Here is a 72,089-nt window from a genome sequence, read left to right as displayed (position 1 = left end):
TCGACACTAATCAAGTCCTGCAAGTCCTGCAAATCAGCTAAGTCCAGCAAGTCAACAACCCTGCAAGTCTGTTAAGTCTGCAACTCTGCAAGTCAGACTAAATCAGAACTGACTAACGCTTGAAACTCCTAGAAGACTTGTTCGTTTGCAAAAACTCAGAACTGGAAAGTTGTTCGCAGCAAGCTGTTTTACCTATCTACAAGTTCGTTGAAGTACTTTCAGCAAACAGAGACAGAAATATTTCAGAATTTCTGAAAATTGAAGAAGAAAATACCCAAAAATACATAGCCTTGTAACCCCAAATTTGAGCTACGCTCATCCCGCTAACTGATTTTGAGTGAGAAAGGTTTGTTGAGTTTTACAGGATGACTACCCCACACATGGATGATCCTATGACTGAAGACGACCTACCTGAGCCTACCATGGAGCAAAAGCTAGATCTTATCATGTTGCAATTGGACGAAGAGCGAAGAGCTAGGCAAGCCTTGCAAGCGCAATTGACAAAGCTACAAGGAGCGTCCACTGATAAAGAAGAACCTCAAGCCGAAGATTTGATACGCCGTACCATCGACGCCACTCTTGAAGCACAAACCATTCGCAAGGAATCCAAGATAAGTAAACGAAGTTTCAAGTTTCGCACTTTCAATGGCATAAGAGAAGGAAAGACTGTTTTATCATTCATTAGCCAGTTTGATGACTATTTCCATGAGGAAACTTATCCTGAGAAAGATAAAATCAAGTGTGTTACTAATCATCTGATAGATAGAGCATCACTTTGGTGGACTGTCGTCCGCAAGAGCATAGAATGTCCTGCTACATGGGAAGATTTCAAGAAGAAGTTCATGCAAAATTTTCTTCCACCGCAATTTCATGAGAAGGCAATCAAGCAATGGGATTTACTGCAACAACGCGATCGTGAGCCTATTCCACAGTATACAGAGCGTTTTTGGAATGCACTCTTACAGCTACGCATGCTTGAAGACGTACCAGAGACGACCCATAAGCGGAAGTACATGTCTGGACTTCTTGGACATTACTACGCTGAGGTGAATATGTTCAAGCCTGCTACCCTTGAAGATGCCATCTCCTTAGCTCACGACACTGAAGATAAGTTACGTGGAAGAGATCGACGACCACAACCATTCCAAGCAAACGGTAATTATGGATCTAAACAATTCAATTCAAATTTCAGAAGGTTTAATCCAGGTCGTTTTTCATCACCATCTTTCCGCAAGAATTGGCCTAAACCACCCGCATTACCATCCACTGTCAATCCAAATCCTAAGCCTATCCAACAAGCAAATCCAAATATACCCAGACTCCCAGCCATTGCAAATAATGTGACCAAAGCCAAGCCTATCGTATGCTATAAGTGTCACCAGCCAGGCCATCTCGCAGCAAACTGTCATTCAAAGAAGCCATCAGCACATATCAACTACCTTGGAGCTATGGACGAGGACGAGCATGAGGATATGCCGGACTTCACTGAAGAAGAAGACGATCCTACTACTACTTCCGACACTTTACCAGGTATGCCTACTTTACATTCATTGTTGACTATGAAATGTATGGTGCATGGAAAAGAAAGAACTGTATTGCATGATGACGGTAGTACGCATGACTTTATTTCAGCAAAATTGGTAAAGGAATTGAAATTGCATACAGTACCTACGCATTATCGCATAAAGGCTGCATTTTTAGGCACTAGGTACAATGGCACACAAGAAGTTCAAGATCTAGAAATTCAAATTGGTCCATATATTGAAAGAAGAAATTTCTTAGTTGTCCCATTACAGTCTAGCGACATTATTCTAGGAATGCCATGGAGACACCAACATAATCCCAATATAGATTATTCCACACACACAATGAATATTAATTTTCAAGGAAAATCTATTACCTTATTTGGTATGCATGCATCTCATATGTTTCCACTGCTTTCGCATACTCAAGCAAAACGTGCACTACGCAAGAATACTAAATCATATCTCATTTGGGTGAATGAATTGCACGCAAAAGAAACTCATATGCACCCTAGACATAAGGAATTTCTTGCATATTTTAAGGATTGTTTTGCAGAAGACCTACCACCAGGTTTACCTCCATCACGTCCAGAAGACCATAAGATTGACCTAATACCTGGCACACAACCACCTTGCAAAGCCCCATATAGGCACAATCAAATAGAGCAAAAAGAAATCCAGACTCAAGTAGAAGAATTACTAAATAGAGGTTTAATTCGACCTAGCAGTTCTCCATTCGGTGCACCTGTGCTCTTAGTCAAGAAAAAGAATAATACTTATCGGATGTGTATTGACTACCGAGCATTAAACAAGATCACTGTAAAGAATAGGTATCCTATACCTAGAGTTGATGACCTTATGGATAAACTGCAAGGATCTTCTATATTTAGTAAAATTGACCTTAAATCTGGATATCATCAGGTGAGGTTAGATAGATCCGACATATTTAAGACTGCATTCAGGACACAGTTTGGCCATTACGAATTCTTAGTTATGCCATTCGGATTAACTAATGCACCTGCTACTTTCAGTAGAATGATGAATCGTATTTTTCTAAAATATCAATATTGTGTGATTGTTTTCTTTGATGATATTTTAGTGTTCAGTCAAAGTGAAAAAGAGCATTACGAGCATTTATCATTAGTTTTTCAATTACTGAAAGAAAATCAATTGTTTGCAAATCCTGACAAGAGTGAATTCTTTAAGACAGAAATAGAATATCTAGGTCATATTGTATCAAAAGAAGGAATAAAAGTTGATCCTAAGAAAATTGACGCAATATTGCATTGGCCTATTCCTAAAAATGTACATGAATTACGCTCATTCCTTGGTCTTGCTAGTTTCTATAGGAAGTTTGTACGTAATTTCTCATTACTTGCTTTACCACTGACCAAACTTCTTAAGAAAGGCATTGTTTATCAATGGACTGAAAACCAGCAGAAATCCTTTGATTTACTTAAACGTGCATTGACCAATGCCCCTGTCTTACAATTGCCTGACTTTAACAGACCATTCTTTCTAGTTGTGACTGATGCTAGCGGATCAGGAATAGGAGCCGTGCTTATGCAAGACAACCATCCAATAGCATATTCTAGTTCTAAGCTGAAACCCTCTGAGCTTAAATATTCCACTTATGACAAGGAACTCTTAGCAGTTGTCCAAGCATTGAAACAATGGAAGCATTATTTAATGGGTTCAGAATTCATGATAAAGACCGACCAGCAAAGCATTAGACATCTACTTAGCCAACCCCAAATTTCTGACCGCCATATCAAATGGGCTTCATTCATTCAAAGTTTCCATCCTATCATCCAATATCAACCTGGAAAAGAAAATGTAGCTGCTGATGCATTGAGTAGAAGACCTGCAATTCATAACATTTCTATCATATCTTTTGATTCTTTGATTGCTATGAAAGACACATATCATCAGGATATTACTTTTCATTCTGATTGGCAAAAATTAGTTCAAAATAATTTCATTCCTGTTGATTCATTGTCATATAATGATGGATTCATGTTCTTTGAAAAGAGACTGTGTGTTACTATTCCATTCCGATCTTTTGTTTTAAATGAAATTCATTGTCCCCCATATCAAGGTCATAGAGGTATCATTTCTACATTACGCATGTTAACTGAAGATTTTTATTGGCCGCATATGGATGCAGATGTATCTAATTTTGTATCTGAATGTCTGATTTGTCAAAGAATAAAAAGACATCATGGTAAACAGTATGGGTTATTAATGCCTTTATCTATTCCATCTAAACCTTGGGAACATATATCTATGGATTTCATTACTGGCTTACCAAATACTAAATCTAACCATGACATGATTTGGACAATTGTAGATAGATTTAGTAAGCAAGCATATTTCATTGCATGTAAGAAAACTTTAACAGCATCACAAGCAGCACAGTTATTTTTGAAAACTATTTTTACTAACCATGGATTGCCGAAAGTGATTATTTCAGATAGAGATTCTAGATTTTGTAATAATTTCTGGATTACACTGTTTGCAAATCTAGGCACAAAGATTGATTTTTCATCTGCATTTCATCCAGAAACAAATGGACAAACAGAAGCCACAAATAGCACTATTTTAGATCTTTTACGTGCATACACTATCTCTAAACCTCAGACATGGGATACTCATTTACATTTATTACAGTTTGCATACAATAATACACCTCACACATCTACAAAGAAAGCACCTTTTGAAGTTATTTACGGATATAGATTATCTACACCTGTTGCATCTTTGTCTAATAGAATACAAAGTGCCGATGATATTGCTGTTATGCATAACACTATTTTTGATGAGGTCAAGGATATGATTGCTAAAGCCCAACAATCATATACCAAACAAGCCAACAAGAAAAGACAAGCCATGAATTTCAAAGTTGATGATTATGTTTGGCTTAGAATAGAAAAGCGTAGACTGCAAAGTGTGGATAGACATCCAGTTGTCAAATTAGCCCCTAGATTCTACGGACCATTTAGAATCATTCACAAGATTAATGACAATGCATTCAAGTTAGACCTGCCATCTCATTGGAAAATTCATAATACCTTTCATATTAGTTTATTGAGACCATTTAGAGGACAATTACCTATCCACCCTGTCTATGAAAACCCACCTTTACTAGAAGAAGAGACTGAAATCCTTGAACCAGAAGCCATCATAGACACTGATTACATGACCACTAGAACTGGCCGAAGGTACTCTAGATATCTCGTGAAATTTAAGAACCATCCTGTAGAGGAAGCACAATGGATGCACGCTAGAGACCTAAATGCTTTCCCCACTCTGTTAGCTCCACATTGAGCTAATAGCAATTGAGGTCAATTGCTATCCCACCCCGGGGGTATGATGCCAGGAGGCATATTCCACGGTGGATTCCGTGAGGTTTTACGGTGGATTCCGTAAACTTAGATGACCGGGGCTCATACGCAAAGAGGATTCTTTGTGCGAGAAGTTGATGGGGACGCCTGTCCTTTTCGGGCGTTTCATTAATTTAGTGTGTACATGGGTGATTCCATAGCGGGTGATTCCGCAAAATGCATATTAAATTAATAAACGTTTATGAGTTTAGAGTGCGCACTCGTAATAAATTAAGGTTAGGATTTATTTCTAACCAGTTGATTTATTTAAGTAGCTGAAGACTGCTAGGTATTCACTATTGTCGGTTTAATTGTGTTATTTTACTAACGATTGTGAATGCTTCAGTTGATGTGTAGAGATAGCAGCAGTGGCGGAGGAAAGCATTGGAGTCTAGCGGGTTTTCGACCTTTGGACTATATTTTGATAGGCGCCACGCCTATATTTTGATTATGTCTATAGAGACATCGACTATTTATTATTATTTTGTATGCGCTTATGCGCCTGGATATGTTATTTTTATTTGGACATTGAGATTGGGCGTGCCAGACTCTTTGGGCACCGTCCATTAGCTTTATTTTCCTATTTTTGGTAGAAAGCAAACTCAAAAGCTAAAAGCTTGTATATTTTTGTAATTGGGCTATTTTTGAGCAAAAAGATTGAAAATATATATTAAATACATGCTTTGTGAAGCGCTCACACAAGGCATGGGGGAGATTCAACCCAATTTGTCTCTTGTCTCATGTCGTGCTTGCTTTCACATTGATTTTTGTGCTAAAAAGTAGAGTGCTTTGTTCTTGGGGACCTTTGGGAATTCACTACGTGAGCTACCTGCGTCCGATCTGCGCACCAGGAAGAGCCATTGTCAGATCCATTTTAGGTCCCAACAACTGGTGCATTTGCCAAGAGTTCTTTAGGATTCCCATCAGTAAGCCCTAAAACTCAGTTCTAGAGTGTATGTCTCTTTGTCACAAACAAAGAGGGACTTTCTTAGGCACAATGAGAGGAAAGGCTAGAAATCTCTCGAGAGGAAAGGCTAGAAATCTCTCGTATCTAGCTAGAACAATGTGAAGAATGATGAAGAAAACATGCAAATATCTTTTGCAAGTACTCCCTTGATTGTACTAGTCCTATATTCCTTAAGGGTCCCATATCTCCCAAAGTTGAGGGTGTTAGAGTCCCTCATAATAAAAATGTTCCTAATGCACATAAAAGTGGGAGGTTATCCCTAACACTAGTAGCTAGAAATTCACTTCTCCCAGGACCAGTCATAGTGGTGAATCAACTCCACCTAGTGCTACCTTCGCTTCAAAATCTATCACTACATCTACCTTGATGGTGTAGCATCCACCTTTCATATAATCTTAAGCGGTTCAAATTCTAGAAGTATAGTGGCCCTAGCTACTTTAGGGTACTTGTTCCCCATATTTAATGGAGATCCAAATGTGGATACAAAAATTATATAAAAGGAATTTCTAAGCACACCATATGATGTTTTTTTACCATGAACTTAAAGGGGACTCTAGCCTAGTGGTATTATCACATTGCAGTCAGTTCAATTACTAATATGTAAGGGTTCTACACCCTTTTTCACATGGAATTTCCCCCCCAAAAGGGAGGGAATTATTGGCTACTTGTCCTTAATAATACTTGTTAGGAGTTCAATGAAAGTGTCAAAGCTTATGCCCAAAAGCTATGCAAGGTTTTCCAGCACTTGGATGCAACCATTCTTCTACCTCTTACTACTAGATTGAAATTTTCCTTAAAAGGGTTGAACTTTATGATCCAAGTACAATTGAGTACCACTATGATTAGTAATCTTGACATTGCTATAATTGTAGCATAAAGGGTACAGTCTCAAATCCAAGCTATTGATCTAGCAAGAGGGAAATTCTTCTTAGTTTCTTGAGTGGTGCCTAATGCAGTGTTACTAGTTATAATCAATTACTAGCACTACCTAATAGTTCTATGAGCTTGAGTCAAGGGCCCAATCAAGGATTTCTCCAATTAGTAGCTCTTAGAATGCCAAATATTGTCCAGTCTATGCCTATGACATTTATGGGTAGTGGATGGATAGGCTCCCATTGCAAGCCACCTATACAATTGGCAAATCCCTTCAAATAGGTAGAACTAAGGTTGGGCTAGGTGTTGAGGTTGTTGGTTGCATCAAATATCATGGAAGAAGTAAAAGATGTGATGAAACATTATATTGGCATGATTACGAAACAATATAAGTAGAGTGCAAAAGATGCTAATTTGCTTAAATGCTAGCACAATATAATGGGCACTAGAAATCCTAATGATACACAACCATCAAGATTAGATGTAAGTGGTGTGGTGGCTAGCACCTTCCATGAAATTTCCCATACATGAAGTGTGATACACGTGGAAAGGTAGGGCATATGATCAACATATGTTGCAATATAATAATTTTACCTCAGGAAATAGTCAATAACCTAGGCTATTGAATCATCTAGAAAAAGATGGAAACACTCAAGGGGCTGGACCTAAGAAAATTCTACAAAGGGATAAATCCACTCTTGAGGAGGTGGCATCTAGTCAAGTTAGCTTAGTAGAAATGCTCTTACTCAATAAGAATACTACTTTTAACAATGTTAGAGCACTCACTAGGTGTCAAAAGTGAAAGAAGATAATAAGATTGACCCTAGCTCAATAAAACTTACCCTAAACTAAGTAATCTTAACAAGAAGGGTGTGGATTCTAATACTCAGGTTGATCCTTTGAAACATGTAGTAATTTTGAGGAGTCTAAAGTTACGAACAAGCCTAAATTAAAAGCAAAGGAGGTTTGTAAAGTTGATAGGAAACAAGGGAGAGAATCGTTTGGAAGGAAAAGAAAAGTGTAGCAAGCTTCCTCAAGTTTCAATTAGGAAATTCTCTATGTTCAATCAAGCCATATATTAATTTTCTATAATTTATTTGGTTGTTACCTAAGATTTATAAGGAATTTAAGAAAATCCTATAAATTGAGTATCTTATGGAGCAAGTGTTAATCTAGTGAGCGGAATAATGGAAACATATGGAGAAGACTAACCTAAGGTGCAATCTCATCTTGATGAAACTTTGATTAAAAGTGTGGTGGAAAACCCACATTCATCTGTAAATATAATTTGCATGGAGTTATTGGAGAGGCTAGATCCACCTATTCAAAATGATGTCACTACTCTTCTGAAAATGGTAGATGAGAGTCTAAGACAACTAGAGCGAATAGTATCTCAAGTGCATGTGATTGTGGTGAACATTGTATGGATTCTAGATTTTTGTAAGCACTATTGTGACTATTCTATAGTGCTAAATCTTGGAAAGTGCATATTCATGGTGTCTTATGGTTAATTATTGTGGCATGTTGTGAGTGTGACCAGAATCACTACCCATCATAAGGCTCATCAGTGCATTGGTTGAGCGTTCATTATTTTTGAGAAATCTCTTGAGTGGGAGGAACCATACAATGTATATTTTAGGATGTCAAGATGAAATTATTCAAGATGCCAATGTTAACACTACTCTTGTAGTTTGCCATAAAAGTGGATGCAAGTTACTTTAGTGGCTTAGGTCACATTTCACTATATTTGAAATGACATGTGCATATGATACCAAAATTGGATGGGAATTTACCAACATTGTAAGATATAGAGTAAATGATTTGAAACAAGTTTCAAGAGAAAATTCATTTTCTACAAAATTAGATTTTCAAAAGTGCATGAAAATTGGTCAAAATAATTTCTTCTTAATCTTTCTCATTGATGAGAAATGAAAATTTTTAGAGAGGGTTCAAATTTCCACAAGGGTAGCTTGTTTTCTATAATATTAGTGTCAAAGGATTCAAAAATAGTTGAAGTTTTCTATGTGTTTACAATTGTCACAATGTAGAGCATCACTTTTGCTGCCTATCTCAGATTTGGGGAGCACACTTAGATTATTAGATTATTTTTGCAAGTCAAAAGCTAGAAGTTTTAGAGCTTCATTACAATTATTTAGAGAAAGTATGCGTGGCTATGGTATTTTCCACCAAGAAGATTAGGCATTATATTCTTGATGTGAAAGTGGTGATTTTCACTAAGATTGAGGGGCTATATCTATTGTTAAATAAAATTCAACCCCCTAACTACCTAGCCAAGTGGTTGATATCTTTGTAGGAGTTTGATTATGAGATTTAGAATAAGCCACCAAAGTTACATGGCATTATTTAATGCTTAGTAGATTTCAATGAGCCTAAGGGAGAGTGAGATGATATCAATGATTACAAGAATCTATGCAAGTTTGATGCTCAATCCCATCATGGTATGATTCCATTACACAATATTTATCTATGAGATACTCAACAGAAATATTTTAAGATATGAGAAGTGGAAGAGCAAGTAGTTGGCACTTCACTTTTCCTTAATATCAAGTTCTCTATACAAATGGGGTGCAGATGAGGTATATCATAGATATGATGCCTGATGAGGTGCCATTCATAGAACAATGCTATGAACTATGATATGGTGGTCATTATGCTAGATGACTTACTATCAAGAAGGATTTATGTGTTTGATATTAGTGCTTATGGTTTTCCAAGATGCTTTTGAAAGGCATTGCAATATTTGTTATTGGATACCATGTGCTCAATGCTGGGCCTTTGGACACCCTCTTATTGATTTATGAGGCTCAACTACGATGTCAACGGCTACCTCTCAAATAGTCTCTTTCACATGAATCAATATCAAATTTTATAAACGTGCAAGGAATACCTCCATGCATGAAGAATACTCTAACACATTCTACAATCCAAGGTGTACTCCTTAGCCTCTCAAACCCTCTATGGCCTTCATCATAAAAGAGGTGAGCATGGATAAGACATGAGAGAGTACACAAGAAGATAAGGAGGCTTCACTCTTAGTATCTCACCACATCTCTCACTCTCTTTCCCTCAATCTCAACCTCTCTCTCTTAGTCTCTTTCCCACGAGAGAAAATAAAGAATACAAGAGTCAAAAGTTAGTGCACACAAGAATAGTTTGTTCCATTCTTTCTCATCCTTTTATTTAAAAGTTTTTAGGGTTAGTGTTTCCCCATTCCCATTGGAATTTCAGCCCTCTTTTTGGCCAAGTGATTGGTCAGTCCTCCTTGCATGCACTAGAGCTATTGGTTTACATGTCTTTAACTCAAGTACTACTCATTTGTCAATAAAAATTGCATAGAGGATCTCTTTACATCTTTCAATACTGTTAAAACATAGAAGTTTGTGCGGCCCTTCTTCCAAGCTCTTTTCTTTCTTTATGTCTTCATATTGTTAATATTTTATCCCCCTCTTTCTCAATGCTAGTGGCATAGCACTTATGTCATAGGAATAGAGTATAGAAAGTAAGGGTGGCTAGGTCATTTGAAGTGAACTCAGAGGGAAAGAGTCATTTGGTGATGTAAAAGAAAGGTGGATTTGGTGGTTTTCTACAAGGTGTGATGAAGAGGAGGATGATTGTTGCCAGAGGGTTAGAAGGTTGTAGGAAGCATAAGGTCATGCAGGCCATCGATCTTGATGTTTTTAGATGTGCTTAGTGTACTTTTCATCTAGATGTGCTCTCCTTGAGAGGTGTATCTACTAGCCCTGTGTGGAGTATGTGTGCTATGCAACTAGGAGCTAGGTTGAGTTTCAAGGATACTGAATGGACATGGGCCCTTGATATGCATTGAGGTTGTGGTGTGAGGATATGGGTAATTGGATGGACCCCTATAGGTGTAGTGACTATCTCATTGTGCTTCTTTTTTTTGAATAAATTTGATAGACATCTACACTGCCTATGGATTGGCCTATGAGTGCATGGTGGAGGCATCCACTAGTAAGCATATACATAGGGTCTAGCCCAAGCGCATGCTATTGGAGGCATCCTCTTCCAAGCATGTACCCTTTTAATGAGCCCGGGGAGTCCACCTTATAGAACATGTAAGATACCACATGAGCTCAAAAGGAAGGGTGTTATATTTAGTAAAATTTATAGGATTATATTTACAAAAGGGATTTTTAAATTACAATTTGAAAAAAATCCGCAAGTTAAGTAAAAGGGGTCATTTTAAGGCCTTATAGCATGTAAAGAAAGGTTATTTCTTAATATCCTTTGAATGCACGTTATATAGATGATTTCTTATAGGTGGACCCCCCTAGGTTAATGAGTTATATAGTTGTAGCCATGATTCTAAAAAGGAGTGGATGAAAAATGCAAATATGTTGTCCACCATATCTTGTAAAAGCTCCACTAATAAGAAGAATAAGGGCTATCTTGAGGTGTAGCCTTTTATCACAACTAAGTCAATACATGCATTTGCATCAAATAGTAAAGGTGGTATCCTCTCCTCATATGGTATGGTGGGTTGTGGAAGCAATGTGATGAGGAGTTGAAGGTTACATGTGGTTATGAAGGAAGGATCTAGGCAGTTTGGAAATTTCCTCACGAAATGAAAAAAATATGAAATGCATTCAAAATGCTAGAATATGTAGAGTCTTTTCTTCTCAAAGGCTTTGACATTTGAATCTTTAGAGAGAGTTGCATTATCTACCATATTCTCCTTCCTTATATTGATTATTATACCAATGGGGGCAAGGGAAATGGAGTGGATCTATCTTTGCAAAATCATTGGAGTACACGAAGGCTTGCCACACTAGCTTGTCATTTTCTAGAATGGGTTATCTCCATTCCAACTATCCCGGCCATCTTGTGGTCTCATGGTGAGGTATCTACTTCTAGGACTTGTGGCTTGACAAGATCTCTTGAAGTCCTTAGTGTCCAATAGCCATGACAAGTTCTCTATTATGCTTTTTGCCATTCGAATGGATACTCACACTATTTGTGGGGGCAAGGGTTGCATGAACGTCACAACACTACTAGATTCTTTTTGTGCTTGAAAATTCTATATCGCATCCTTGGGGTTTCCTTGCTCTTCTTCTATTAGAAGTTCTAGTGGAAGAGGGAAATTAGTTACCTTCTATGATTGTGCCTTCAGCTCATCAAGGGTAGATCTGTAGTAGGTGGTGTCATGATGGCATGTGGCTCCATGGAAAGAGGAAATTTTGGTAGGGAGAGCTCATCTTGCAAGAGTCCAAGGACATGTAGCTCTAGATCCTCGTAGCCCTTTTGCTGTAAGTGATGTATGAGGTCTTGTATAGTTGGTTCTATAGTCATTAGGTTAACCATCTTCACTTGTTCCATGCTTTCCAACATGTTTGTGATTGGGCCTTAAGCTTAGTCTCAACTTAGTAAGATTGTTAGTTGGGCCTTGTGGCTATCCCAAGTTGGGCCTTGAGTTTATTAGGGTCATCCATTTGTAGAATGGAGGCTCTAAGTGCCGCCTCCTTGTAGATTTCATATTGCTTATTGAGGATGAACATATAAGCATCTAGTTTGACCTTGTTTTCAAATTCCCCATATAAAGTAGGTCCCATGTCAATGGATAGCTTCATCAATATTGACTCCCACAATCTTTGTGCTTCCCCTTCTCCTGACTCTACTACTTGGGTCAACATGGTGGCCATTTTCTTTTGCAAATCCTCATAGTAGGTGACCTTCCTCTATTCTTTCTCCTATAAGTGGTGCTTGTCCTCTCTTTTTCTAAGATGTACTTTTGCCTTTTCTTGAGAAAACTTGATTTGGAATGTCATCATTGGTAGGTCATATTAGCCATTTGTTTGCTCATGTTGCCTATTTTTACCAATTTTCCCTTAATGCCATCTTATTTTCCTAAATTGCATGCTCTTCCATCCTTTTTGTTGAGTTTCTTCACTTGTTCCTATAAGGAGTTCTCCTTCTCTTGCGATTTCTTCAGGAATTCTTCCCTTAATAGTGCCTCTTGTTTAGTGAGCTTCTCTATCTCTTGCAAGGCATTCTCCTCTTCTTGTAGTTATTTTTGGAATTCTAACTTTTATTTCTCCGTCTGGATGATGAAAGTCTTGTAGCTCTCTTGAATCTCCTCTAGTTTTCCTTGAGCTTCTTGCTTCTCCTTAAGTGCTATTACCTTGCTCCCCTTGAGCTCTTCATATATTTTTCCAAGGTTTCTAGACCATCCACCATGCCTTGCAACTTGGTATAGTTATGGGTGCTCTCAACTTGTTGCTGCTTTTCCTGACGTGTTGTCTTGATAATCTCTAATGTAGCTCCGCTATTTTTGTCTACAACTGGTACAACTACCTTGTTTGGTTTTCCATTTGGCTCCATAGGTGGAGTATAAGAGTTAGTTTGGTTGGTGGAATCTCTTCTAATTTCTCATTTCCTTTTTGAAAACTTCCCTCTCCTTTTTTTATTAGAGTCTTGCCCAATTTCTTGCACAAGGATCTTCAAAGGAAAGCCCTTTAACCTGATGGTACTCTTCTCATTTGCTTCTCATTTCATCTTTTTTTTCTTGCTCTCTCCTATTGTATTTAGCTTTGGACAGCCTAAGGGATTTCCCCCCCAATAGAATTATATCTTCTTCCTCCTCATCATCTTACCTTTGCCTTTTTTGTTGCCTTGACCTCCCTCCTAATTTCTTATCGTGTTGTCCCTTTTCTAGCTCTTGTAGGCTTGAGAAGATGATCATGTGAGTGGCTATGACGTGGGATAGTGCACTAGCATAATTAATGACAGTATTATTGGTTTCCATGCTATTCCATTTGTTTGTTGTTTCCATTGAGTAGACCTCATGGGCCTTGGCCAGAGATTTCATGATGCATTCAATCCATGATACATTCAAGTCTTGCTTCAAACTTAGGTTCCCTGTCAAGATGTCCTCCATAAGCCACTTGGGTATTCTAGTCTAGATAGTCAAGGGCTTATTTTAGCATTAGGGCCAAAAACGCTTCAAAAAATGCACTTTTGTTAATCACGGGATTAAGGAAAGGGCCAAAGAGAGTTCGCCACGTGTGCAAGAATATGGTATTCTTGTCTCCTCTTTTTTAGAGATAGTGGAGTCCATTTCGTGATTCTCTCTTCTTTTTTAGCCAAAACCCCTAAAGTCTGACATGTTTTGGAGTCCCAAAGACGTTATTTACTTACAAATCTGACAAAATACATGACAGAGATGTGATGAAATTAATAATGAGTTTTTTGAAAGTCGGGAGATCTTTCAATATTGTTTTTGGCGCCCAATACATACTCATTTGGGTTCTTGGCGCTACTTTTTAGTTCATTCACCCCTCTTTGAGCTTCTTTCTCTGCGCTTTCATTCTTTTCATGGCTTCCTCCAGGCGCCCTTCTCGTTTAATACACTCTTGCACAGTCTATAGCCAGGGAGTAGATGGAAATTTTGAGCCCAAAACCTTTGCTGTAAATGATTGGGTTACCATGCTGCCATCTTGCAAGGGCTCCCATAAGGTGAAAAGAAGAAAACGAGAAGATATAAAACATCACTGGAAGGGGCGTATCATTGCCTTCAAAATTATGCCCGAAGGCTGGTTTGTCAAGGTGCAACATGTTTACATGGTCAAGGATATGCACTTGCCTCCAAACGAACGTGTTCCCCAACAAACACATTGTAAGTTATAAGTTGAATAACGTATATAATTCTTTTCCATTTATGCAAGTTCTAACAAACGGTTCGTCATTGTAGATATCTTTCTGTCAACAAGTATTGAATGGCAACCTGTGGAAAGCCTAAGTGGGACTTTCCATGCCATTCATAAGGTATTGGCAGACATTATTTATGCCGATCAAACTGTGTCTTTTTATAGTGAATGCAAGGTTTTTATATATTATGCACAGTATGTGGTTCCCTCTAAAGCGGATAGGTATGGGAATATCGAAGATTTGCCATTGCCAAGTCTTTCATCTCTAAATTGGGAGATTCCTGACAAGGTAACAGTGCAGAGTTTCAAATTCAAAATATCTCAGGATATTAAAAAGTCCATGACAGCTGGAAGGATCTCACGAAGAATACGTTTATCATGGTTTGTACCCCTCCATATCTTCGTCGCTTGCTTCAAAACAGCAAATTTACAAAGAACGAAGGTATCCTGGTTAAGTAGAAACTTTTCGGAAGAGGATTTGGACAACACTATAGGGACGCATTGGAAATCTAGAGAGTGCGATCATAAAGGTGATATCTTGAGGTGCAGTGCATGCCCTCAATCCTTGGCTTTGGCTTACAGTATCCCTCGCCAAAATCTTGCTTTGGCCTTTGATTACAGGCGATACAAACGAAGATTGGGTATTTGGGTTCCCTTGGATTCTGATACAGAGAACACAACATATAAACTTGTGGTGCACGTTTTTCCGCATGAAGAAGTAAAGAAGGTGAGTGTTACTTCCAATTGGAGTCTGAAAGATGTGAGGGATACCTTGGAATTGCTAGACAATACATCCCCTAGATATAAGTTCAAAGTGAATGGTGTAACAATTGGTAAAAGAGCCGAGCGCTCTTTCTTTTGTACGAGTTGTTTGTCTCCCACAATTGTGAGTTTGGGACCTTAAGAATGAAAACTTGGCAGGAATTTATCTTAACAGACTATCCTCAAGATATTTTTTAATGGGAACTTCATAAGCTATCGTGAAGCAAGTCGCCTTTCGAATGTGTATAAATAAAATGTACATTGCATCCGATTTACAAGTGAAAATTTTCATTACACAATGAGGTACAAAAATTGCATGAAAATGTACAAGGCCAAAATAATAAGGCTCGTGTATAAAATGTACATTACATTCGATTTACAAGTGAAAATTTTCATTACACAATGAGGTACAAAAATTGCATAAAAATGTACAAAGCCAAAATAAAATGGCTCGTGTATGCTTATGTTTGCTATTTTCATTCTTTATCGATTTCTTCAAAGATATTTTTCCTCACAGGGCCTTTCTTTGATTGTTGAAAAAATTTGACCTTTACAGGTAGTCTCCTTTCTTGGGGCTTAAGAGGGGATGGATCAAATTTAAGAGGAGAGAGCACTGGCATTCCTTGTTTCTTAGACTCTGCAGCAGTGGTCCCATTGCCTTTTCCCTTGCCCTTGTCTTTACCATTACCATTGTCCTTACCCTTTCCCTTGACCTTTCCCTTGCTTGTGCCCTTTGCCATTGAAGTTTTGGGAGGAAGAGGGGAGTCAGGATCATACGGTGTGATTGCTTTGTCTAGAATCAGCTCGATGCATCTCTCCCTTATCCACCAAATATGTGATTCAGGATAGTCTCTACACTGTAAGAATAAATGTTATAAGTTAGTGAAAAGACATCATGATAAGGGTTACACAAACATCAAATGAAATAAACTTACATTCACTCCTTCTATTTGTAACAGCTTTGAATCCACTGTTCTGCAAATGTTTGAGATAACTCTCCATCCACAAGAATGCGCATCGCTTTGCAATGGAACTTCTTGTAGAAGAAAAGTATACGGCCTTTGAGGATCAGCAAGATCCTCGTATGTTGTATCCAAAAATGTAGAAACGAGTCTAGCAGCACTGCAAAAGGAAGCTTTGTAAGTTCAAAATATTATTTATAAAAGAAATTAAAGTAAGTAATTTTCTTCCAACATACATTCGTGCTTGACCGTGAACACCGCTGAGAGAATTCATAAAGATAATTTCCCTTGAAAGACAATTAATGTAGATGAGACTCCAATGCCCTCTGCAAATTCATAAAAGAGGTGAGTAGAAGGGTGAAAGCAAATGAACATAAATTCTCCTCTACAGTAAAAGAAAAATACCTTTCTACATAAGGGAAAAAGATGTGGTAATTTCTCACACTATCGAAGCTACGAAAAAATGGTGAAATATTAGAACCAAATTTTGCAAAAAGTCCCACAGAGAGAAGTGGATCAACAATGTATATGGTTCTTCGGATATCGAGAGTGAGAGAGGACACCAATGCCCTGCAGATAATAGCAAAAGCTATTCAATACCAATTTCATCCAAAATATAATTGAAAAGACTTAACTTATGCAACAAAAAACCTTACCTTATGCAACAAAATACCACGGAGTCAGATAGTTGGAGATCCCTTTTTTCCAACATGGGCTTGTCCTCGGGAGATATACTAAGATATTCCTCCTCAGATTCCCCAGCAACATTCACAAGAATCTGCCCATACACTTTGCCCATCCTCTCGCTGTTGACGGGAGCAAGTGATGCGGCTTTCCTCTTGTAAACATCGTCTTGAGTTTCAAACACCTCCTGATTTTTTTCACTCAAGAAAGCCTCTTGCTGGGTGGCACCCCTTGTAGGGTAAAGGTCAATAACATCTTCAACATTTAGCTTTTTCTCTTTCCTGGACAATTTTGGGGGAACGTTAAGGATTTCAAAGGCTTTTTGATCATTGGAAGGCAAGGGCCTCAGGACTTTGTCAAACCTATACCTCACTCTGCTAATGATGCTGAAATCTTTATTCATAAGGGTGATCCTATAAGCATGGGCAGCAGCAATGTAAGCGTCGTTCATGAAATCAATAACAAAATCTTCTGCGGCCTCTTGCAGGGAAAGAATGGCTGAGAGTTGCCACTTCTTATTTAGACCAGAGACAGTTGCCACTTGAGACAATCTATCAGAGATCTCTTTAACCACCCTTATAAAAGCAGCTTTTGGAATGACATGCTGTGTAGCTCTCTGGGCTTTCCTGATCTCACTGAAACATCTTTGCATATAGAAGAACCTGGACTTCCTCTTCCTCTTCTGTGGCTTGGGGTGTTCAGTGGCTTCAGCAGATGTGGGCTCAGGTACCATTGTAGGGAATGAATCTTTCATAGGGTTAGCCTCATCCTTTGCTTCCTCAACTTCAGGTGAAGAAACATTTATGGAAGATGTAAGGACAACACCTGGTGTAGGAGGGATTTCTGTTGTAAAATGCTCTGGAGCCTGTGATGGACCAGCTTCTTCTACCCCCTTAGATTCATCAAATTTTAACTTTCTTCTACCCCCACTGTCCTTCCCATCTAAATACACTCTTCTTGCAGTTTGCTTTGTCCTTGCCATCCAGAAAAGGTAAAATAACAACCAGAAGGACAAACTGAAAGACAAACTGGCGAGGAAAGTGACGAAATGAGCAATTCCGATATGGCGCGATATGAACAAAGCGAGCAGAATGGAACAACGCCCTCGCTCCGTATCAGAGATGAGAAGATGATACGGCGTGAGTAGGAGAAAACGACCACCACGTTTGCGCGCCCTCGCTCCGTATCGGAGATGAGAAGATGATACGGCGCGAGTAGGAGAAAACGACCACCACGTTTGCGCGCCCTCGCTCCGTATCGGAGATGAGAAGATGATACGGCGCGAGTAGGAGAAAACGACCACCACGTTTGCGCGCCCTCGCTCCGTATCGAAGATTAGAAGATGATACGGCGCGATTAGGACAAAACGACCACCACGTTTGCGCGCCCTTGCTCCGTATCGGAGATCAGAAGACAATACGGTGCGATTAGGAAAAACCGAGCTCACCGTTTGCACGCCCTCGCTCCGTATCGGAGATGAGAAGATGATACGGCGCGATTAGGAGAAAACGAGCTCACCGTTTGCACGCCCTCGCTCCGTATCGGAGATGAGAAGATGATACGGCGCGATTAGGAGAAAACGAGCTCACCGTTTGGACGCCCTCGCTCCGTATCGGCACACCTCTTTTTGCTAGCGAAGAGCTCGAGAATTGAAAAGTGTACACGTCGGACAAATGACCACTTATATACCCAGGTAAATCATGACACGTGTCCGATACTGATTGTGCCACGTATCTGCATTTATGGTCCGTATGCTACGTGTTAAGTAATGACCGGTCCACTTGTTCGCCACGTGGTTTTCGGCCACGTGTTGCCCAACGGCTACTGCCACGTGTATGACACTAACGGGTACTGCCAGGTGGCATAATCCGCGCCTACATAAGGGTGTGTTTCTTATCTGTACGGCTTTTTTCGGTTTCTGACCTTTGTTTCTATTGCTGATACGGCGCGAGGGCGATTGTTGGTTTTCTTCGCTTTCCTCTCTTCGCTTCGTTTTGGAGGTTCTATAGATCTAGTCTTTTTTCAGCGTTCCTGAAGCTCGTGTGACCACCTTTGTTGTGGCTCTTGCGCTTCTTACTGGGATCACCGATACGGCGCGAGGGGGCCTTTCCGTCTGAATCGTTTCTCTCTTATCGCGCCGTATCGTCAGAAGTTGGAAACATGTCTGAACCCATACAATCCAAGGTTTCTTCAGGAACTGGTAAAAGAAGAAGGCTTTCAAAAGGGTCAAGTGCATCAACAGCTGATCAGCCTGTGCATTCTTTTTCCTCTCCATCCTCTGCCACCAGTGTGAGAAAGCCAAGTACATCTCCAGGGAAGCGAACGCCAGTAGTGAGAGGTCAAGGAGTATCAGAGCTCATTGATATCACTCCATCAGAGAGGCTACTTGATTTTATGCTTCAGAATGGAATGGATCTCTCATTCTATGGAGTTGTGAAAAATATTTTTAATCCTGATTGGGAACTTGACAAAGTTCTGAAATCTTGTGAAAAATATATTATGGAGGACTTTTTGGAGTTTGAAACTCTTGCAGGTCCTTCTGTTGAAGTTGGCACAATTGACTATGTCCATATTCCCATTGGGTCAACAGGAAATGAAAAGGCAGTATTTACTAGGAAGTCCAGGGCCCACTCTATGGAGAGGTTTCATTCAACAGACATATTTTGCTGCACTCATTCCAAAAACTGCAAGATGATGAGAAAATCTGCTGCTTTGATTATATTCATCCTTGTTAAATACCCTATGAAAGCTGAGGAGCAACAGTTGGAGGGAGCAAAGAGTGCCAGCTTTTGCATGTTGGATGATCTGGCAGATGAAAGGGAAACAGAGGAGGTTGTAGATACAGATTTTGAGGCTTCCATTGCTGAGAATTTGGATGTTGCTCACTTCAAAGCTGAGACTATCATTGAGGAGAGCCAAGGAGATACAAACCCTCAACCTGATGAGAGTTCTCACCATATTGTTCCTTCCCTGCCATGTATACCTTTCAAGGACAAGGAGTACATTTTACTATCAGATATTCAAAAACTTTTTAATCTCAGGGAAGATTATTGTCTTGCAATTATTGCAGAGGCATCTGATGCTGCTAATGGGATAATTGACACAGAAAATGAAACAAAGGAAGAGATTCTGAAACTTGATAAAGAAACTCTAGATGATAAGTTTATTGATGCTGGTGAGGCATTCTCTCTTTGTTTTGAAAAGGCCAAAGAAGCTGAAAAGGAGTTGAGTATTACTGATGAGGACTTCGATCGGATTCAAAGCGAGCTCGGCATTTCCAATTTTAGAAGAGAGGAGTCTGAATATGTTAAAGAATTGACTAACACCAATGAGACAGCATCATCAATTAATTTATGGAATCCGTTTAGATTGGAGTACGATGAAAATCAAGTGGTAAGATAATTTTGAATTTGCTTTTACACATTGGTAGGTTTACATTTCATGCTCATTCAGTATGGCTTTTATTTGCAGTTGGAGATTGCCGATACAGATAACTTCTTGGGGCGTGGCAAAGGATCGAGAGCTACTAGTAACACCACCAAAGACATTGCACTCGGCCACTACTTGGCTAGGATTGACCCTGAATCCTTTTTTGTACTTCATAGTAGTTTCTCAGAGGACGCAGCATGGCCGATACTTTGTATTAAAGCTCTTACAAGGCTTCTAGGTTTCTCAGGATTACAATATAATGCCCACAAAATAATGTTTTTGGAAAAGACTGCAGCAATTAGGATTTTTGGCTACGGTCCAGGTTACTCTGCTTCTAGAGCAGGATACTTTTTGGCGTTTTCATCCTACGCCTTAGCTGCAGACAGAACTGATGTAAAATCTATAGTTGGCTACAAGAGAAAAAAATTTCTACGTTATAGAGGAAAGATTCCTGAGGAGGAAGAGAATGTGAGGGTTTTGGAAAACTAGCTTTGTATATATTCTTTCTTATATATAAAAGTGCGATTGCTCATGTGTCATTGCCGTCTTTTATTTGCATTCTTTGAAGTTGTCGTCGAAAAAACCAGTTGAATAGCTCCTCCAAAGCATTGCTTTTTGTAACTCCTCCCCCATGCCTTGTGCTTCGGAAATAACTTGTGCGTGCTTGATAGTGGGATTTTTCCATGCCTTGGTTGCTATAAGTTGCTAAGGGGCCATGCTCCTCCACAAAGAAAGGTCCATGAATATGAAGAATATGCTGCAATACAAAGTAACACAAATTTTATACCAATTGAAAAACTTGTCAAAATAAGCCGATATTAAATAATTATTACTTTACCAGATAAAAAGTGATATCTTTTTCTCCCCATGCCTCTTTTATCGCCTGAACAAGCTTTGTGATTGATCTTTTGAACTCTTCCGCATATGTATATGTTGTCTTATGTTGCTTGAGGAGTTTCAGAAAAACATCAAGGTGTATCCAGACCTCCATTCTAAGAAACGCAAGCCTGGGCGTGCTTGCAACATTTGTTGTGATCTCACATAGCTCTCTCCAACACTCCCAAGCCGCATTCACCTGCTTTCCTGAATGATTTCCTAAGAATCGTCTAGCTTTTGAGCCTCCCATAGAGACATCGGCCAAGATATCTCTTGTTTTTCCTGAAAGTATTGGATCCTTTCTTAAGTGAACTTGGCCCCCATGAAATCCCATTTTCGATAGCAATGCCTCGCATTTATCAATACACTCATCTGATAAAGATAATGGCTTAATGGAATATACGTAGTCGAGATGCAACCTGAGAAGCTTATCGATTATTCTAATCTCTGCATGCAAAGTACAAATATGAACATTCTTAAGAGAGATGGAAAGAATGGGATCCTAGATGTCTTCTATGTTTTTAAATTTACTCAAATCTATAGAGTCTCTATTTGGGGCTCTTCTTACTGGTCGCAAACTACTCCAATCTTTGGATCCAATACTTTCCATGCAATAAATGCAAGGATATTTTGCATTTGCACCATTACATATTCCAAGCATACATTTGATAGTTTTCAAATCAGCACTCATATGCCATTCCACATTAAATTTACCAACCCCATCAACTACCAACATTTCGCCTTCACTTTGAGACTTAATGATATTTGGAATACCTGTATGGTTGAACAACCATTTCAACGTTTGATGATTTTCAATTGGTACCTGGGCTGCATCAATCCACCAAATCTCCATCTCGGATTGGATCTTATGCAATGGAGCTTTGCCCTCGCCATTGCCATGGTCCAATGCCATGTTCATGAGGCAAATGCTAATTCTTTCCATCTTCTGTCCCTTTTGAATCTGTGCTTCATCCAACTTCAAGGCAAACTTTAGAACACCATAACTTTCTTCTACTGTGATTTTATACATGTGAACCATTGCAATTTGCACCTTTTTTAGATCAACCCATATATTGTTAAACTCATTGTAATAAAAAATTGCCTGTTTTTTTTGTTTTTCATAGGACATAGACCTTTCGATGTGAAAGTAATCTCCAAAAACATGTGGAATCTTGCGATTCATGGAAATTCTTGCAGTGGAAACTGCAAGGGCTCGGGGCAATCCAAATATAGTTACCCTATTGCGTTTAAGATTTTTAAACCATAATCCAGAGATAGCACGGTAACCTTTTCGACTTATACTCACAGTATCGCATGTCTCTACGATTTCATTTGCTTTCACTGTGCCTTTTAAATCCTTCACTAACTCTCTCAGAATTGGACCTCTCAAATCCACATTTTCTGGTGACTTAAGAATCCTCAAAATGTCTTTCTTATTCATGGTTTCCTTCAAAAGTTTGATTCTTTCCTCATTCTCTCGGATATTTATGCCTAATATGTTAGAGACATATTTCTTTGTAAGATTTAGTCTCCTTTTCTTTGCTCTCTCACACAAGCTGGTTATATTTTTTAACGGTCTCTTCCTCTCTCTAAATCCTACTGGAGTTTCTCTCAAGCGTATTAGCTTATTCTGCAATGAATTATTAACATTTTTCAAAATATCAATCTGACTTGTCAACTCTAAAATTTTTGTTTGTGTAGTTTCTAGTGCTTTTTTCATTTCGTGCACTTGGGCTATATATGTGTAAGATGCAGAGTATAACCTCATACAGTAGCCAAGCATTCCATTATAACCTTCTCCAGCATATCTTATATAGTCATGGACATTCAAAAAAGGAGGTGGTTTACCTGTAGAAGGATCCCTGGGATAGATATTTCCATCCACCCACAAATCTATATGCTTCATTCCTTGTGTTCGCAACCTGTTGGCTTCAATCTCATCTATCAATACTCGATGATGTATACTTCTCCAAGATGTGTAAGTCGGATCTAGCTGAATAGATAGCTTGTATTTACGTGTGCTTGGGCCTGTGTTATTTGAAGTAGTATTGCTAGACATTCTAGCAAATGAACCGAGCAAGAATCTCACAGTGATAGAAAGCAAGTGCAGCAAAAGGAATGGTAAAAGAGAATAGTGTATAGAAAGAAAACGCGGGAGCAAACAAATGCGAAGTTCGTACGAAAATCTCGAAAATACAAAATCTCTCGAGTTCCAAGACAATAAATGGCCGAAAAGGTGACCCCTGACCTGGATTAAAAGATGAGGGCAATTAATGGCCGACCTCTTCAATGAACCAAATATTCTCTCATTAATCACATCTGGACAACCAAATTTAGAGGTTTTATTCTTCCTAAACCTCAACTAATTAGCAACTTAATCACTTTCTTACAAGTGCCATTTTTGAAGCGTTTTTGGCCCTAATGGGTTAGTAGATGAAAGAACACCTATGTAGTGACCCTTAGCTCCTCATCCTATATGCCAAGTAGCAACACTCTCTTTTGGCCAAGAATAGAGTCCTTCCATTGCTGGGGCACTTCCACTAGTTTTTGAGCTTCCATGTACCTTATTGACTTTGAGGTTTTCCCTACCACATCTGTAGTGAGCTCAATCATGGAATCTTGGGTCACCCATTGCTCTCCACTTTAGATAGTGAATTTGAGCTTAAAGGCTTTCCTTTCAGGGTAGTAGTAGAAGATGGAAGTTTCACAAGCTAGAAAGTGGATGGGGCTAGTCGTGGCTCTTAGGTAAATTTGTAGTTCACATTTTGATATTAGTTCTTTGAGTGATTAATAATGATTCACTAGTTTCTCAATGGTACTTATGGTATGAATTTGATATAGCCCATTTTGTATATGTTTACTGCTCTTCAAAAGTCGATGTGTTGTTGAACAATGACATGGTTTTATCCATGTTATGGGTATCTTTGACATGGATGGGCTTGTTCCTTGCTCGTGGTTGTTTTAACATTCCTTCATGGTTAAGAAAATTCTCATGAGTTCTTAAAATTTTGACTTTCCAATTATTTTTATACATCAATACCATTGTAGGATGAAACCCATAATTCTTACCCTTCTTACTATCATTATAATAAATTGTTATTTGGTTGAGAATCTTAGTTATTGATCTTGGTAAGTAGCTTTCTTGGTCAAGGACTTGATCTCTGGAGATTGCAAGGATCTTGGAAACTTTGTATCTTTGGTTTCCCTCTGTCCCCCCTGCTCCTCCTACCTTGAAAGAGAAGGTCATAGTGTATGTGGAATGGTTTTATTTTGTAAGGTTTACAGTTGTATTGTTATATAAGAAAAGAAAGATCTAGAATCCATCAATTATGCAAGCTGGGCTTGTACTCTAGGTTAAAGAGAGCATCCAAATTAACTAGGTAGAAAAGTGACTCGCAAAGATATGACGTAAGGTTTTTAGGGGTGAAGGTTCATTGAATCTCTCTTTTGGTGGCGTTAGTGCACGAAATTCAATGATTTCATGTACTAGAGAGCTCTCAAAATATGTTAGGTCATCTTTTAGAAGGTTACCCATGTTTCTGTGTTTGGCGGTGGTGATTACTTTGCTTCCTAACATGGCAGGCTCATGGCAATGTGTTTACCATTTATTTAGGAAGTGAGTGGTCGAGCTACAAAGTTATTGTTCTTTTTCAATGGCATAGGAGTCATTGAGTATTGAAGTTGGTAGATAAGAAGGAAGTATTTTGCATGCTTCTAATTTCTTTTGTGGTATCTCTTGAGTTAGTTGGTCTAAGACTGTGAGACTTTTGTAGTATGTCTTGAGCTAGTTGGTCCAAGACTGCGAGACTTTTGTGAAATAGGTGCTCATGTTCCTCCCAAGTAGAATGCCATTGAGAAGCAAGCAATAGCATGTCAATATTGGCCAACCCTAATGTAAATAGCTTGGCATGGCTACTAAACATGGAGTTCGAAGAAATCAGTGGTGGGCTTTTTACAAACCATGGAAAAATACACATCCATTTTATAAATAAAACAACACTATCATAGCACTCTTTGAGTGGGGAGAGGAGGTTTATTATTGCTCCTCCTATAGGGAGAAGTTTGTAGAAATTGGAAATGAACTTAATTTTTGTTGCTAGATGGTCATTGTTTGAGTTTGTGGTGGTCAGGTCCAAGGAATGGTAGGTGGATTTATTTGGAATGGGGTGAGAAGGTGAGGTAGGTCTAGTAGGGAGAGAAGAAGTGGAGGAAGAGACCTAATCCTAGTTATGAGTTTGATAGATGGGCTTGATGCAAAATTGGTAGCTAGTAGTCATGGTGAATTTAGCTATTGTGGATGTACTTAGAGTTGCTAGTTTGTTGGTGGGGTAGTTTGCGTAGCAAAGTTAGAAATAGCCTTCATAATACCCTTGTGCTTGTAGGAGATTTTTTGGGATCCATCATAATGTGCTGCATGGTTTATGACAAGGATGGTGGCATTTTCTTTGTTTCATTTGCATGTGCTTTCGTGGTGCATGATGTGGAGCAACGAAGGAGAAGGTTTTAGATTTCCATTGCTTTTGTGATGGGCACTAGAGGGGATTCTTTTGGTCTTGGCTGATCAAAATCTAGGTCAACAATGGTAGGGTTGTGGGTGGTGGCATAGATTGAGAGGTAGGACAAGTCTGAGTGAGCTGAGAACCTATTTCCTTAGGGGAAAATATAGTATCTACTCATGTGTTAGCAAATTGTAAGTGAATGCAGTTGTGAATATAATTGACATCACAATTGGTTTGGAATTTAAAAGTACATCCCAAGAAAATTTTAGTACCAACTCCTTTAGTTTTTGGGAGAACATAGAATATGAGCAAGATGCTCTCAATGTCAATGGTGACCAATAATTTATAATAGCCCAATAAGGAATAAGGTCATTGGCCCAACGAGGATAAGGCCATCCTCTATAGGGGTTTAACTTTTCTTCCATGGGCTAAAATTGTGGCTACTCTAGATTTTGTGTCAATAGCAATAACGAAGGGTATTGTAGTCCAATCCTTTGTCAACAAGGGCATCCATTAATATTGACCAAGTGGTGGTGAGACAAATGCAAATGATATAGTTGTGAAACATGGGCTTGTCATCTAGTTCTAAGCCAATAATGGTAAGAGCTCTAATAGTTATAATTTCTTGATGAAGTCTGGAGGGTGGTAGCACATGGTGTTTATTGTGTTGCTCAAACTATTTGTAGAAAGTTTTTTCCACATGTAGCAATGAGCTCTCTATACTTACCATGGGAGATTCATGTGAGAGATGTCCAGATGGGTAGTAATTCTTAATCATGCTACCATTGAAGTGGCCAATGGGTTGGCCATCTAAGGTTTCTAGCTCCACATTCCCTATTCTACTAATTACATAGACATGAAAGGGTTTGAGCCTCATAATTTCAACATTTGCTTATGGCCTTCTATGAAATAGAGTAGAACAAGATCCCCCTTATCAAATGGTCTTTGTTTGACATGTTTGTCAAACTAGGCTTTTTATAAGACCTTAGCAAGTATGGCATGGGTAGCTAGTCATTGGGTTTGTATTAGGTGTTCTAGCTCAGCTTAGCAAAGTTGCCATGCCTTAGTACCTTCCCATTATTCTTGGATAGCAATGCACAGACTTGGAATAAGGAATTCTACTAGCATAATGACATGAGTGCTGTATGTAAGTCTGAGAGGGGTTAGGATGTTGGTAGCTTTGTAGGTTTTATACTAGGCCCAAAGTGTTGCCATGAGTTTATGATCCCAATTGGAGCACCATGCTAGTAAAATCTTTGCCAGGACATTAACAAGAACTTTGTTTGTAGCTTCAGCTTGGCCATTTGCTTAGGGCTAGTAAGGGTTGGAGCTATGGATGACCAAGAATGTTGATAGTAAGTATTCAATCACATCATTCAAAAAGTGTGCTCCTTGGTTACTAATGATTTCAATGGGATAGTTGAAGTGTGAGATAACATGCTCCTTGAAGAAGCAAGTAGTGGTCCTTGCATCGTTTTTATGGGTTGCCCTAGCCTTAGCCAATTTAGTCATGTAATCCATGTGGCAATGAGAGCCTACAAAAATTGTGGGGCTATGCTAATGGGTCCTATGAAATCCATACCCCACTTTTCAAAGGGCTGACAGGTGTCCTTGCATGAGTTGTTACATTTTATCTTTGGTTATGGGTAACTTTGTCCTTTGGCACAATGTTTGACAAAATGAGCAACATCCTTGAAGAGTGTGAGCCACCATAATTGGGATTGAAGTATGTTTTGTGCTATGGTAGTCATATCACAGTGTTTGTCAATAATGCCACCATGTGCCTCTTACAACACATCTTCAATTTCGTGTTCACAGACATGTCTTTTCTAAGTAGACCATCCTACCCTAAGTGGTAAAATTGACTGATGGTTAATTGGTAAGGTTTGATCTTAATCAAGAAATGTGTGAGGCGAGGTTTTTCAATTGGCCATTCTAGTAGGCATGCTCAAGGATATGAACGATATCATTAGCCTAGTGAGGTGTGAGATTACCTTTCAAGAGCTAAGCTTCCTATGTAATGTGGAATAAAATGAGCATCAAAGAGTTGGTCATTAAACAATGTGGCCTTTCTATTACTGGTCACTCTAGACATGTGATCAACAATGAAGTGCTATTTTTAGTTTTACACTATGTCAATCAAAAAGTAAAATTCAAGTAACAATAGAAGCCATCATGTGATACGACTAGTGGAACAAGGCTTATTTACAAGGTAAAAAAGAGTGTTTGGTGATTTGCAAAAAATGTGAATAAAGTAGGCCAAGGAGATAGTGTCTAAACTTTTAAACAATATAAACCATTGCTAGTCCTTCTCTTTCCATAGTCGAGAAATTCATCTCAACCTCAATGAGTTTTTAACTAGCAAAAATCACTGGAAAATCCATATTATATCTATCAAGTTGATACAATATAACTTCAATTGCAATCTAATTCGAGGCTCTTAAGAGGGTGTAGTCATTAGAGCCCTTTTCAAAGCTTTGTAGGAGGCATGGTCCATGCCTAGGTGATGAGTATCTTGTAAAGTGGTTGAGCAATAGCTGCATAGTTAAGTACAAAGTGACAATAATACCCAATATGGCCAAGAAAGAACTACATCCCTTTCATGTTGGTAGCTAGAGAGTGATTCATCATGACTTTCATTTTTTTTTGTATCAATTGCAATCCCATTTTTGGATACAAATGCCCCAAGATGATGCCATATTTTATTCAAAATTGGCATTTCATGGGATTTAGGGACAAGTTCTACCATTGACATCTCTCAAAGAGAAGTCATAGTCTATCAAGGTGCTCTTCCCAACTTGAATGTACACAAAGATTGGCTACAAACACCTCGAGCCACTTTCATAACATGCCCTTAAAGATAGTACATATGAGTCTCTAGAAGGTTGTGGGAATATTAGTTATAGTCCAAATAATATGACAATGTACAATATTTTCCATTTGATGGCAAATGCAATTTTTGGACTATCATATGGATGGACTTGTACTTGATTGTACTTGAGAATCCATCTAAGAAGCTATAAGCTTCCTGAAAAGAATAAGAAGGATGCACAACGGAAGAAGGAATGACACACAATATGGAGGCTCAAGAGTTTTTTTTTTCTTCATCTTATTTAGTCTTCTTCTTCTCTCATTCTCAACTAGTGCACCACAAAGTATCCTCTAAAGTGATATATACATTTTTACCTTTAGGACTCAACACACACTATTTTTACTTTATTTATAAATACATAAGATATGACTTATCCTATGCTTTATTTCTCAACACTCACCCTCAACCTTAGAATGAGCTTGCAAATATAATACCCCAGGTGCACTCTTAAAGTACTCAAACTTATCTTTACCTAGTGCTTTGGTAACTCCTAAAGTACATTAGGCTACCAACCATCTTCTTGAACATAGTGACATCTTTGTCATATTTCCCATCATTTGCTATCTTAACGTTTCGATCCAATGGTGTATCCACTGGCTTACATCCTACCATTCCATACTTCTTTAGCATCACCAATGAGTATTGTCTCTACACTAATCAAACTCTATGCATGTCAAACTCCTTGTAGAACCCATGCTTTACTTCAACAATCTCTCTCTCTACTATACTTGTAATGATGAGATCATCAACATAGATAACCATAACAACCATTTCATCTTCTATATGTCTGATATAAGGTGAATAATCAACCATGCTTTGCTAAAATCCCATGCTACATAAGAACATACTGAGCCTCTCACACCAAGCTCTTGGTGCTTGCTTCAATCCATACAATGCCTTCCTCGACTTGCACACATAATTCAGATATTTATGGTGAATATACCCTTTTGGCTGATCCATGTATACCTCTTCCTCCAATGTACCATTCAAGAAAGCATTCTTCACGTCCATTTGGTATAAATTTTAGCCATAGATAGAAATCCAAACCATATTTTTAGGCATAACCTTTTGCAACTAACCTTGCCTTATATCTCTCTAATGAGCCATTAGATTTAAACTTGAATTTTTATATCCACTTGCAACTAATTGCCTTCTTGCCATAATCAACTAAATCCCGTGTCTTGTTCTTTGTTAATATATTCATTTCTTCATCCATAGAATTCCTCCAATCTTTCTTTCCAACATCCTTTTCAAAGAAAGCAGACTCAAGATGCTAAATATATGATATCATGTATGCATAATGAATATTCATGAAACCATTGTATGTCAATCTATCCATTGGATACATCACTCTATCTAATCTCCTCAATTGTAGTGCACTAGATGATGCCTCAACCATTATTGCATGTGGTGGAACATACTTTCTTGCACTCTTTATCCTAGAGTTCTTACATATGATATTCCAAACTCATCACCCATAGACTCATCCTCTAAACTTTCCCCCATAGGCTTCTTCCATTATGTAGTCTCTACCCTCTTCTCTACACTTTGTAGCCTGCCGCTCCATGGACTATAACTGCTACTTCTTTCTTCATGGTCTTGAGGTCTAGAAAAACATCCTCAACATGCTGATTTATTTGATCCTTATTTTTTACAATTTTCTTTGCATACCCATCATCATCACTACTCTTATAGACATCCATGTCAATTGCAGCTTTTGGTTGATACCAAGATTCATACTGAATCTCACATCCCTACTTATGTGAAAGTCTTTAGTAATAAGTTCATAATATTTGTAGCCCTTCTTCTCATCTGGATACCCAAGAAAAATACATTTAACAACTTTTGGCTCCATCTTCTTTCTCAAATAATTAAGGATGTATGTAACATACACAACCAAATACCCTAAAGAACGCAACTATAGGTATCCTACCATACATCTTTTGATGCATCAAAGTTGTAGGTGTCATGTTCATCATATGGATTGTAATATGTATTGCCTTGATCCAGTAGGTTAAGGGCATGTGCATTTGATTCATCATTACCCTCACTACTTCTACAATAATCACGTTCTTCCTTTTAGCCACAACATTCTATTGTGATGTATACATGCAAGTGACCTGTCTTTTGATCCCATGGTCTCTCAAATAGTAAGAGAAATAATTTAACATATGAACCATTATTTGATCTCAAACATGTTGAGAAACACGGATCCTTGAGCAAGGCTTAGCTATGGTGGTTGGAATTCATGGACAAGAAGCATAATGACTTAGAGTATTACTTAAGTGAATTAGGTTCCAAGATAGATTAGCTTGGATTCATAAACATAATCTTGAGTAGACATGGACAAGACTAAAAGTACAAAAGTACAATAGCATTCTCTTCAAATGATTATCAAGTACATTCTTTTATAGTTGCAGGATGGTACCAATTTTTCCTCACTATGCCTATGGGATACAAGGCAATTCTTCTAGCTATTGCATGTTCCTATACAAAGAGGCTAGCATAGGAGTGTGATTGCATAACTCTCAACACCCCTCCTGAATCATAATTGTGAAAGCATTGAATACATAGGCTGTCATGAGTAGAACCTTGCTAAGTTTAAACATGGAAAAACCAACCATATAAAGCTAGAGGTTGTCACAAGGCCTCACAAAGTGTGCAGAGACTATAGTACACAGGTTACATGAGGGTTGCAAGGCTTATGATTGGAGCATTAATCCAAGTACTTACAAGGCTTTAAAAAGTTGGTATAAATAGTGGGAATAGAAGAATTGATGAGGCTTGTCTTGGTACTCTTGAGTGTTGTTGTTATTGTTATTGTTGTTGTTCTTCACGGTCTTCTTCTTCTTTGACAATTGCAAGATAGGGCTTTTGTTACCTTTTCCTAGCATGAAATTTTTTTTCCTAGTTCTTTTGCACAAGTCATAAACAATATCTTTATTCCCTTTGTACTTGTTGTTGAGATAGAGCAAGTGTTCTTCCTTTGAAGTGCTTGCTTCCTCTTTACCTTTGAGCTTCTTCTCTTGTTCAAGGAGTGATGCTTTGGTGTCTACTAGCTTTGGATTTGACATATTAATTAGTGTGGTGGAGACATTACCAAATTCTAGAGGAAGTCTCTTCCAATGCATATGTCTTCTTCCGTTTTAAGTTAATCCTTGCAAGTTAAGCTAACAAAATTTCTATATAATTAAGGTGAGTGACCAAGGATGTATTAGCCTTTATATCCAACCTAAAAAACTCAATCAACAATCTATATTTTAAAGATTTAGATTATTGGCTCCAAATAGTGTGTCAATTGTTCCCAAGTGGCATGAGATGTATCACATGTGTCTACATTCTGGATATAACTGTCATCAAGCTCATGATTGATGATTTCATTAGGAAACAAATGAAATCACAAATGGGCCCTTAAAAATAATATAGTTTAAGATGTGGGCCTTTTGGATTGTCCAATAGGAAGGCTACCATCGAGGGTGAATCATCTCTCTCCAAATCTTGGGTTTTCTATTAAAAAAAGGGGTAATGGGGGATTAAAAAAAGGGAGAATGAATAGTACACAAAATTTGAGTTTCTCTCACCTCGTATTCCCTCCCTTGTTTTGGAGAATTTTCAATTTTTATTTTTTTCCCTCTCACAAAATCATTTTGACCCAAAAGTTAAGCAACAGACCACTTTCCCTGTCTTCTCTATACTCATGAATTTTCGTCTCCATTGAAGCTCCCTGCTGCTGAGAGTAATTAGGGTTTTGAGCGTTTTGCTTACCTTTGTACTTTCTTCTCCATGCAGCAGATTTTGGGCAAAACACAGGTGCCAATCTCTCTTTACATTTTCTCTTGTTTGCTATTTTTTCAATAGGGTTTGATGTCATTTCTTACTATTATTATTGTTTTATTGTAGAGGTTGTTTGGGGGCAGGCGATAGAGGTGCTCATCTCTCTCTCTCTCTCTCTCTCTCTCTCTCTCTCTCTCTCTCATTTCTTTCCCCCTCTCTCCATGTGTTGTTTCTCTTTTATGTTGTGTTTTCAATAGAATTTGATGTTGATTCTAATTGTTGTTTTCTTGTAGAGTTTATTTTGGAGCAAGAGGCAAAGGTGTTAATCTCTCTCTCTCTATTTGTTTTACTGATATTTTTTCAATACAACATAAAGTTAGTTCTAACACTTGTTATTTTTTTATTGCAGAGATTATTTTGGGTGACATTGCATAAGTGCTCATCTCTCTCTCCCTCTCTCTTTCTCTCTCTGTGTTTCCTCTTTTCTACTATTTTTTCAGTATACCTTCATGTAAATACTAACTCTTGCTATTGTCTTTTCTCTCACACACACTCTCTCTTTCTTCCTCTTTGCATTATCCCTTTTCTACTATCTTTACAATAGGGTTTGATGCTAGTTCTAACTTAAGGATCAATTGTTATTGCAGCACTTAACACAAGGTAGAGTAGAGATTGTGTAGCTCAATTTATAGGTAAATCTGCCATATTTTGTGGTGCCAAAATTTATTCATTTAATTAGTGACTTTTATGTTTGATGGGATTGATGTTTTCTTATGTCCATCATTTGCAATGGGTTTTGATTAGCAACAATTCAATGTTATCTTCAATAGATCAGCTTATAGGTAAATTGTCCCTGTTTTGTGTTACTTCTATTCATGCAGTTATCTAGATATTTTTTGCTAAAAGGGATTCATGCAAATATTTTTGTTAAAAGAGATTCATGCAGGTATTGTACAAGGTTTAGGTGAAGCACATAATTCTCGATCGACTATTTTGATGTGGTGAGTGATTCCTTTGTGCTGGATGATTTGGATATGCTGGAAGTCGATGGTTCAAAAACCCTCTGCTTTATTAGTCCTATGTGTCCATTTGGATCTCCATGCCAATTGGCAATGATCCATGAGACTCTTGTATCATATCATCCATATAACACACAATGTGTTGAGTCTTAGAATATCTCAGGGGGTGTCAATCCAATGTGCCTATTAAGATTTGCATGCCATGTGGCTGCTATCCTTGTAATAACTACTCTATAATACCCAAATTTCATACAATGTATTGAGTCAAATTAGAATCCTCTTCATTATAATAAAATTTATTTTGAAAAAATTCTCTGAGTATTCTTGTGCTATTCTTTTCATTATATTTCATGTAAATAGTATGATTAAAGTGATGCCTTTAAATTGAATCTATACTTAGTGTCGACATACATATCCACATGTGTTTTGATATTGATGTTTATGTATGTTTATAAAAGTGTAAACATCTCTTAATGCCATGTTGATTTGTATGGCATATTGGTGATTACTAGACAGACTTAAAATGCTTATTATTTAGGGGTTAATACATACTTCTTTATATCTTATGTGTAGGTTATAATGCCCGAGAGAAGAAAAAACATTTTCTCGATAGAAGTACGTAATAGAAAAGATGAAGAAGGGAATTGGATCATTGATACGTTGTCAAGCGTTTTTGTGAAAACTGAAAAGCCCTAGTCAAATTATAGTTAGGTTTGATTTTTGTTAGCTTAGTTGTTTGCGTGACAGTTTGTTTTGTTGTTTCATAATTGGATTTCTTGCGTTTGTCTAGATTAGGATTTGTTTCTGTCATTTTGTTTGATTTGTTGAGTGTGAAACTTGATAGCCTTGGTCGAGCTTGGTATTTTTTTTGGACAGGATGAAGCTTGTGTTTGTTATTAGCTATTGAATATTGAGGAACATGTTTGATTTTTTGCTGAGACTCTTGCACATCACGGGGATTATGGATTCACGAGCACTTCACATTGCACTTGTTAGTGCATTACACTCGGGGGTCATCTCCTGATTTTCTCAAATACTTCCATGCCATGGGTTGGGATTATGCACGTTTTGCACCATCATTGAGCACTGGCACGGCATGAGGTCTACCACAGCTATATGCAGTAACTTTTAGATGCACGCGCACATGAGAGAGCACCTGTCATTGAGCACACACATTTTTTGCACGCACAATATTTGGGATTCTTATCACAAAGTTAGGAACCTTTGGTTGAGTGTGTAAGGAGGTTGGGTGAGTTTAGAGGGTTGTGAAGGACGCCACCAATTGTGAGATGGGTTGTTGATGTCAACATAATGAAGACCATCATTTCTTGAGTGATTGTGAGATTTTGGATGGGTGGAGCGGGGATTGATATTTTATTGATGAGAGTTGAGAGGTGAGGATAAGGATTTAAATAATTAAGAAACTATGTTTGCATTTTGCATGACGCACTAGCATATCTAGATAAGCTAGGCACAATTCTTCCAATGCATCCATATTTTTTGTGTGAGCATTGTTTGAATGGTAGCATGTCATGGATTCGATCAATTGCATGTTTTCTCAAATCATGTATGGCTGTGCACAGAGTTCTCTTTCATAGCATATTCCTGCCAGGACACACTGCATAAAAAAACAAGTTCATATCCAGAGAATATTTATTTTGAAGACTCAAGGATCAAAGGAAAAGGTCGTACGTTTTACATCGTCAGCGAGTATTTCTTGAAGAAAAAGAGGACATGTGTGCTAAAAGTGTGTGCAATTACAAGAACAATAGACCAAGGAAGGGAACAAGTCGTACAAGATAAAAGATGGAGAAAAATGATGCGATTTATGAAAATAAATTTTTTTCCCATTCTTGATGGATTTTTTGTAATTCTACCCACGTAGACGTGTCGACCAGATGCATTCCGATTGTTGAGTACCCAAATGACTATATTTAGAGTTTAAATGACGAAGTTATGATCCAAACAAGTTGCAAACAGGCATATAGTAGAAAAAACAAAAATAGTGAAAAGCAATAGAAAAGAAAAAGGCAAAAGCTGAAAGCAAAAAGCCTAATGTATGTGAGTGCGGATAGAAAACTATATAAGGAGATGAGAATGGAGAGTTAAGGGCCTTCCCCCTCTTGTACAATTGTATTTTGTGAGAGAGGAGAGAGGAGGGTAGCATGCTAGAGTGAGCTCTTGTCATGCAAATTTGAAAGTCGGAGCTTTTGGATGTCAAAGCACCGAGTGTTGGCTCAAGGTTGTTAAGGTACGAGAATATATTTCACTTAGTTTGTTTTCGAATTATTGGTATTTTTATTGTGTTGTGGTTGTGTGGTGCTCTACCCGCATACGGGTTTTGAATTATTTTAAGCTATAAGAGGTGTTGTTTATTGTTTTTTTTTGTGTGTGGTTCATATAGTGTCTGTCAAAATATTTAAATTTTTGTGTTGTGTTGTGCATCTGACAAAGTCAATTACCCCAACCAGCACTCCTTATCGTCTCGTTATCGGCTTGTAAGTGAGGCTTGCTCTCGATCACCGCTCTCGTAACAACGTATCATTGCTCATCTTGGGTACATATGCATCCAAGTATGAAGGGAGCTTTCAAGGTGAAAGCATCTACAATTGCAAATGTATCAAAGCACTAGAAGGGTAAAATTTTAGCTCTCAGACAAAGGAATGTTGATTCTCACCTTGTAACAGAGGCGTACAACATGTATTCATGCAAAAAACAAATACATATTGCACCCACTGCGCCCTTTCAACGAAAAATTGCAAATAGTAAGTATTTGCAACTCATTGAGAATGAGAAATTTGATGATACCTATGTAACAACTTGTCTCGTATTTACAGAAGTATATCCTTCAGATTGCTATGAGTGGCAAAATGTTGAGAGTTTCATTGGTTCTTCTAAGTGTTAACACCTCAAAATTGGTAGATTTATCTGTGAGGGACATAAAGCTAAGTAGCTCATAGAGGACCTTGTTTTTTTCTATGACTCCAAGTACATATTTCCCAAGGGGGGTCGAGAATATGGAACCCTTGAGTCTATGTACATATCAAATCTCAATAGCATAGAATGGCCATTGTGTAGTAGCGACATTTACATATGTGTAGCACAAAAATTTTAGCAGACATATTGAATTCTATGAAGCCAAGCACCAACTCAAAGAATGTACATCTAAGCTGATACCGATTGCAATTTTTGGATACATGTTCAAGGAATGTAAGGGTTTGAGACATACCAAAAGCATGCACGTCATAAAAAGTGCATTAGAGGATTATGTAACAAGGATTCTAGACGAAACTTGGACATAAAAAACAACTTACAGTCCTGACACAATGGAGTGTCGAGTCACAACAAGGGACATGGCTTTCAAGTAAAAACTTTCTCTCTTAGTTGACTATTATCTTACTTTGGGATGAATTAGCTAACTTTCCTTTCCAATTACAAGTACTTTGTCACACGACAGACTTTATGCCTAGTATTCAAGTATCGTAGATGGAGGATGCTCAAGGGTAAATGGTTGTGCCTTGATCAAGCATGAGTGAAAGTGCAGCTGTGGATGTTACTGTCATTTGTGAGGGCTGCGAGCCCCAAGTGTTGCAAATGGAGGATGATTGGCCCTTGAGTATAATGCGCCAGAAAATTACAATGTTAATGCAGAATCAACCTGTTAGCTTCTATTTTAAACTAGATGGAAGGGAAATTCAAAGCCGAGTTGAGGATATTGTTACTAGCGAAAAGTGTGTGGCTCCATATATTTTAGAAATTGTAGAGTCTCCCTAAAAATCCCAACGCCACAAGTTGTAATATCCAATACCTATAAATTTTTGGATTTTTTTGGCCAATAGAATATTGTCACTTGCAAACTTGCAATGTTTAAAAATTATGGTATTTATGCAAAATCATACACTTGTTATACACTTTTCACATAAACACATTTACATATGTATGTGAACTTTACAAAGAAGTAAGTAAAGCCATAACTAAATATCATATCTGAACAGCCCTTAATGGTTTAAAACTTAAGGTTTTTAATGTAGAACTAGTTTAGTTCTAGTTTCATTGTTTCGTTTCACACTTTCTCTTTTAATCTCTTTATATCCACCACATCCCTCCTACCTGCTACGATGGATGCTCACGCACACTTTGATGAGTGGATCCACGAGACTATCTTTGCCAACCAGGGTGACGAGATATTCTAGGTTTTCTCTAAGAACTTCAACCTTGAAAGTGTGCTCTCATTGCTGGATCCCCCCCTTTAGGTGTTGGAAGACTTTGTGAGTATCATTGCTACCTATACATACTCCATCGAGGGATTCAACATGACTTGGGTGTCTCTAGAATAGCTCATTGTATTTCAGGTAGGGAAGGATCACCAAAACGTGGTGAATAGGTGTCTGGCCCATGTGGATCCTTCGCATAGAGTATGCATTGTTCCCATGGGCAGTGCACTAACTACAACACCTTTGGATCTCGTGGAGTGTGATTGCGCATTGGCAATTTACCTCATTGTATTGGATACACCCCTAGAGGAGGAGAGTGATGAAGATACAACTCCACAGGTTGTTGCTATCACATACACTGGAGAAGAACCGATTGAAGAGCTCATAAATATTGAAGAGGAACATTGAGTGGTGGAGCAAGGGTTGGCTCTCATAGTTCCATCTTCTTCAGAACAACCACAAGTCAACAAACCCAACCTTGCCTCCTTGACAGCCATTGAAGTAGATGGTGTACAATACTTGCTTCTATTATATGCACTACAATACTTGGAAATGAAGGAAGATGAGTTGTTTTCCATCCTAGTCAGGGATTCGATGGAAGACCTGATTGATTATGATTACATGGATGTGCATCCGACGATGGCAGAGATTGGAAGATATGATGGCACAAGCTTGGATACAGTGAGTGCCATCATAGTAGCACAAGAGCATATTACCTCAGTTGAAGAAGATTACCTTGTGCCAGATGCCGAATTTGAAGTACTATAACATGATTTGTTTGGACCAAGGCCCCAACTTCCTACCAAGGAGTTTGTAGATCCCTCTGTCCAAAGAGGTGCCTCGCTAACACATGAGAAAATAAAGATACAAGATGACCTGGAGAAGGTGAGATTTCTAACTACCATATAGTTTTATGCGATGAAACTTGATGGGTGCGGCCCTAAATGCCAGGACAGTTGTAGACATCATTTCTGGCCAAGTTTTCATCGGTGGACTCCCAAGGACCTGACGCACCCTATCATTAAGTTTCATCACTTTCTAATAACTCTAGGTTAGTTGCTAAATATATTGTTTGATTTTACTTTGTCATTCAGGACATAGTGTATATAGATGAGTTTGCATCAAGGCAAGGAGGAGCTCGACATGTGGATCGATGGAAGGATTCAGCTTTGAAGGAGTACATTGGTAACCTTGTTGCAGACTTGGTGGTCTTCCATAAGAAGTGCTCACTAGGAGGGTAATAAATAATCATGAAAATTCAAGCTTTGACCAATTTTGGACATCTAGCTTGGAGAATGTGGTGCTAATCAAGCGTTCAAAGCTTCTTTACTTGATTAACCAAACGAGTGGTGGAGCAATGTGTGTGTGCTTGCTACATTAGGTGACCTTGCTAAAGTGCCAGATCCGCTTCTTTTGAAGAAAGAGCTGAAGGGGAAGTGTACCATTTTTGAAGCAAACAAGGAACTTATATTTTCATCGGAAGCTGGCCCCTCCTCTCCACCAATGAAAAGCCAAGGAACAATTGAGAGTTCTTGTTGGCTACCAGCTTTTTGTATCTACCATCACTAGTAGCCATCGCATGTATTTTTCTTGATGAATATAATATATTTTACTTTGTTCCTATAAATAAATATTTATTGAATAAATGTGTGATTTGTATAAGTGTGACGATAATGTGTGGTACATGAATGACGCATTCGCATAGTTAACATGATTCAAAAATATAAGTTCCCATACATTAATGGTACACTTCCTTGTTTGGTTCAAAAATACATGAATGTTTCCTTCACAAACAAGGAACTTACATTCGCATACATTAACATAATTCAACACGTAGTACTGTACTTGCGATTGTGCATAAGCAATAACGTAACTCATATCCGTACATATTACTACTTTTATTTGAATACAGTACACATCACATGAGATATTATGTATATATAAATAAATTTTCAAATGTGGCAGAGTATACAAAATTTTTTGGCCTTCCAAGATGCTATGGTGCTATAACACTCATTACAAAACCTTGCATCATTAATCTCATAACCTATGGAGGAGTCCCCTTATCGTGTCGAAGCTGAATGATAAAGTTCATGTCTTTATCTGTGATTGTGACATGCTTTGTATAGATGGTCGCAAGTTGTGTATCATTGAACAAGTTGATGAGAAATCCCTCTGTAGCTGTTTGTAGGGCCTCCATAGCTGCAGCAGTCCACCTTCTTGTGGTGGGCTATCCCGCACTCGCACCCAAAATCTTCCCATCCCTTTCAGCTCCAAGTTTTGCATGTCTTCCCGAACAACCTTATGAAAAGAACTTTTCAGGATAAGAAGCTCATATCTGCATTGGATTCTCCTTATCTCCCGAAGGGCGACAGTGCCTGGTCTCCATCTCCTCTTCTTCTATGGTGGTCCTTGTGCTCTATGGGGAGAACCTGTTGCTGCACTAGAGGAGGCTCCACCTTGTGCTCTAGATGGCCAGGCCTTGGCATGAGGTCTTTTCGGGGCCAAAACGGCAACATGCTTGCTTGGTGCATGCCATGCAAGCTCGAGGAGGGCAAGATGAAGAAGAGATAGAGGTTGGGGATGTGAGAATAGAGAAAGCAAAGAAATTGAGATGTGAAAATGAGAAGAAGAATGAACTTTTAACCCATTTAAATCCCAAAATCGGGTTAATGCAGCTTCATACACACTATCCATCGTGTGATCGTAAATCCATAACCTTTTATCAGAATGCGATGAAGCTTCACAAACGCACTCGTTAGGTGGCCAAGAGCCCAAATTATTATTTTTTTGAAAAAAAAATGCATGCAGACCTTTTTGAGATGGCAACCTCAACATGTGCGGACATTGCTGATGGACCGCCTGGCTAGATGAGTCCGCATGTCTACACTTAGCACCTTGGTGATGATTCTGATACTCACATGGCCACTGACTTATCACTTATTATATTTAGTTTGTTACACCTACCTACAGCTGGCAAAGATATAGTGCCAGTCGATTTGTGTAGTCAGTTATGCATTGTTTGACTTAGAAGGCCACTTTCCTTTATGTTGCATCTTATCTATACTTTGTGTATATTGTATAGTATGTGGAAGAAGAAGAAGAAACCAGCAAGAAAATGTTTTGGCCTCCATCTCTCTTCTTGTGTTCTTGAGTGAGCTTCCTCTTGTGTATACAGTGTGTGTTTGGTGCAACAGCTCAAGCAAATCCCCCCACCATGCGATTCTTGACAGACCCCAAGAGCCATACGCCAGACTTTGGACTTGGGTTCTGCATGCAATTTTTTTTCAAAATAATAATAATCTGGGCTCTTGGCCATCTAACGAGTGCACGTGTGAAGTTTCATCGCATTTTGATATAGTTTAGTAATTTAAAAGTTGTCCCACACCAAAATTATGGATGGATTGATAATTGAGAAATCAACATCGCGATTGCTGGCCCTTAGAAACTTCGCACCACATAGACTATAGAGAGGCATTAAGAGTAAAGTCTGCAACTAGAAATGGCAAATTTTTGCATGTTTTTCATATTGAAATTGACAATGCTAACAAAAACTGTAAGTAAGAATTAAAAATACAGTGAAGATGCACAATTAAAGTTGAGAGCGAAGGACAAGAGTAAAATTTTAATTCATATTTTAAGGGCACATACAATAGTTTTGCACTAGGACATAGTCATATGTCCAATGCACGAGGATAACACTATGCCAAAAAAGATAACATTGCAAACTCTATTCATTCCATTGGAACGAATGCATCCTTCACTGCTTGAAGATTTCTTACAAGTTGGAAGTCCTTAGGAGTTACAGTGATGCGCTTCACATCATGTATTGCACAACGCTAAGCATCAGTCCATCAATTCAACTAAAATGCCTTTGCAGCACACTGTAGAGCATGAAGACATTCTTTTGTGAAGCGATCAAGTCTATCCTGACCTTGTGCCAAAAACCATCTCTTGCTTTCTGTGCGGTAGAGGTCTTGCGCAATCTCCCGAACAAGTCTCGAGAAGCTCGCCTTCGGAATGATGAGATCAAAAGAGCATTGATACCTCCTAAATTCCCTTAAGGCCACTGTACTTGGCTTCCACTTGCATTTCTTGTGGGAATGCCGAGGAGGACCTTTGTGAGGGGGGCTTGAGGATGGTGGGTTAGGTTGAGAAGGGGGTGCATCTGAGCTAGTAGATGCTCCAAGGGGCTGAACACAATATGGGGCTCTGAGCGGAAGCTTATTTGTAATTACCTTAGACCTAGCCATCTTTCCTGCATAAGAGATGTGAGAACTCAATGAATAAGATAGAAAGTGAAACCCTCTTTTATATAACCCTAAATTGTAAGACTCATTCACATAGATGCACACTCTCTCTTTCTCTCTTAAACTATGGATTGCATTAACATTGAACACATTGTTCATCTTACTATCTTAGCTCTCTTCGAATCCATTTGCTGCCTTGTCGAAGCCTTGTTTCTAGCCACTTGGCATGGTTTTCTTTGGCACTTGAGGCTTCATAACACACTCTTTTAGTGACATGACGCGATTCCATAATGTATGCAGCCGATTCATTAGCACTTTCATTTGCTCTCTTTTGCGAGAGTTTAGCTTCATCCGCTACTATAATCCTATACCACCAGGATAGTAAATGGATCATTGGATTGCTACCATTCACCCATCCACCATGATCGGTTTTTCTTTGGTATGCACCACGCGCTATCCAATGTGAAATTTCCATCCCTTGTGTGGACCAAATTCTGATGCTTCCCTTTTCTGCAAAGTATGGCCCATGTGGCTCAAGGATATGCTACAAAGACACATATCACACATGAGTAAAACTATGCTCAATAGTTTATAAAATTCATACAACTTTAAAATAGTAACTTAGTACGTACCCTGTAATGTGTGATAGAGCTTTTGCCCCATGCTTCCACCATATTTTCATAGAAGTTATGCACAACATTGATAAATTCTTGCTTATCTTCATTGTTAAATACCATCTTGCAAAGTAAGTGAGCCAATTGGTTAAGACTTATCCAAACCTTAGCTTTGACCAACCTTACTTTTCCTCCATTACTTCGATCAGGAACTACAAAATGTAAGTTTTTCCACCCATCATAGTTCTGCGGCCTACGAACCATGACATTCCCTTCCTCATTGATGGATGTTGAGATAAACATCCTAGCCTTTGATCCTCCAAAGCAAGGTTTTTTTGGAAAGTTACCAGATTTTCCTGATCTCTTCTCATCTTTTTCAATCATCACTTGATACTTGTGTAGCCCAATTTCTAATAGCACTCGCTCCACATTCCTACACGTTGCAATGGTTTCTTTTTGTGGTTGCATTCTATAAGTAAAGAAAATGTATTCATATACAAGTTTCTCCATGATTCTGACAAAAGCATGCAATGCACATATGTGAATACGATCCAATGGAATGTTGAAGATGGGCTTCCAAGTGGGATCTTCTCTATTGCGCGTCAGTGCAACACTTGTCACCATTTGCCAGTTCTTCTTTCCGTCCTTTCGTTCCACCCTCTCTATCAAGCAATATAGGCATGGATTCTTTGTATTTGCACAATTGGAGATTCCACACATGCATTTTAAAGTTTTCAAGTGTCCTGCAAGATGTCATTCAACCAAGTATTGAGCATACCCTTCAACCAAGAGCATCCCACCATGTTCCTGACGATCGATGATGCTTGGAATGCTTGTGTGCATAAAGAACAACTGCATCACCTCAAATGTTTCCTTAGGAACTTCAAATGCAATGAGCCACCACACATGGCGCTCGGATTGAACACTAAAGTTCCCTGGGTTGTTCTTGTCGAATTGTAAAGCTCTATTCATTAGAGTTACACTAACTCTTCCAAGCTTTACTTCTTTGATGACGTCACTTTCATCTAAACAAACTACAATTTACCATTACATTCCTCAACAGATATATTGTAGTACATTACCATTGCCGACTGCACCTTGTACAAATCTAAATAGTAATTGTTGAGTTTGGTGAACTTTACCTCATATGCATTTTTGGTCCCAACCTTTAGTGTTTCCATGCATTGTACATGCATGGGATCTCCTATCAGCTCCAAAACCTTTGTATTAAGTTGCCGTCATGCCTTTATTAACTTTGAAGGTTGAGAAAGAGGCACGATTCTATTTTTCTTTAGCACACAACCAAACCCAGCCTTCACACCTTTGAATATCTTTAAGTCGTTGTGCTAAGACTGGCCCTACCATAAATAGATTGTGCATCCATAGCTAATAACTCATTTGACACATCTTTTAATGTGCACTCAATCACCTTTTCCTTCATAGCCTTAAACTTAGGATTGCTCAAAGTGTTTTCCAATGTACTTTTCTTCAGTAATCTACTAATACACGATGCAACCTCACCCTCACCTAGGTTCTCTTTCTGAGCTACCTTAGATGCTTTGATATGTTGCTTCCAGTGTGGCCGCCATTCACAATGAACTCATTGATTGGCTTCTTCTTTGTTTGCGCTCCTGTGTTAGCTTGCTATTGATCTTTCTCAAGTCATCCAATTGTGCCTTTGCCTCCTCATATGAGATATCAATGTCATGGATAGTGTCTTGCATTGAAAAAATTTGATTGTTTTGTTGAATTATAGTGTATTCAGGTGTACCACTTGTCCTATGAGCTGTTGTATATGAAGTTGATATGCAGCGATCACATCATGGCAACTTTTTATGGTTGCTTGGTAAGTTGTAAATACTTTGAATGCCTGATCATTGAGCCACCTAGTATAATCGAGCAACCCATTTTCACCCTTGCACACATACTTTAGCAAATTTGTGATTCTTGAGAAAGTTGGAGGTCTATTGTTTAAGGGGTCAATTGGGTAGATTCCCCCATCAACCCACAAATCCACATGTTTCAATCCCATTTGCTTGTAACTTTGCAAAACTTGAGGGTTGACACTGGTACGTTGGGTTTTTTTGAATAATGGGGCATATTCAATCTCTACCTCAATATACAACTTCTTATTTCCTGTATTCATTTTACTATTAATAGAAGTAGGGAGTCTACTTGGTTGTGATAGGAGGTAGAGTGGAGATGCACATAAAGGCACACAAAGGTGCCAAGGGAAAGGAGGGTGTAAGTAATTCACTATGTTAATGAAGGTTGCATAAACATAGAGAAGAGGTCACAATAGAGCCATGAGGGAGTATAGATATGGGGGGAAATAGCTGAGAGGGTAGGGATGTCCAAGATTTTCGTATTTTAGACATTTCTATTTTACCTCCAAAAAGATCTCCAAAAAACACAAAATTTGACCAGTTGGTTTGTTTTTTGACCAAAAGCGAGAATATAAAAAATCCCCAAAATAACTTAAAAGAAACTTTCAAAATTTCATTTTCTTTGTTCTTGATTAAAAAATCAATTACCTTGTATCTACTAATCATTTTGCATTGAAAATGAAGCACCACACTCCTGTAACTCCTTTTTGAAAATAAAATTTGTTGAAAAAGTCTTTTTGAATGAGGAAAGAGAAGGAATATGAGTATATCTTTGTAGATAATAGAAAAAAGGCAAAACGAGATTGCAAAAGTGGAGAGAGAAGAGGATTATTCTACTATTCTTCTTTCCTCTTTTCCTTGTTTTAAGGAGGAGAGAGGGGGGGCTAAAAGACCCATTTGTGAGTTCATTTTTTTCCTAATGCTTGGGGTTTGTCATTACTCTTTTCCATATTGTTGCAAGATCAGTGTCTTTGGGTTTCTTCTCCTATCGAGTGGTTATTGACCATAGACCTCTTCATGAGGATTGGCTTTATCCTTGTTTGTCATGTGTGGAAGCCCATTCCTTTAAAGCAGCATGATAGTGAATCATTGCCCATACTAGATGGTAGAAGTAGCAGCAAATTAGCAGCAAATATATCAAATCAGACTAGCAAATGAGTTGACAAGGATTGTCTCAAGGAACACAAGTTATTAGTGTTAATAAACACTGAATGAGTATCAAAAAGATACTATGCTTGAAGCTTAATAATGTTGTTTCTTGATGTTGTTGTTCATTTCTCCTCTCGTTACTGATTTGAAGTGTAAATCTTATTGGAGACCGAGTGATATAGTGAATTAGAGTGGTAGTGACTTCGTTGAGCCAAGGGAAGTAAGAAAATGTAGGGATTTATAAGCTTGAAGAAAAGTGGCTATGGGGCTACCACAATTAGGGTTTTGATAGGGGCCTGGTTTTTCATTCTAGAAGATTGAGGAGTGAACAATTGGGGCTGATATTTTGGTAAGGAGAGAGCTTAGATACCAAGCCCCAAATTCCCTATGGTTATGGGGAGCATCGTAGTGTGTTGGGCAGTGCAAGCTGTACAATAGGAAAAAACACAAATCTGGACAACGAGCAACAATTTTTGCAATGCCAAGTTATTAGAGCAGCAATGTTGATGTTTGTGGTGCTGGTCTAAAGTGCCCTAATGTAGAGAATGACTCCCTAGAAGAAATCTTGATGAGATATGGTTTTTTTTAAAGAGATCCAAGAGCTCCAATAGAGCATGGTAATGGTTGGCTATGTCAGTCCAAGAGAGGTAGAGTGAAAATGGACTAAGAGATGAAGTCATCTTGTGTAGTTGAGCTAACCAGAGGTTGTGGGGAGTTGAAGTATTAGTGAACTGAGATGAACCATGCTCACCATGGCTCTGATACTATTTTGAGAAAGATGGATCCTTGAGCAAGGTTTAGCTATGGTGCTTGGAATTCATAGACAAGAAGCATGATGACTTAGAGTATTACCCAAGTGAATTAGGTTCCAAGATAGATTAGCTTGGACTCATAAACATAATCTTGAGTAGACATGGAAAAGACTAAAAGTATAAAAGTACAATAGCATTCCCTTCAAATTATTTTCAAGTACATTCTTTTATAGTTGCAGGATGGTACCACTTTTCCTCACTGTGCCTATGGGATACAAGGCAGTTCTTCTAGGTTGTTGCATATTGCTTGCCTTACTACTCCATACAAAGAGGTTATCATAGGAGTGTGATTGCATAATTCTCAAAAAAAAAAATGTAACTCCCAATTTTCTTTTTTTCCATAGCCTTAGACTCCAAAAACTTTTCAAATGCTTCACCTTTATGTTGCAAAAAGTACACCCATGTCAACTAGCTAAATTCATCAATGAAAGTGGTACAGAACCTGCATTTTCCAATCAAAGAGGCATTTTAACATGGATCCCAAATATTGGAATGTATCATTTTCAAAGAATACCTAATGACTCTCCCCCTCTTTGGAAATGGGAGCCAAGATTTCTTGTCAAATTAACAAGCCTCATATACATGATCATAATTTACATACCCAAATTATGGAAGTCCATGAACCACATGTCTAGACTACATCTATTTAAGACTTCAAAAATTCACATGTCCAATCCTTATATGCCATAGTTCTAAAACTTTATCTTGTACATGCCCTATCTCCACATACATAGAGCTTTGAATGATTTGATGGGAGTTCCTACATTCAAAGCAAATAACTTGCCTTTCTTTTGACCACGAGCAATAAGCATCTACCAGGTTTTCCATTCCTAAACTCCTCAATGAAACAAACATATTTGTAAAACCTCACTTGCAATCCTTGATCAGCCTTTTGACTAATTAAAGCAAAATTTTTAGTGATAGTGGGCACATCTAAGACATCCCCAAGCTTATCTTTTGTTTCATCTCTAGTTACCAAAGGAATACTCCCAATATGAGTTATATTATGCAATGTATCATCTCCTATACCAACATAGTCTTCAATTTGCTAGCCAAAATTTTAGTGATAGTGGGTACATCTAAGACATCCTCAGGTTTTTTTTTTGTTTCATCTCTAGCTACCAAAGGCATACTCCCAATGTGCGTTTCCTTATGCAATGTATCATCTCCTATACCAACATACTCTTCAATTCACACTTTCTATTTTCTATCAAAACATTCTACATGGTGAGTCATATGGTTTGTAGCACATGAATCCAAAAAGCAGTCATCCTATTTAGGAGAGTGCTTCATACTGCCAAGTACATGCTCCATGGAGAAGAGATGACCTCTAGGTAATGAACCACCTCTAGAACCATAGCCACTACCACTATCTCCACCTACATAGTGTCTAAAAATGGGTCCTTTCTCAACCCCTAAATATAGAATTTTGGTTATGAAAGCACACTCTCTCAAAGTGAGCAAATTGTCCATAATAATGACATGCACCATCTTTCTATGGTCTAGAGCATCCTCTACCTCTAGAGAATAGGATCTTCACCTATCCCTAGGCATAAAATCACCACATCCAAAAGTACTATGAACTTGTGCAAAAGTGTCCCCACAACCATAAGATGATCCTCTAGCTCTAGATGAGCTATCATGGCCTTGCTGATGATAAAACACACTGTCATGAATTTGCATTCTTCACACTACTAGATGCATTAAGGCCCAACTTAATATTTTTTGTAAGAAGCAAATAAATCAACTCATCAAAATTAGACATAGAGACTCCCCTCATAGAAGTGGAGGTATCAAGAGACTTGTATGTTGGTCCAAATCCATTTGGAGTGATAGATACCAAATTATCACTCCCTATCTCATTTCCTCCCCCCTCCCTCTCCCTCTCTTTCTCTTTCTCTTTCTCTCCCCCTCTCTTTCTCTTTCTCTCCCTCCCTCTCCCTCTCCCTCTCTTTCTCTCTCATTTCCTCTCCTAAACAAGCAAAAGAAGGAGAGAATTAAACCCTAAACAAGCAAAAGAAGGAGAGAATGGACTCACTGATGAGATATGGTGAGGGTTTGGCGGCTCCTCTTTGCGATGAAGTCTCCTTCTCTCCTTCGTGAACGGGGGCGGCAGCGGCGGCAAGCCTTCTTCCTCTCCCTCTCTCACCTTATGCAAGACCGTTGCTCTCTCTCTCGCTCTCCCTCTCGAAATGTCTCACGAAAATGCATGAAATGAAACGCGCTCGGGTTTCGGCCCTATTTTTTTCCCTGTGGGGCGTCGCTATTTGGGTCGCAAATGCGATGCAAATAACGACGCAAATAGTGACGCCGCTATTCCTGCATCGCTACCCGCCGTCGCTATACCTCTCTTTCCTTATAGTGTCTTCTTATAGCAATCCCACTTATCTTGAGATATAGTTTTAGATTAAATCCCAACAAGTTATTTATTGGTGCTCTTAACTTGCCCATTTTCTTAGGGGTTATAAGGTGCAATCTTAATATGTCAATTGATCAGAAACAATGTCTTTAGGTGGACTAAAATGACATATGATTTGCTCAAGAATAAAACTTATTGTTTCCTTGGTATTATCCTTCATTGTGGTACAAGCTTTAGACCACTACCATGTTGTGGATGAAGGATGCATTGGTCCAACAAAATCAATGCTCCACTTCTCAAAGGGCAGTGTTACTTGAATGGGGTCAAACGACCACTACAATGTTGTGGATGAAGGATACATTGGTCCAACAGAATCAATGTTCCACTTCTCAAAGGGCAGTGTTACTAGAATGGGGTCAAACGACCCCTTACGATTTTCTCTAGCATCATATCTTTGGTAAATATTAACAATATGAAGACATGAAGAAAGAAAAGAGCTTGAAAGGGCCACAATGTTTTGCAACCTACTATATTTTATGATTGTATTGAAAGATTAAAGATAGTTGTATGCAATTGTATTGACAAATGAGTAGCACTTAAGTTAAAGACATGTAAATAAATAGGTCTAGGTGCATGAAAGGAGGAGTGATCGCTCACTTGGCCAAACAGAGAACTAGAATGCCTAGGATGGGGAAACCCTAACCTAAAAACCTTGTATAGAAAGGATAAGAAAGAATGGAACAAGCTATTCTTGTGTGTGCCAACTTTTGGCTCTTGCATTCTTTCTTTTGTCTTGTGGGAAAGAGAGTGAGAAGAGAGGTTAAGATTGAGGGAAAGAGAGTGAGATGTGTGGTGAGGGACTAAGAGTGAAGCCTCCTCTTCTCATGTACTCTCTCCTTGCATGATGAAGGCCATAGAAGGATGGAGAGCTTAAGAAGTGTATCTTGGATCATGGGGTCTATGAGAGCATTTTTCATGCATGGAGATATGCCTCGCACATTCATTACAACCTCAGGGAAGTTACTATATGTATATCCTCTACATCATGTGCGTTCAAGGCCTATTTATAAATATCCTTATTTGTGAGTTATATAAATTTTGTATTTTAAAAATACGTTCTTTTGAACCCACGTGCGTCAGCATGGAGAGTCAAGATGTGATTTGAGGCGATTGCCATGCCATGGTCTCGAAACAAGCATGCAAAAGAGTGCAGCCCCAGGGTTTTTTGGGAGGTCACCCATCCCAGTGTACTGTTCTGGCCCAAACGTGCTTAACTGTGGAGTTCTAATGGGATCCGCTGTATTAGTGCTGATATGACCGCGAACTTACCCGAGACTACAACCAAATGTTGATTTGTGTACGAGAGACTATGTGAGAGATAGTCGTCGACATAGTGGTTAAACCTGTTAAATCCCAAAGAGAATGTCCAATTTCCCAATATTGAGTATGCGGTGCCCAACATTTTGGTTCCATTATTGGGAACAAGGACATATCGACCATAGAGTCACTTGCAATATGGGTTGTGGTGCAAAATAATCTGAAACGCATGTATGTTCATAGTCAAGATTTTGCCTTTTCATTTTCCTTAATGATTGAACATAGAAACATAGAAATTTTATTTTTCATTTAATAAGAGTAAGATTTATTGCATTGCTTGCACTCTCCCTATTGAGAGTAGAGACAAAAGAGAAGGAGACACACAAAAGATTGAGGTAAGGAAGTTTTTTTTAAAAATCTTGTTTAAAGATGCTTAATCCTTAAAAAAGTTGCAACTAAGAGAGGAGAATGTAGAACCCCCTTCCTATTACAAGTGCTCCTACATATGAGAAGATGAGAGAGAGAGAGAGAGAGAGAGAGAGAGAGAGAGAGAGAGAGAGAGAGAGAGAGAGAGAGAGAGAGAGAGAGAGAGAGAGAGAAGGAACAGACCTTTCTACTATGGAGCTGATCTAAGCCTCTTGGAGTGATAACCATGAACCCCTTGGAGTAGAGTCTCGCAGCTAGCTTAGGGGTAGCTTAGTGCAATCTTTCCTTTTATCCTGTTTGTCAATGTTTTTAATCAGAGATCTAGATTCTAGAAAATACAAACAATCCTTTCAAACATATAATGATGCAATGAAAATCACACCATCGTACAGCTCACAGCTTCACATAGCCAAGATAGACCTTAACCTAAGGTAACCTTATAATCTAATGAGAATTCTCCTCTCCATAAAGAAGTGTTAAGTACAATTCTTTCAACTTTGTTAAAAGCAAGAGTCCATGAATTTCGTATTTAGGGCTAACTTACCCAACATGAGCGAATTTCCTTTAGTTGGTACTTAGAAAAATATTGCGACAAGCCTTAAATCGCGGTATTAGATCCAAAATTTGCTCCAAGGTCGAATGCAAAGAACAGAAAGGGCCATGAAGCTAGGACTTGCTGGTATAATCCTAATGTCAGGATGGCATAGCAAATGCCACTGATGCAGGCTAGGCAAAGACCTATTCAACCAGCTGTAGTAAATCAGATTATTCCTGACACCATACCACAGAGACCCTTCAGAGGACCTAGAAGAATGCATGCAAGAGATCCTTGGAAAAATTTTTAGGCACATCAGCAAACTATCCAAATGGGAGCATGCCATTATTGTGAGGTTAAGGACACTTTGTTGGACCAAACTGTGAACTTGGGGCAACACATAGGACTAAGAGAGGAATGCTAGTAGCAAGGTCCGCAATGACGGAAGACTTGCAAGAGCATCTCATCAACAGCATCCACCTGCTCCAGTTACAGTAGTCCCTCGGGGAAGTTACTATATGTATATCCTCTACATCACATGTGTTCAAGATCTATTTATAAATATCCTTATGTGTGAATTTTTCTTGAATAAAATATAACCCTTTTTTATTCAATCTGTAAATAATCCATTTATATTACACCCTTTTGTATGTAAAAAATATATAAAAATGATATTTAAAAAACTATTATTTTGAACCCACGTGATGCACACATATATTCATGAGTAACTTACTTGAGAGCAGTCCTTATAGAGTTACCCGATCAAGATGAGAAAATGCAATCTCTTAATGGTGCAGGAACTGCTGGTTATAGGAAAATTCAGCAAGAGAAGGTTCAAGAAAAGGCAAAGGAGGTGTCAAGTAATATTAATCCTGCAAGTATGTATGTTCATTGTGATTGCTCTAATTGTATTGAAGTTGTGAAATGTCTAGAGGAACCAATGGTTTTAGCAGTTGTGAAATACGTAGGATCTAGAGCATGGCAGATGCGGAAGCTATGGAGGTTGAAAGAGGAAAAAGAAACTCATGAAGACATTGACCCTGACTAGGACAAATTGTTACACAAGTGAATTAGGTTCCAAGATTGAGACTTGGACTCATAAACACAATCTTGTGTATTGACAGTGACATGACACTTTACTGGAAAGAAAAAAGTACTATCATTACATTAGAAAAAGAGTGCAAGTACAATGCTTTATAGGAATTGAGTAGTGGTACTTTCTCCTACTGTGCATATGGGATTCTGGTCCTGAGCCCTCACTGCTTCTCACAAAGGGACTAAAGTAGGTGTGATTGCAAATATCTCAACACCCCTCCTCAATCACAACCAAAAGTACAAAGTGTGTAGAGGCTTTAGTGAAAGCAATACCTGCAAAGTGTGGGCACACCATAAACATGGCAAAAACACTAGAGGCTATCGCAGAAAAGGCTAAGTGTGGGTACCACAAACGTGATGGACATCCAGAGGATGTAGTAGGGACCTCACAAAGTGTACAGAGACTGTAGTACAAGGATAACTGAGGAGTTTACAAGTTTATGTTTGAGGCATTAGGGCTAGGAAATACAAAACTAAAAAAGTCTATCTGAATAGAAGGACTGATGAGGTTTGTCCTTCTCTTAGTGGTGTTCTTCTTCTTCTTCTTCCTTTGCTCCATTTTCTTCTTCTTCTTTAACTGCAACTAGATAGGCCTTTTGGGACCTCTTTCTAGCGTGGCAGAACTTCTCGGCGTGTTCGGTCCTTTTGCAGAAGTCACAGAAGAGCTGATCCTTCTTGCCTTTGTACCTGTTGCCAACATATAATGCATGCTCATCTCTAGATGTACTTGGTTCTTCCTTAGTTTTTAGCTTCTTTTCCTCCTCTAACAGTGATGTGTAGATATCAACAAGTTCAGGATTTGGCATGTTGATTAAAGTTGTTGATACATTATTATATTCAGGAGGCAAACTCTTAAGTAGAACACCGATGCAAACATCTTCTTCCATTTTAATGTTGATTCATGCAAGTTGGGTTAGAAGTCCTTCCATGTAATTTAGATGTGTGGCAAGTGATGTGTTGGACTTTATTTCAAGCCTAAAAAACAAGGTGTCAAGTCTCTTCCATGTATCTTGTGAGGTCTCATAGTTATCCACATGGTGGATATAGCTATTATCTAGCTCCAGTTTGATAATGGCCTGAGCCTTATTATCGTTCTTTTGCCAAGTGACAACAAGATCCGCATCATGAGGCTTTTTTTCTTTTCCAGTGGTAATGGCCCAAAGGCCCTTCTTCATTAGGATCAATTTGATGTGGATCTGCCACGTATGAAACCCGACTCCTTTGAAATGGGCTGTTGGAGAATCTTTTCCCATGTTCGACTTGAGAGACCAGTAGAAAATTAGCTTCAAATGATTGAGAATAACCAGGAATGAGTTGATCTTTGTATGTGTCAAAAGACACAAGCAATGACAGTGAAGTATCAAAAGATACTAGTTTGAAATTTGATGTTTGTTGCTTGAGTTTGACTTGATGATCTTCAAAAAATCTTCATAGTTTTTCCTCCTTGCTGATTTTATGGTTGAATACTTGCTGAAAACTTCAGATTAGAGTGGCATTGGCTTGGTTTAAGTGGCAGTAGAGAGAAAATGAAGGACAAATGAGCTTAAAGGTAACTGGCTATGGCTGTCCTCTCACTAGCAACTGGTAAATGAGCTCCCACGCGCTCCAAAGGTTGAATCTGCTCAAACCCTTTGAGATGGAGGACCCTTACTAATAGATCTAACTTTCCCTTAGAGCGTTTGTACTCATTATTCTCCAGTTGAGAGATCTAAGCCTTCAAAGTGGTCGCTGTCAAAACTGCACCCAGATTTGGGAAAATGCAAATGTCAAGTATGGTGTGTATCAATCTCCTTGACTTTTGTACCAAGAAGTTGCACCTTGACCTGAATAACAACTCTCAAGAAGAAATCTTGAAGAGATATGGCCTGGTTGATGAGAGATGGATGCTCCAACAGAGGTAGGTAGGTGCTATCCACAAACATAGTTATGACAGCAACTCTGAAAAGAGGCAATGCTGAAGCTATAGTTGCCCAATCTCAATGATTGAGGTGCCAAGAAGGAGCTTTGGAAGTAGAGAAACACTTCTCCAGAAGGAAGTTTAGAGAGATTTGGCCTGTGAAGAGAGATGTGAAAGCTTCAAACTGACAGGGTGCTGCTATCTATGGCTGCCATGGAAGCTTCAGTGAAGGTAGGAATGCAAATGAAGTTGGAGATAGGGTCCAGTACTCAAACTAAGCTGAGAAGAGATGGAAAGGAGCTGAGAGGAGAATTGGGCCATGCTCAACTGAGCTTTGATACCATGTGAAATATGCGGGATCTAGAGCATGGCAGATGCGGAAGCTATGGAGGTTGAAAGAGGAAAAAGAAACTCATGAAGACATTGACCCTGACTAGGACAAATTGTTACACAAGTGAATTAGGTTCCAAGATTGAAAATTGGACTCATAAACACAATCTTGTGTATTGACAGTGACATGACACTTTACTGGAAAGAAAAGAGTACTATCATTACATTAGAAAAAGAGTGCAAGTACAATGCTTTATAGGAATTGAGTGGTGGTACTTTCTCCTACTGTGCATATGGGATTTTGGTCCTGAGCCCTCACTACGTCTCACAAAGGGACTAAAGTAGGTGTGATTGCAAATATCTCAACAACACTAACTAGGAGCCAAGCTGGTATGAAGCAGGATTGGCAGGAACAAGAGAAGACAAGAAAAAATGCAACAAAACAAGTTAGAAAAATGCAAAAAATGGCTGAGGAATTTGAATCTAATCAAGTTGATGATATAGGGATTTAGGTCTACTAAAACCTGAACTGTAGGAGCAGTTTTCTAAATATTAGGAGTATGTTCCTGAACAGGAGAATAGGTCTCATGAGAATCACTTGAATCATCATCTGAATTTGAGGTGTAATCACTATCCTCACCATCACTACCAGCGTCTGAATCTAATTCTAAATTTGCATCAGAATTTGAGTCCGAAGAATCCTCATCTTTACTATTCTTAGATCTAGAGGTACCAAGTCTTTTTTCCACTCTCATAGCTGCCCTAATCAATGTGTCCAATGTATCATTCTGACCCATCTCAACGTTAGCAATGGGATTCCAAATCTTACCTCTCAAACCCTTCATAAACTGGGTGATCTGCATTTCCACTGAAAGTGTATCATCAGCATCCAACCTATTCAATAGGTTTTTGAATTTCTGGGCATAGTCCTCCACCAACATAGTCTTTTGTTTGATGTTGTTGATCTTCCTTAAAATATCTCCCAGAGTTTGTCCTTACGGAATCTGCCTAAAAATGTTGTTTATAAACCATCATATGAATTGAAGGCTGTCATACCATAATTGGCAAAAAATTTCATAGCCTTTCCCTAGAAGGTGGCAGCAAACTGTTGCTTTCTGACCTGGTTCCCATACATTTGGTTAAAGCCACATGGCAATCAAGGTCTTTTTTCTTCTTGCCTAAAAATTTGGATGCTCAAACCTTTGGATTAACTAACTGATTTTGATTCATTATGATTTTCTTCTTGGACTTTCTTTAAGGTGGTAACGGATCAAAATTCAGAACCCTTTGAGATGAAATTCTAACCCTTCCTAACAAAAATGTTCTTCCCAGCATTGCATGTTGTAGCCTCCCAAATGCCTGCCTAGGGGGGTATCCTACTATTCAAGAGGTAATATACCCTCATCATCAGACAAATTTGGAGAGTTTGTTGAAGTGGTAGGAGAATGATAGGCTGTTGAGGTACCTCTAGAGGTACCCCCTTCTAAAGAAATCTGCCCAGCATCAATAAATTGCTCCTCATCCACCATGTCCAAGTCTTCTAATTCACTCTTGTCATCCAGCCCTACAACCTGTTGTTACTGTCTTGCTAAAGCCTCCTTGATTTCCCTGGATTTGCTCCTCGTATGGATAGGATTGGATATATAAGGATAATTGTTCAACATAAATACTGCCCATAGAAGGCACCTTATCAAATCTCAATGCCATCAACATTCCTACTACTAGATCAAATAAATGTTTATTCCAAATCTGCACCTTAATCAAGAAAATGACTTCCTTGAAACTAGCAGGACCACCAAAGTGTTTAGGGCATACATCACAAGAAAACAGAGAATACAACAGCACATCATTATCCTAAAAATAGAGAACATAAACACAAATATATTATATGTGCAGACTTCAACCACCATAACCGAAAGTTTTAGTGGTTCCATAATGCAAATTAGAGACTCAAACACTTAAAGATCATGACACAATCATCAAGAATAGCCTACAGTAGCCATAAGAGCATGGCACTGCCTCTCTCTCTATTTCAGAATCACATAAGTGATATCAAGAAAGTAACTCCTTGAATACAAGAATTAGCGCCCTGGCATACAAGTAGTCAATCCCATGACATTTTAAGACGCAATTACATAGGTTGATCCATATGTGAAAGTAAAAGACTAAGGTTACTAATGGAATTCATGGCCTAGGGATTTGTGCCCCTAACAAAGCTGATGAAAAGAGTTATGCTACTCATGACTTGGAGTTGTTAGTTGTGATTCACGCTCTCAAATTATGGAGACATTACTTACTTGGAAATAAGTTCTCCTTAGTCACAGATCATAAAAGTCTTAAGTGGATTTTTACTTGGCCTAATCTTAATATGAGGCAACAACGTTGGATTGAAATTTTGCAAGAGTATGACTTTGAAATTAAGTTCAAACCTAGTAAAGAAAATGTAGTAGGAGATGCCCTTATTCGTAAAGCCTTCCTTATCTAGGGCAGAAACTCTGGCTACAATGGTATCAATGCCGACTAATCCTATCATTGAGTTTACTAAGGATGAGGCGAATAAGAACCCAGACTATCAACAATTATTTTGGAAAGTTCAGAATAAGGAACAAGATCCCAAATTCAAGACTAAGTATCAGGAACTCTCAACTATTGAGGACGAAGGACTTGTTTATTTCAGAATGGGACTATGCATTCCTTCAAGTCAGACTCTCAAGAGAAGAATACTTTGGAAAGCACATGACTCTCCTTTTTAGGACACCCGAGTTATGCAAAAACTCTTAATCGTGTCATGAAAATCTATTACTAGCAAAGACTCAAGGGTGATGTACTTAAGTATGTTACAAAATGTCTAAATTGCCAAAGTACAAAATCTAAACATGTCAAGTTACCAGGAAAACTCCAACCACTTGACATCCCCTATATGAAATGGGAGTTTATCAGCATGGACTTTGTAGTTGGGTTACCTTCTATGCAAGAAGGATAACTCAATGATGGTGATAGCAAACATGCTAACAAAGTTCAGTCATCTTATTCCAATAAAAACCAATTACAAATCTTTAGATATTGCAAGAATTTTTATAAAATGGATTTTTAGGTTACATGGATTAACCTAAAAGAATCATCAAATCTACTCTATATCACCCTGAAGCTAATGGTCAAGTTGAGAGTTCCAACAAGATTTTACTTCTCATTTTGAAGAAAATTGTTGCGGATAATAGGGAAGATTGGGATATTAAACTTGATTCAGCATTATGGGCATTTAGGACTGCATACAAGGTTACAATAGGGAGGCCGACACCTTTCAGACTTGTGTATGGATTGGAGTTTGTGGTGCCCATGGGGTTTGTGCTACCAAGCCTAAGGATAGCAGTCACACATAAATTGGATCCTTAGGAACCAGTGAACCACAGGTTAGCACAACTCTTGAAGTTAGAGGAGGATAGGGTTCTTGTTGCCTACATTTTAGGAATTACTCATCAGAGGAGGCAAGCTTGGATCAACACGCATATCAAAAAGAAAATTTTTAAGGAAGGTGATTGGGTTGTGGTGTATAATTCCCGACTTGGTAAGTTTTCGGGTAAATTGAAACTCCATTATGCAAGCCCATTTGTGGTATTTAAAGATGTTGGGCGACACAGAACATTTTTACTTAATGATCTACAGGGCAAGGTGTTGCAGTCTGTAGTCAATTGATTCAGGCTCAAAAGACTGGTTCAACCTTATTATGCACAAGCAACACCATGGTTAGTTAACTCAAGTGTAACATGCAGTGATTGTGTGGAGTGGCCTACAATATGTCATACTGAAATGACAAATGGTACGAAAAGATGCCAACTGGGAGTGTACTGGAACTTTAGCATCGAGATGGAGAAGACGAGTTCTTCATTTGTTGCCTCTTTTTTCTCTCCCTCTTCATCTGTGTGTTGACCTGCGTTGGTCGCCATGACACACACTTGGCATAAATCCACAAAACTGCTATCCAAAAAGAGGAGAGTTTGTGTTGAGGATGATGAAGATACTGAGTATGATCCAACTGAGGAACGCTCAGAGCAGCAAGAGGTGACACAAAAAATGAAGACTTCTCCTAAGGTAAATGCTGCAAGTGCTATGTCTACACCATTTGTAGACTCTACTTTGACATTGGATGTTGAGAATGAACCTACTAAGGCATGGCTAGAATGAATCGGGCTGTATGAATTTGCATGCCTTACATGGCACACATGGGCCGCCAATATACATGCCTCGGTACAACTAGATGTCATGAGACAATCTCAGGGTAAAATTGCATGTCGATTGGAGCTTACAATCGGTGTGGTAAGCCATGTGTTCGCACTTCCAATGAATCTAAATCCTACCTTATGGAGATGCTCTAACGAGCAAATGCATGATGCATTTGGTGATTCCATGGGTCCACGCAAGGTTTATGTTATGAAGAGAATTAAGGTTGATCGCAGGATGCATCTCAACTGGTTTATGGAGAAATTCATGTTGTTCATTAAGATCAATTCCATAGCTTGGGAGACTTATAGGCTGATTTACTATGCAGAGAATGTTGGGATGCCAAATTGGGTTGGAGTGTTCTATGAGAGGTTAATGACAGAGATAAAAGTGTTGAAAACTAAGAAGGTTTTTCACAAATTCCATATGGGTTGTTTTCTTGCAACCCTATATGCGTATGCCTTTAAGCAATATCCTGGTTTGACTATGGCATCTTTATTGACTTGGACATGTCTCAAGATATAGAACATGTTGAGGATTTAACAGAGGATACTGATAATGACAAAGACAGTGATGATGCTTTGGATATTTTTGGTGGTGATGAAGATAGATTGGCTATCTATAAAGATTTATTGAAGGCAGGTTATATATTCTATATCACGTGCATTCAAGGCCTATTTATAACATTAGGAGAAATATGGACTCTCTTTTTTGCCCCTTAAGGAGTGAATAAACAAATATAGGCCTAACCAATGAGAGAGCTGGGATTCCAGATTCATGTAACATGAATCTTCTAGCCATATCTTGGACCAAATCTTCCCTCAGCAATAAAATAAGGGAAAAGGGGAGTACAAAGCTGTCACTTCTTGGAAGTTTGTGCCTCGAATTTTCATTTTCTTATTTTTTATGTTTGACTTTTCTTTTCTCCCCTTTTCAGTTTCCCCCTCTTTTTTAGGCGGAACTCAAATTTGTCATATCTCTTTCCCCGCTTCTTCTTTCCTGACGAAATTTTACAGCCTCACTGTTTCTTGCCATGTCTGTAACCCTGTAAAATTTCATTTGATTTGCACAAGCACAGAGAGAGATTCATGTGTTTCATGAGAGCAGAGCTTGTTTTACCAAAGCCCTAAGATTCTCTTCACAAAACTCTACAGGTATATTTTTCTCTTCCATAGATGTTCTATGGTAAAGTTTTATCTCGTTTGGAGAAAACCTGTGCAAGTTATGTGCATTCTCTGACATGTAATTTCTTTTGTTTTGATGCTCTAGGAGTCTCTTACAGTCAATAATAGTGACATTTTGAATACTCAACTTCTTCTTCAACATCTTAGGGTTTCTCTGTAAACAAAGTTACAGGTATATTGTCTTGTTTTTTTGTTGCTCCACTGTTAAATTTTATCTCGTTTAGACAAAATGTATACAAGTTACATGCATACTGAGATTTCCTTTGTTTTTTTACTCCAAGAATCTCCGAGGGTGAAGAACAATGATTTATTAAGAACTCAACTTCTACAACATCTTTGGGATTTTGAACACTCAACTTCTTCTTCAACATCTTAGGGTTTCTCTGTAAACAAAGTTACAGGTATATTGTCTTGTTTTTCTGTTGCTCCACTGTTAAATTTTATCTCGTTTAGACAAAATGTATACAAGTTACATGCATACTGAGCTTTCCTTTGTTTTTTTACTCCAAGAATCTCCGAGGGTGAAGAACAATGATTTATTAAGAACTCAACTTCTACAACATCTTTGGGATTTTGAACACTCAACTTCTTCTTCAACATCTTAGGGTTTCTCTGTAAACAAAGTTACAGGTATATTGTCTTGTTTTTTTGTTGCTCCACTGTTAAATTTTATCTCGTTTAGACAAAATGTATACAAGTTACATGCATACTGAGCTTTCCTTTGTTTTTTTACTCCAAGAATCTCCGAGGGTGAAGAACAATGATTTATTAAGAACTCAACTTCTACAATATCTTTGGGATTTTTTGCAGAGAAAGCCACAGGTATATTGCCATTTTTTACTACTGTTCCATGGTTAAATTTCAACGCATTTGGACAAAGCCTATATAAGTTATATGTATGTGTTGACCCAATATTTCTTTTGTTTTTGTACTACAGGAATTTGTAAGTGAAGGAACAATGGTCTTGCTATAAGTCAACTTCTTGTTCAACATATCTAGGGATCTTTGTGAAAGAAATTACAGGTATAATGTTTCTTTTTTAAATTGATCCATTTAAATTTAATTTCATTTGGAGATAACATTTGCAAATTATACACATGTTAATAGGTAACTTTTGTATTTGGTTGTTACAGATGTCTTCACGGAGGAAAAATATCAGTAGCATACTTGCAGTGGAGGTCTTCAATAGGAAAGATAATGGCGGTAATTGGATTTGTGATAAGTATTATAAGTTGGATTGGATTTTGATGCACCCAAGTACTCGAGGGAGTTTCAAGGTCAAGCGCAAGGATGTTGCAAACCCTAGCAAACATTGGAAAGGTAGAATTCTAGAGTTCAGAAAAGTGTTTAATGGCACAAGTGCAGTAACAGAAGTGTTGATTCAACATGTTTATACGCATAAACAAATCTCTGTACACGACGAGAACAACATTGCAAATTATAAACAAAACAGTAAGTTGTTAAATTTTATCATTGATTATTCTTTTGTATCAGAGTTGTTTTTAAAAGTCTTTGCAGTATTCTAATTCAGTCTTGTTTGATTGACAGCTCTATATCCATCGACTTTGCATGAATGGCAGAATGTGGAATGTTTAAGCGGCAAGATACATGTTTGGCATGAAGAGATAGGTTCTTTGATCTATGATAATACCTCTACAAGTCAACTTGCCACTCAAAATATCTTTTTTTATAATTCATTGTATGTGGTAGAAAGCCAGAGATTGCAGCATGTCCCATTGCCGCCATTGTCTAGTGGTGAATGGTTCATTGGTAGCTTGGAGTTGTCAGGAGCTTGCAAGTCGAAGATAAAATCTGACATCAATAGTGCTATGAAACCCACCACAGGCTCCAAAGATGTGCATCTTAATTGGTTTATTCCATTCTCATTGTTTGCACATTTGTTTGGTTCATGTGATGTTTTGAAGAAAACAAAGATTACTTATCAATGCAAGTGTCCATCCGAGGAATGGATGAGTCAGCTATTGGGTGAGTCTTGGGAAGTCAAAAGAACACATTTTGATGAGACGATTGAGTGCAGGGTCAACCAATCTGATATTACATTCAGGTAAAACTTTTTTACTACTTTGCATACCTTGATTTAATTGACATAGGTCTCGCTTAGATGAATTGTTATGTTAGTCGCATTGATCACTTACCATTATTTTTGTTTTTATTACAGGTATTTCATTGCTAGACAAACTCTGTGCGTTCGCTTTCGATATAGAAGATGGCGACTTTTGTGAGGGGAGTGGATCAGCTTGGATCAAGATATCCGAGATGACACACATACAGCGCTCGTAGATGTGGTAATCTTGTGGAGTGGTCATAATCCTTTCGTAGTCAGTGCAGAGAGTCATTGGCCCATTTATTTTCTGAGACAAGAAATCCAATTAATGTCTAGTGAGCCCCTCTACAACTTCTATTTCAAGTTAGATAATAGAAAAGTCAGGACTCGTAGTGAGCAATCCATGACATGTAAACAATGTGCTTCTCCACATATCCTTGAGATAGTGGAATCCTTGTAAAAAAACTTTATAAAGAGCGAATACATACCTTTTTTGAACTTCTGAGTACTTTAAATTTTAGTTTACTGTGATCCAAGCGTGCGATAATACATACTGTAATTACTCAATCGTGCAGTTAAAAATCATAATTAAATTGCAGGTTAGAGGTCTATAATCTAGAGAATATTGTCTTTGCACAATGATATATTGTAGCGCATCTCTGCTGCTCGTTTATTACATTTTAATATTAAATTGGATCCAAAGGGAATTTCAAGGCCTTTTAGATTTATTTTCTTTAAAAAATTATATATTTTCTCTCGTTAGACTTGAATATACTCAGCGACCCAAACATATTCGAGGATATAATAATGTAGAACGAAGCATTTGTCTGTATGAGTAATTTTAACAGTGACTTTAAAGTACTGAAATAAAGAAACTAAGGTAAGAGTTTTAATTTGAAACTTTAGAATTAATAACTTTATAAAGAATCTTTATTTAAAACCCTAGACACATAAAAGCTATAACTCCAAACTCATTTTCGCTTTCATTCTCCACTTCCCTACACTTGTGCTCTCATTCCTTCTCTCTTTGTGTGCCATGGCTACCACTCCTGCCTTCGCCGCATGGATCAGTTCCACATGCTACGCGCACATAGGGGACCAGATATACCCTAGGTTTTGCATGACCTTGAGTCTAGAGAGCTCGCTTTCCGCTGTAGACCCTGACTTTAGTATACTAGCATCGTTTTGTGATGCAGTGAACCCTCTCACTTGCTCTATTCCTGACTCCACTCTCAGGTGGGTTCCCATGGATTTTTTGTATAGTTTGTGTGCCGGATCCAGCCATGCAAAGGTGATAAGTCGAGCCCTGGTGCATGTGGGGCAACATCTCCGCGCTAGAGCAGTGCCCACCTTGTCACAGGACCACGTCACGATGGATCTCATTGAGAGGGATGCCGCCTTTGCCATATATGTTATGTGCACTGAGGTGCAAGAGGACAGTGACGAGGACATCGACGCACCTTCTCGGCCACTATTAGAGTACTTTGAGAGGGAGCCTGAGGAGATCACTCTCGATCTGAGTGTTGAGGCAGCACAGAGCCTGGCCATTGTGCACCCACCTCCCTGCCCTGATGAGATGCCCACGAGCGAAGAGCCACCCCTCTCTTCTCTCCATGCTATCACCATCGAGGGGGTGGAATATCTACTCATGCAGGATGTGCTAGAGTTGTTGGAGCTTAGGGAAGAAGAACTATACTGTATCATGGTGCGTGATGCACCTAGTGATTTCATAGATTTTGATTTACAGGATGCCCCACCACATGTTGATGAGGTGGCTCGTTATGATGGCACGAGCATCGATGACATCTCTGCCATTGTGAGCATCCAGGAGCAGATTGAGAATGCGGCGCCACAGTATCAGATCTCTGATGAGGAGTTCGAGCGGTTGCAGGAAAGCCTTTTTGGTCCTCGACCCGACTATGCAGTGCCTACCCAGGAGAGAGACGAGGGCAGCCCAGTGGTAGGAGCAGACCTGGATGCTCCATTACAGCGGCAGATAGATGATGCAGAGAAGGTAATGTTCTCGGTTTCATATGAAACTTAACCAGTAGGGCCTCTAGGGCATCGGGAGCACACACATCTGTTTTTGTCGGGATCGGGCCCCCAGAAGTGCCCTGGCCGGAGGCTCGCGTCTGGGGGCCTGAATCTGCAGATTCAGGCCCCCAGACGCGAGCCTCCGGCCAGGGCACTTCTGGGGGCCCGATCCCGACAAAAACAGATGTGTGTGCTCCCGATGCCCTAGAGGCCCTACTGGTTAAGTTTCATATGAATATGATTTATATATCTTCAGCACACTCCATGCATAGTGAGTCTGATACTGAACTTGTGTGTTGCAGGAGATTGTCTATATAGATGAGTTTTCATCTAGGCAGGGTGGCCGATCTGGTAGCCAAGGAAGGGTGCAAGACTCGGCATTGAAGGAGTATGTTGGGCAGCTTGTCAACGACATTATTGTATTTCATAAGACATGCTCCCCTGCTTTTGCAGAGAACTTCTTGAAGTTGAGGGCACTAACAAAGGCTGGGCCCTTCAAGACCATCCCGACCAACTCCAGCCTGGAGAAAGTAGTGTTGCTTCGACATTCGAAGCTTCTCTACTTATTCACGAGTACTAGGTCTGGCCCACTTTTCTCCATGGTGGCCCGTGGCATGGTTGCCGGTGTTGAAGACCCCACTGTCATTAGACAGGAACTATTGGGGCAAAATGTATTGTTGCCTATGATCAAGAATAGCTCTGACCATGGGGAGCCTAGCTCCAAGAAGCCTAGGAGAGAATAGATGTACTTATTGCCTACTGATATCGCATCACTGATGTAGTGCACTTTGTAATCTTCTCTTCAAGTAATGAAAACTGATGTTTGTTGGATTCGCGTGCAATGTAGTTTGTGATACGTGTCATTTACTATTTTTTTTTACTTGAATGTTACATTTATTTATCGAATTTATACGTAACACGATTCGTACCCTAAATTTAATACACAGTGCTTTATCGAATTTGTGCGCAACATGTATTTGTTCGAACGCATGTAACGATAACTCAACGATGTAAATAAAATAAATATCAAGTGACTAAACAAAAATAAGACGCGCCAAAAACTTTGTATTTGTATTAATAATAATTTTACATGGGGTCCATTAGGACCAAGGCTTTACAAAATGTCTTCAGAAGCTACATTCCATGTGCTTTTGAGTTTGTACACCTCTATCCTTGCTGACCTCCGCGAGGACTATCTTTCCATCGCCGAAAGAACCTGACTATCCGCAGATCCCTCTCGGTGACAGTGACCCTCCTTGCATGCACCGCTGCATAGACTGAGTCTCCAAATAAGTCTACGAGGTAGGCTTCAGCAGCTTCTTGTAGTGTGAGGAGGGCCTGGGCAGTCCAGCGATCCGGTTGTTTCGCGCATGATGTGTTTGGAAACTGGTTCCTGTTGTTCATGATCAATATGCCCTCCATGATCTCCCGCACCAACTTTTGGAATGGAGCCTTCGGTATCAGGAGGTGAGTGGTCTTCTGGTAGTGGCGGATCTCGCGAAGAGCCACTGTGCCTGGCTTCCATCGACGCTTGCGATGCTGGCGTGGTGGTGGTGGTGGTGGTGGTGGAGCTGGAGGACGTGGCTGCCGTATGGAATTTCCAGGGGGGTATCTCCGGGCCGCTTGCTTGGTGCGTACCATGTCTTCTAGGAGAGAGAACTCAGAACTCAAAAGTGAAATGTGTAAAATGAGGTGAAACTTTAAACTTATAGCCAAACTTTTCAAAAACCCTAAAATTTCAATTAATGAATCCACGCTTAGGAAAAATATCACCAGTGCTCCGATTCACATGAAATTTTACCTGTAGGCTCCTCAAGGACACATCAACCATCCAAATTTTTTTTGGCCCCAACAGAAGCCTCTGGATCACCTGTCCGGAGGCTCGCGTCTGGGGCCCTGAATCCCCAGATTCAGGGCCCCAAACGCGAGCCTCCGGACAGGTGACCCAGAGGCTTCTGATGGGGCCAAATTTTTAATATAAATGAGTTTTTCTAATGCCCAGCATGAGGGTGAAGTTTCACCAGATTTCAATTTATAAATTTGACGGTTCAATCTTTTTTTGAAAATGCGTTAACTGCATTATACTGCACTGATAATGTATTGTCAACCTCGCAACTGTAGATTAAATGTATTGATAATGAGTGTGTGCAACTGCAGATTAAATGTATTGTCAACCTCGCAATGCGAAACATTGGAAACTTAAAAATTGACAAAAAATAAATCATGGGCAAAATGGAATATCGCATCAGATATACTGTTGCCAAACCACTAAATATAGTAAGGATATAGTGCATCGGCCCATGTACAACTGATCACCGACGTGTACGTGGTGGCACATTGAATTTATCCTCAACAAAACTACTTACAAAATTGGAAACTTGAAAATTCACACAATGCGAAACATGGTCAAAATAGAATATCACATATTGGATTTAGCATTGCGAAACTATGAAATACACGGTAGATAGTGCATCGCACCAAGTACGACTAGAGCTAGGGAAAATTTAGCTCCATTTTGCAGGCCACTACTATCAAATACTTGAAGGTCTATTGGAAAGATAACCCAAAACTAAGATCCTTACAATCTACAACCAAACCTGAGCTAAAAACATAGATCCAATTACAAGGTAGCTTCTCAAAGCATATTGTTGACATTAAGATTAAATGCATCCTTGTTATTGCGGATCCTGCGAACAAGAACCAGATCTATGGGCTTAATAGTGATACGTCGGGCATGAATGGCTAAAAGTTGACCATCACTCATTAGATCAATCAAGTAGCTTTCAACTGCTTCTTGGAGAGCAAGCAAGGCTTGGCTTGACCATCGCCCCACATTCCTTGCCTGGTTCCTCGAAAAGAACTTGTGATGATGCCCTGACTGTAGATCTTGCAGTATTTCTCGCACCAACCTGGAGAATGGTGCCTTAGGAATAATCAAGTCGGCACTCTTCTGGAATTTCCTTATCTCGCGTAGCGCAGCTGTGCCTGGTCTCCATCTTCGCTTTTTATGTGTTGGAGGGCGTGTATTACGAGTTGGAGCAGTAGTGGGAGGTGGAGCAGCTGGAGCATGTGGACCACCATTTCTGGACAATGGCGAACCATCATTATCGACCATACTAGGGCCACCATTGTTGGCCACAGTAGCGCCACCATTATTGGCTGCAGTAGGGCCACCGTTATCGGTCACCAGGGGATCTTTGTCACTCACAGTACGCTCACTAGATTCGGAAGAGTGTTGAGCTCTTGCTCTCGCAGGCGCCTTTTTGATAGGAAGCTTGGAACGTGCCATGGCTGTGATAATGAAGGATAGAAAGGTGGAGGGTAGAGTGGAGAGCAATGGGAAAAAATGAAAGGAGAGACGACTTAAATACGAAACTTTCAAACTTACTGTGGTGTAAATGAATTTTAAATTTATCATTTCATTTCATTTCTCCACCCCATCCCTACCTCTCTCTATCTCCTGACACCCCCCTCATGCCCCCCCTCTCTCTCTAGGCCAATGAATGTTCCAATGTTTAGAATTTTCATATCTTTGTCTTAGGATTTCAAAATGGACTTTTCATAATTAAAAAACAAAGTTCGAAATCGACTTTGAAAAATATAGTGACAAACCTTTGAAATTTTAAAGAAAATTTATAAGACATCTCATGTTAGAGATATGAGTATTGATGTGTCATATCCTTGGGACTTGTGCTCTCTTGTGGACTCTAAATGCATCAAAATTATTATCTTTATCTAGGTCTCCATTTTTTGCCATCTCTCTCTTGGGTTACCAACCATTCTGCGTGCCGTTGTCTAGCTATGCTGTTTTCATATCTTGCTTTTCTCACTTCATATATTGCCCTACTTATAGATTCTGCTTGAGATGTTTTGGACTTCTTTTCTTTTTCCTCGTATCGTATCTCTAGTCTCCTATACCACCATTGGAATAATTGCCTCATAGAATTGGAATCATTGATGCCACCTCCATGATCAGTTGCCTTTTGAAAAGCACAGCGAGCTTGCCAGTGAGATCTTTCCATGCCTTGAGTTGACCATATTGCCAAACTTCCTTGATTTGCAAAGTATGGACCATGTGCTTCAAGTATATGCTGCACAAGAAAAGAGATTAGAAACACAAAGTAATTCGAAATGATGATTTTTTTTTGCAATGGTGATAATACTGACCATGTAGTGTGTTATGCTATTTGTAGTCCATGCCTCCACCATGGACTTATGAAATTTAGCAGCTGTCTCTTTAAATGCATTGGCATCACCATCCATAAACCCCAACTTCTGTAAGAGAGCTGCTAATCTATCTAGGTGTATCCACACTTCTGCCTTCGCAATCCTCGTTCGTCCCCCATTGCTCCAATCTGAAACAGCAAGGTGCAACTTTTTCCATGCTTCGTACTTCTCTGGTTGTTTTACTAGTATATTGCCTTCCTCATCTCGAGGTGGAGATAAAAACTTCCTAGCTTTGGGTCCGCCAAAGCATGGTTTACAAGGAACATTTCCACTCTTCCCCGATTTTTTCTCGTCCTTTTTTATTTCTACTTGGCCTCCGTGCAATCCAACTTCAGAGAGGACTTGTTCTACCTTCTTGCATGTAGCATCAGATTCTGACACGGGCTGCATCTTGTATGCAAAGCATATATATTCATATACTAGCTTCTCAATTATTCTAACCAAACAATGCAATGTGCAAAAGTGAACCCTTGTTAGTGGTATTTCCAAAATAGGGCGCCAGTTTGGATCCACTGGAATTAGCATTCCATTTCTCATGACTTTCTGATCACGTGTCGGAGCACCCTGTTGTCCTGCCTTGGCAAGCCATTCTTTCTTTCCATCTTTCCCTTTCTTCCTAGTTTGCATGCAGTATATGCACGGAAATTTTGCATTTGCTGCATTTGATAAACCAAACATACACTTCAATGTTTTTAAATCACCTGCAAGATGCCATTCAACTTGATAGTCCCCAAACCCCTCAACATGTAAAACTACTCCATTATTTTGCTGTTGAATAACACTGGGTATATTAGTGAGGTTAAAAAAAAACTTTAAGTACTTCATGGTCCTCCTTTGGTACTTCAAATGCTGCAAGCCACCATATTTCATTCTCCGATTGTACACTGAATTATAAAGGATGTTTTTCATCGATGTTGGGATCCAATGCTCGATTCATAAGTGTTATACTCACACGCTCAAGTTTTTGCCCCTTGATAATCTCACTCTCATCAAGTTTGAGGACAAACTTAAGCTTGCCTCTACATTCTTCCATAGACATATTGTAAAACTTGACCATAGCAATCTGAACCCTACATATATCCAATACAAAGTTGTTGGATGCATTCAATACAAAGGCAACTTCTTTGGAACCATACTTCAATATGTGTGTGTGTTCCAGATGCGCAGGCTCACCAATTAGTTCTAAAACTTTCTCATTTAGTTGTTTTCGAGCCTTCTTCACGTGAAATGGTTTTGGCAGAGGCATTACTCGCTTAGTATTGAAGACTTGCTTAAAACCTGTATCCAATTGTTGATAGAGCATACTATATGACTCAGAACTCATTCCCACCTTGTCACATAATCCCTGAGCATCTGTAGCAGTAAACAAGTTGCTCACATCCCTAAGACGTTCACTAGTAACACCATCCACAATGTCCCTGAATTTACGATTTTCCAATGCATTTTTTACCATATTCTTGCTAAGGACTTTGGCAATAGTATCATTCTCTGCATGAGGAAACATATTTCTCATTGTAGTAGATTGAGCATATATCCGTCTATGATATTGTCCACTTCCTTTGGCTAATTGGCCAATTGGTTTAACGGATCGGATGCGCCGACGTGCCCCTTTGGTTTTTAAAGTGGGCCCAATCTCCAAAGTTTTTGTGAGCTTCCTCTCTATGTTTTGATTCTCCTTCTCCAAGTCATTGACTTTAGACTGTAACTCCATATTCTGCACGTGTGTAGCATGCATAGCATCTTCAATGACAGACATTGCTTGTTGTAGGTTCTGGTTCTCTCTATCCTTCTCAGCCAATAATCTATCATTTTCCATCAAAGACTGCATATTCCCTTGTAATCTTGTCTGCATATTTGTCAAGGTTTGATGAGCCCCTGCTATTCCTTGTGTGACAAGTCTGCATGTGTATCCATACAATCCTTCATTGCCTTCACAAGCAAACTTTACAAATGATGTAAGCCCTTCAAATTGTGGTGGCCTTCGAGTGAGTGGATCAGGTGGATAAATGCACCCATCAACCCAAAGGTCCACATTTTTTTTCCCTGCATTTCTTTCTTGTTGCATCCTGCATCTTATTGCATCATCTCTTTCCACAGTTCTTTTGAACATTGGTGCATATTCATCCTCCAATTGAAAGTGAATATCTCTCTTTCTCTTGGTACATCCTGCACCTGCATTCTGCAAAAAAAAAAAGTATGCAAATGTTAACTTGGATTAACATTCAAATAGCAGAACTACACCCCTTTGATTCACTATATCTGTGTTTTTTTTAAAACCCAGTTGGTTCTTATCTCTTTCTCTTGCTTTCAGTCTTGATAGACCCTAATCAACCCCTAATCAGCCTGTAATCTTGGCTTTTAATCTACCTCTAATTAGCATCAAATCTTATCTTCTGTTCTATCCAAAATATTCTCTCTCTCTCTCTCTCTCTCTCTTTCTCTCTCTCTCTCTCTCAACAAAAATTCATCAAGGAAACCCTAAACACATTCATACTGAAGCTTGGTTAGTGGAAAACAATAACATCATCTTATCTTCTACCCTAATTTACTATCTGTCACTCTATCACTTATTTTCTTTGTTCATCTCACACAGTCCTCTCTGTCCCCCCCCTTCTCCCCTCCTCTCTCTCTCTCTCTCTCTCTCTCTCTCTCTCTCTCTCTCTCTATGAATTGATGCTTAAGGACTGAACAACAACTGTGAAGAATAATAACATCACAAAGATTTAAAAAATAAAGATACCTCCATTATCACTGGATTGCTTGTAGTATAGACTGTTGAAGACGGAGATTTCTTACTGCATATTTCTGAAGAGGAAGATGGCTTGTAGCAGGGTAGAGTGTGTTGTAGATAGAGATTCTTTGATTTCAACAAATGGTATCAAAACTACTCCTCAATGCTGCTTCAGAAGAACTCGTATGCAAGAAACCATATTCTGGAGGGAAAGAGAAGAATGCACAAAATTTGGGACAAAACTAGAGCTTTCTGAGGGAATGAAAAAATGCCCAGAAATAGGTATATACTTGTCCAAAAAAGACGAAAATTTACAAGGAAACTCTTGAGTCAAAAAGGTGTCTCTGGGTAAAAAATAATCTTAAAATATGATGTGTACGTCATTTTATATCGTTTTTTAACTTCCGCCCTTTTAAGAAGTGAGAATGAGAATGATTGAAAAGTCATGAGGGCACTAAAGAGGGCATTAAAGAGTCATGAGGGCATTAAAGAATGATTGGCTGCGTTTTTAGAAAAAATAGAATTGTATTTTTTTAGTTATGAGGATTTTGAGAAAAAGTGACCTTATCCTGCAGTTTGGGAATAAAATAATAGGTGAAATCTATTGAAAACACAAAAACGAGATTTTCTTGATTGTAGAAGATCTCTTTTTATAATATTATTTTGGAATCTCTTTTTAGAGAGAGAGAGGTGAGAGAAACCCCTTAAGGGGCAAAAAAGAGAGTCCATATTTCTCCTAATGATATCCTTATCTGTAATTTTTTCTTGAATAAAACATAACCATTTTCCAATTCAATCTATAATTAATCCCTTTATATTACACCATTATGTATGTAGAAATGTGTACACTTATTTTGAATCCATGTGATGCACATATATATTTATAAGTAACCTACCCGAGACCAAGACACATGCCTCTATTGCTTCAGTTAAGGAGAGGAAATATTCCACCACATAGAGCCTGCATCAAGATGGTAATATATTTTCACCATTGTGGCATAAATTTCTTGTAGAAAGTGGCTTTGGCAATGAGAATTTCCAATTCTTTAGTGTGGTAGAAGGAACATTGCAAGCATCCATTGAATTCTTATTCTCTTGGCAATGCATTTTCTTCATTTTCAGCCCCTTTCTTATGCCTATTGATAGTAGTTTTCCTCGACTACAAACTAAAAACATGGATTCCCAAGAGGAACACAAAGAAAATAGAGAATCTAATAAAATAAAATCTATCTTGTATAATCAACAAACATGTTCTTTATATTTTAATCAACCATGATAAGAAAAACAATACTAACACTACAAGGATATGGAGGTATAGCGACGATGCTTTTCGACACAAAATATCGATGTTGCTATTTGTGTCGCTATGCGATGCTAATAGCGACGCAAATAGCGATGGTGCTTAGACGAAAAAAATACGAGCCGAAACCCGAGCGCG

This window comes from Lygodium microphyllum, chromosome 11 (assembly GCF_053477565.2).
Source record: "Lygodium microphyllum isolate KBCC chromosome 11, Lygodium_microphyllum_v1.1.10, whole genome shotgun sequence".
NCBI classification, from domain to species: domain Eukaryota; kingdom Viridiplantae; phylum Streptophyta; class Polypodiopsida; order Schizaeales; family Lygodiaceae; genus Lygodium; species Lygodium microphyllum.
Note: the sequence above shows the minus strand (reverse complement) of the source record.